This window comes from Phoenix dactylifera, chromosome 5 (genome assembly GCF_009389715.1).
Source record: "Phoenix dactylifera cultivar Barhee BC4 chromosome 5, palm_55x_up_171113_PBpolish2nd_filt_p, whole genome shotgun sequence".
NCBI lineage: Eukaryota > Viridiplantae > Streptophyta > Magnoliopsida > Arecales > Arecaceae > Phoenix > Phoenix dactylifera.
In genome coordinates this window covers 17,116,215-17,186,127 of record NC_052396.1, presented here as the reverse complement: position 1 = coordinate 17,186,127, position 69,913 = coordinate 17,116,215, and the positions used below count along the sequence as shown (strand labels likewise).

Below are 69,913 nucleotides of genomic sequence, written 5' to 3'. Positions count from 1 at the left end.
CTAATGTCCTTACTTGTTTCCTGAAAAAAAAAACAAAGAAAAAGAATAAAATCATACAGCACAGAGGACAAAACAGTAAACATGAAATGTTCAGGCGTCGATCGTAGGTCTTTTAAGCTCTTTTTCGGCAGTTACTTTGCTAGCTTGGCACCCTGAGGAGTGTGAAAGCCATTGATGAGGAATGCTGTTGCAGTACCGCTTGGATAGATCAGTTTGTAGTCGATGATCATGATCTGATGAAAGAAGTTACTGATGATGAATATTTGACAATACTAAATGCACTAATTTGAAAAAGCTTTCGAAACAAAGACATGCCGTTGCAACTTAAGACCTCACTCTAAAAAGTCTGGTCGGAAAGTATTATTTGAATTTTTTTAGCATTGTATAAGTACCAAAAGTCTACCATGTATAGATTCTGATCACATACTCGCCCCCTTAAGCTCTGACATCCTCTTCAAGCTAACAATCCAAATCAAATCACAAGCACCATAATTAATAACTATAGTCAACCCCCATAAATATGTGTTGCGGGCCATAGGCCGGATCCGCTCTGGTACCTTTTGTTACCATTTGTTATAACCTAAAATTTTAATCCAAAAAGTCTAGTCAGAAACTATTATTTGAATTTTTTAAAGTACCAAAGGTCTACTTATAGAGATTCTTACATACCCCCCCCCAAATTAAGCTCCGACATCTTCTCCAGGCTAAATATCCAAATTTATTAAAATCTACCTAAAATCTCAATCCAGAAAAGCTATCCGAAAGGCGTTATTTAGGTTCTTTCATCCTATATAAATATACAGGACCTATCTCGTACATAGTCTATATAGGACTAAACATATGGCCGCACGGATGGAGGAGTGTCCTATTATCCATGAGCCGACCCAAACATGATTGGGTAATACGGTATAATTTATTGCATAAAAACATTTAACTACATAAGTCAAGGAGAAGTACCTTTCTGAGGGGCACAAGGGAGAAGAGACCAAGAAAACTAACGACGAAGAGAAAACCAATTATCCACCCTAATCTTGGGTCTTTGATGTTTTGTGCATCATTGTCTTCCGTTGCTTGTCCGGCAATTCTTCCACTCATGCCGAAAAGGTAACTGCCAAAGCCACCTGCATAGAAGGATACAACACAATACAAGGAAAAGGCTTTCAGCCAGTGAGAGAGCGAGAGGAGCGATAATTATTATAAGAACTAAAACAATTAAGTAGGATACCGGCTTACCGCTGAAGGCGATGCCGGAGGCGGCAACCACGCACGTCTGAATGACGGTGTTCTCCTGGCGGGTGAAGGGCTTCTGGAGGCAGCCCGTCATCTGGAGGGCTTTGGTCCACAGCCTGACGAAGAAGAAGCCGAGGAGGCCGGCAGCTATGTTGAGCGAGGGAACGATACCGGTGGTGAGGCCAAGTTTCATCACGATAAAGCTGAACATGATTGCGAGGAAGGCGGCCACCGCCAGGGCTCGAAACGTGAGCTGCTCCCGCCAGGGCGGCACCTCTTTCCCCTCGAACACCTTCTCGATCGGCACCGTTTCCTCTTCTTCTCTCCCTTCTTCCGTCGTCTCCTTCTTGCCCTTCTTCCTCCGGTGGCTCAGCTGGCTCATCTCCTCCATCTCCTCCTCCTCCTCCTCCTCCTCAATGGCTGCCTCGTGGTTCGTGACGCCACCCTCTAGCCTGCCGTTGCCATTCTCTTCCGTGCCCATTTCAGACCGGACTGGATCAGAGAGGGATGAGATGAATGGCAATTAAAGATGGGTATATAAGTGTTGTATATAGCTCTCTCTCTCTCTCTCTCTCTCTCTCTGGAGCAGGAATCTGAATCTCTCGCTATTTATAAACTCATCATAGAGTGGGAACTTGATTCCTAGCTGCGTGGAAAGAATGGTGCATACTGCCGATGTGTATGGCCCGTGATGGTGAATTAATGAATTAAGGATGGTAGCCTCCTGGAAGTGGCCGCTAAGGAGCTGCTTAAATGGACGTTTACGAAGGGGACATTTGGATCGACGATTCAGCCGAGGACAAACTGATCATTTTAGTATCATCTTTTTTAACTGCGAGAACAATGGCCGGGGAGAGGCGTTCACATTGAACGACGTAAGGGACACGGGGCCCGGCATGCTTCCAAAATGGAAGAGGCTCGATATTTTGCGATTAATTAAGTAGGGGTGCAGGTGAGACAGGGTAGAGCCGGATCTATTTACTAGGGACCGGTGTCCTTATATGGAAACCCATATGAGGCAGGAATCCTAGGTTACGCACAATCCAAATTAAAAACATATGGATGGAGAATCCACCATATATATCGATCCGATGGAATCTCTATGCCTTGTGGGGTTTTTGCTGGTTGTTGGGAAGTTCGAGCGATTAGTTTTTGCGAACAACCAGGAAATGGAAATGGAGCACAGCCGATTGTAAAAATGTCAGACAGGAACATACAGGAAATAATGGCAGGAAACAGCTCACGCAAGTTCTGTACATGTATTTCAGACCAATTTTTCCAAGAAATGGGAAAGTTGAAAACTTCTAGTCCTCAAGTGGAACATGCATCGCGGCGGGTGGACTTGTGGCTTAATTGGAAAAGAGTCCAGGAATTAATGGGTGAAAACGACCTCTGAGGCTTAGGTTTGAGGTGTGGTGCTCTTTGGATTGCAAGTCTCGTTTTTGGCCTAAAAGAACCCTAATGGACTTCAGGTGCTGAGAATAAAAGGCCTGATCAAAGAAATGAGGTTGCAGAAAGAGAGTGGATATGGTAGAATTTGGGTACCTTGGAAGAATATTGTGTGAAAGAAATGTTCAAAATTCATGCTTAAGGTAAGAGTGTCAAACATCAAGGACTGCAGATAAATCTGAAAGGAAGAGATTCTTGCAAGCCGGATTTTGAACCCACTGACTGCAGCCGCACTGTTTTCAATATAGTTCGCCATTACGATGTCAAACAATCCCATTAAGTTTGGTCATTAATAATTGGCATCGGTACCGGATGCACGACATTTTATCATATCTGCAAACAGCCCTCTCTCATAAACCTTCAGCTTTATTTACATATCTATGGTAATGTCTGCACTTTGCCAACCCATTTACAATTGATATACCAAGACACGAGAACTTCTAGCTTGGTGTATTCCCCCTAGAATATTGTGTGAAAGAAATTTACAATCTCTGCTTACCTAGTTGATCCCTGAATATATTCCTTATTTTTGGTTTCTGGTCTGCCCCAAGATGAAGAAACTACGATAACTTGGCAATGAGATGATCCACTTCGTCAATCTATTCCCTTGACAGGAACTTCATGCATATCGGCGGCTTCACGTTAGCCAGAGATAGCAGAGATTCAGGTAAAGTCCACATCCCATGACCACATATCAAACCAGAGGCCACTGCAGGACCAAATGCATCTGCCTGGGTCTTGTTGATCTTTTCCCACACAAACAATATCAAGCTCCCTACACACATATCAATGGCAAAGTATGACCCAATATAGAAAGGTATCGCCATTGCCATAGGGAGAGGTATGAACCTCGCCACCTTCTTCGGGGACAAATCTCTAATCAAGTTAATGAGAATAGCAGCAGCAAAGAATATGCAGCAGAGAGTGAGGCAGTGCTTTGGTAGTGATGAGAAGCCATCGACACCGAGTATTGCTATGTTCCGGAAAATAAGGGCATTGGGAGCTGGATATTCACTATTAGGCAAGCCAAGTTCATTGAAAGCCTTGTAGAAAAGCCAGAAAACACATGGAGCAATCACACAACCCATTGCGGTGCCAATTATTTGGCTAACGAACATGGACCTCGGCGAGGCTAATGTCAGGTATCCCGTCTTGAAGTCCTGCATGAGATCTGAAGCTGTGGCCACAATGCTCATCATTACACCACAAGCTGCAAGGCCCGCTAGCACACCACCATGAGAGGCCCCTGCCCAAGCTCCAATAAGAAATATGGCAAGCTTCCCGTAGGCGGTGGCAAGAGACCAATCAGTGAGGCCAAAACCATAGGCATTGCCGAAGGCTAATACAGGTGCAAAGATGTAAGAAACCAACACATAGTACCATTTCAGTTGAGGGAAGATGTGAGGAAGGGTGGCAATGGAGATGGAGGCAACAACAACATAGCCCCCATATGCGACTGATTTTGGAATTTGATCTTTAAGAAATATTTCAATTCGGCGTTGGTCATCAAAGGATATGATGGTAGTTGTGGTGATAGGATGACCATTATCTGAGACAGGAAGCGTGCTTGTGGAACCTTGGCTACGCATTATGGAAATGATGGAGGACATTGTTCGAGATAGGACCTTCAGGAAGTTGTACAGACCATCCCCAAGAATCATGGCAATGGCTATGAAGACCTGTAGAAGACAACATGAATGTAATAACAAGGTTGAGTGTAATAACCACAACTTGGTTAGATTTACTTAAACAATTTCTGGGATTGGTAGTTTTAGTTGAAACACGAGCAAGAACAACAGAAGAAAGAAAAAAGAGGGGATAATCACCCTATAGCCCTGCAAGCTGTGAAGACTGCTTGATGGGATATCTGCAGGGTACCAACTGCCCTTCATATTACCTATAAGAGGCCACATGATTCCCCATGAAAGGATGCCTCCGAGTAGAAGAGATATGTTCACAATGTATGGGCAGATCATTCCAACTCCAACATACGTTGCGGAGAAATCAAAGAAAAACCTGTGGCAATATTAATGTCTTATCAGCAACATGTAGATTATCAAGATACAAGAATGATGATTTTAACAACTAAATCACTTAAAGTTAAGTTCTTTCTTTTATTTATTGAGAAGATATATACAAATATCTTACATATTAAATTAAGGCCCCTTTACTGGAGGAAATGAATGAAATGAAATTAAAGTTGAAGCATGTTACTTGTTTTCATAAGCTTTAAGACCAAGTGTAGGGAAGGCTGCAAATCCACAATCATCACCAGCAGTGTAGAACCACTGGAAGAATCCCCAAAGGAAACTGAAAGCAAAGAACTTGCCCAATGCCCTTACCTGTTTCCTGAAATATACAACAGATTCATGTAACACAAGGGGAAAACATTAAAAATGCAAAAGGTGCAGACGTAGTTGATTCATAGGATCTTTTAGGAGTTACTTTGCTTTCTTTGCACCCTCAGGAGTGTGGAAGCCATTAATAAGAAAAGCAGTTGCAGTACCACTTGGGTAGATCAGCTTGTAGTCAATGATCATGATCTGAAACATATTTTTGATTAGAAAAATTAACCAAATCACCAACCAAGAGAAGCTTATGTGAATTAAAGACAGGAAATCTCAGAGTTTTAATTGCAATCAGTTGATGGATTGAATGCATTGACAGTTTTCCATCGAGACACTTGAAACACTAGATATATATGTTGGGGAAGAATTACCTTTCTTAGAGGCACAACGGAGAAGAGTCCAAGAAAACTAACGGCAAAGAGAAATCCAATCATCCATCCTAATTTTGGATCTTTGATGTTCTGCTCATTGTTCGCTTCTGATGCTTGATTGGCAATTCTTCCGCTCATACCAAAAAGGTAATTTCCAAAGCCACCTGTTCATAAGGATAGAATTGTATAATTGACACCCAAATCACTAGAACAAACAGTACTACGTACAGACTTATCTACTGGTGGAAATCAAGCATCCCATAATTTTGTTTCTAGAAGAACAATGTAATACCCTTGTTATGTCACATTGTTTTGAACAATGGCTTCTAGATCTAAGTGAATGAGTACATGTGAGATATGGGAGCCGACTTCAGCCCCGTTCCTATTTTGGGAGGACCGGAACAGAGGATCGCGATTGCGATCCTCTCCGGCTCCTCCAGGGATGATCAGGGTGAAGGCGCCGCGGGTATCCCGCGGCACCCCCCTCCAGTCAAACCGCGGTCGCGGATTTCGCTCAACCGCCGCGATTTTCACGGCGGAGAGCCGTTACAAGGGATGATAAAAACCCCCTTCCTCTTCCTCCTAAGACCACCTCTGAGCCCTCCTCCCTCTCCTCCGTCTCCTCCTCTTTCCTCCTTCCTTCTCCTCCTTTGTCTGGTGACCGGCGTGCTCTCCCGGCCGAGCGCCGTCCGAATCCCCTTCGCGGCCTTCCTCTGTTCCGTAATCCATCCCTCGGTCCCGAGCGCCGCCGCCGCCGCTTGACCGCCGGATCGAGCCTCCCTCGGCCGAGATCTGGCACCTCCGTCGACTGCCGGTAAGCCCTCTTCCCTTGTTGCTCTTCGATCTAGCCGGAACATGCTTGATTTCCTCCCTTTGTTTTGGCCCCAAACCGAGACCATGCTCGATTGTTCTCGACCCCAGCCACCGCAACGGCTGCCGGCCGCCACTGCGGCCGGCTGGCCGTCGACTGGGCAACGACCCCCCCCCCCCACACCGGTCCCTTCTTCCTCCTCCCCCTTCCCCTGTCCGTGGGGGTTTGGGGAAGATGAGGGCCCTTACGGGCCAAACGGGGCCAAGCATGGGCCCTGTTCACTGCGCGCCCAACTTGGGCCCGGTTCGAACCCGAAACTCGAAAAAAAAAGAGAGAGAGAAAATTCGAAACCCGAAATCCAGTTCAGACCGAAAATCCGGAACCCGAAACCCGAAACCCAAACCCATTTGGCCAATAAATGAAATTTTGCAGTTAAGCCCTTGACAGTGTATTATTTCACAAAAGAACCTTCTGTAATTTATGTTTGATCCCTATAGGAAAGATTTATTACCTAAAGATCCTCAAATATATTTATTTAGTTCCTTCACTCAAGTTTTATTATAGAACAGTACCCTGTAATTAAGTATTAGTCCCTAAAATAAATTTTATTGCATAAATGATCCTTTTAGAGGCCAACTTTGGGGGCCCTATTAGGCCGGGTCTATGCGGGCCCATTGGGTCGTGTCCGATGTGGACCCTATCAGGCCATGCCCTTATGGGCCAACCGCATCCTCCAGAGATAATTTTCTCATACAGAGTTTGTTTTCATTATACTAGGTACCAAAACGGAGTTCTCACAACTACTATGAGATTATATCTACCGCTAAGGGGTTTGTTGCATGTAGTGAACGTGAGCCTACAACAACATTTGGGGTCTAAAAATGGGCAGATCAAAGTAAAAATTTTCTTTTTAAGGGAAGACTTTGACCATGCAAGGAGGAATTAGATGATGCAACATAAGAAAAGGTTTATGTAGAAGTTGAGATCTAGCTCTATAAACATTTTATCTTTTTTGATTATTTTTGCTAGTCATAGCTATTTAGGAAAAGTTGAAGCCAATTTATAATTAGAAGAGGAATCCATCTCGAACTTTAGGATTTGGGCCTTTCTAGTATAAATAAAGGGATTGTAATTTATTTTATTTATTTAATCAATAAAAGAAAAGAAGACTTAGAACCCTATTTTAATAATTCTCTTATTTTCCGTTATTCTCTTTGAGAGATCTTAGATGTGCAGATAGAAAGAATTGCTTCCACTTCTCTCCAATTGGATTAATTTGGCATCGAGTCTAGCATCCAATCTTTGTGAAGCCGTAGTTTATGGACCATACCCATAAACAGTACAATTAGGCAAGAGAAAAGCTTTTAGTGTTTGGAGTACATCAAAAGACAAAAAAGGGGATAGCTTTTTCCTCAGTGGATGATGACATGAAAAGCCGTCTCTCTCAATTAGAGGAGAAGAATGTACAACTTAGAGTTTACAATTCAACCGATATGTTTAGCTCCAACACCTAGTACTCCTGTTGCAAATCCATCTTTGATGTCTAGTAATGACGAACGGTTAGCAAAGAGAAGGATTGATTCATAGGTACTGAAAATCTAAACAGAGTAAGAGTTTCCCCATTTTCAGTTTGAATTTTACATTTCCCAACCCTAGCCCAACCCAAACCAACCGAGTCTCAAGGTTAGAATTTCTCTAACACATCCTAACTTGGCCCAACCCCTTCTTCAGCTAAATTCAGATTTAGTTGGATTATTCAGGTTTGAACATCAATTGGGTTATCAAAATGAATAAAAATTTAAGAGAAAATGTTTCGTTGTTTCTGTTAGATTACTAGTTGATTGAGGCTTCAATAGTTCATCAATTCTAATGACACACTTATACCTAATTTAATAAGACTAGGGATATAATAAGATAAAAAATATATACAATTAACCCATATGAAATATGAATATGAATTTGAAACATATACATGAATTATTTATTAATTTATATATTGGGTTGGGTCTAGTTGGGTTCACCTTGGGTTAGAGTCAGGTTTGGGTTGGCCAGGCGTTTTGAGCCCAAGCCTAACCCAAAATATAAAACCTTAATCTAATCCTACCTAATGAACGGGTTGGGTAGGCAGTTTCGATTGAGCCAAACTCAAGTTGCACCCCTAACAAGAATAGGAAGTCGACCTAAATTTGGACTCAACCCTCAATAATATAAACAAAGAACATGTGTAACAATTATGGGAAATTAATGAAAGCAAAATGGGTTTAAAACCCTACTTTTGATTTTAATTATTTTAATATTATTGGTATGTCCAAGTTGACTGAATTGAAGGAATTGCTTCCTTCTCCATCCAATCAAATCAAGCTGAAGGTGTGCATGTTGTCTAGTTTATATCCGACTTTGACCTGTTGCTAGGAGATGGCTAATACCCTACTTGACTTTGTCAACCCTTCATGACTAAGGTGAGGTGGGACCCAACCAAACTTGACCTAATTGAACCCTAAAGGATGGGTCCATAGCTGACATGACAAAAATTGGCCAGCTTGAATTAAAATATCCATCCACTCATGGTGTCATGTTCAAATATCACTTAACATGATTTTATAACAAAGTAGAGAGAAAAAATTCTGCGCATCTGTCTAAATGCTAACAATGCCCATAAAAAGATAGTGGAAAAGTTGAATGAAGCTTGCATACCATTTATGGACCACCATCATCATTTGTCGACAAGTTTTTTTTTCCAAGTTTGAATTTATAAAAATTTTCTGCCATTCATTATTATCCATGAAAAAAATTACACAAACCTTATATTATGAATTAAAAACAAAACATAAATCCAACTCCCTATCTAACATCCACCATGACTCCTTCAAGACTCCAGTAAAAGAATAAATCATAACTAAGTCATATTGTTAAAACTAGAATTTCGATAGTGTGTAGCTGAAATGATAGTTCGATGACATTTTAGATTGGCATGAATAGTTGTTTTTTTTTTTTGTTAAAATAGTGATGTGCACATGCCATGCATATGGAGTACTTGATGGGTTGTCATGGCACTATCAATTGCTAGTAATGAACTCTATAGACAATACTTATTTGATAAGATCTAAACATTCTTATAGGTTATTGTTGAATTTTGACATTCATCAATAAGGATAGAAAGACTTACCCATAGATGTTTTCTCAAGTAATTTGAAATATTTCACCCAACAATGATATTCACCTATTCTTTTCTTTAAGCACACATTGCCTTTTAAATATTCAAAAAATTCTCAATTACCAAGTAGAATAATAAATAGACGAAGTACTAGATGGTTCGCTGTAGTAACATCAATCATTATTGTGATATGTAACGAACCTTATTCACAACATCTATTTGATAAGTTAGGACTGGGGAGGAGAGAGAGGTCGTAAAATAAAATAGAAGGAAGGAATATGGAGGAGAAACGGTTTAGGATATTCAATAATTGGAAGTTTTTTCTTAGATAGCTAAGGTGGATAGAGGGGTGCTAAGGTAGAAAATCTCTCTTCGTTTATAAAGAAGAAAGGAATAGGAGCAATTGGATATGAGAGAGAGAGAGAGAGAGAGAGAGAGAGAGAGAGAGAGAGGAGGCAAAGTTGTAAGAAGAGAGGGAATATGTGAGAGAGAACATGAAAAATGGATAGAACTTAATTACCACATGATTAGAGTTAGATCTTTTTGCAAAAATGTTAAGAAGGGAATCAATGGGATTTTAAGAAATTAAATGAAGAATTTGTTATTTTTTTATGCAATAGAAAAAAAGAGGTTATTTGATTTAGAGTATTTTGGTCAATTATACGAGTACGACCAATTATTCCTAGTTTTTGCTTTTAGAAATATTGTAGATTTAGACGGTAGAAGAGTTTACCTCTATTGAAAAAAAAACTATTGAAATGATGGATTAGATCCTAACTCGATCTACGAATATATATCATGCATGGAACTTGACATATTGTGTTTGGCAATCAGAAATATTATTGTGTTAACTTGGAAAAAGTTGGGAGTTAGATAGAAACAATTATTCACATCAAAGAATGGACATGCCTCAACTATCTATCTAGCATTTAGATCATCAGGGAGGAATAACTCAAATGACCATCAAGAATAACAATCTTTGATTTATGGAATGAGAGCTAAAACAGAACGGTCTTTGGCCCCATTCTGAAGTTTGTTTTGTATAGCAAGTACCATAATCACATTTTGTTTGGAATAACCATTCCTTTAAATAAAGGAACTATAATTCCACTCCTAATGAAAAGTCTCCCAGGAATGGAAATGAACGACATTTTGATATGAACCAATTGGCAACATTTATGATGTAAAAAGGAAATAAATGAATTTTAGTATAAAGAAGTTAGAGGCATTTGCAGAATAAAATAAAAAATGGATGATCCATGAATATTTGAATCTAAAAATATTATTTTGTTGGTATAAATTAAAAAATGTAAAAATTACATCCATTATAACATTAAATTATTTGTTACATAAAAGTCTATTATGTATATCATAGCAAATTTGCGCTGTGCAATGCACTGCAGAACAAAAAAAACTTAATGAACAAAACAGTATAAATCAGCAAATCATATTAGATATAAATTAAAAGCTGACTAAATATAAAAATAACTAAGAATAACCAGATAAATATATACAAATCATAAAATACAAGATAAATAGCAAATCAAATAAAAATACTAAAAACATTACATATAAATATTAGAAATATGCTAATTCAAAATATGAAATATGAAATAAATAAAAATATAGAATATAAAATTTTAAATAAAAATAAAAATCGGTACAAATATGACTAATACAGAAGACAAAAATGCATAAAAATATCATTAATAATAATAATAAATAGAAATAGAAGATAAAAATTGATATACAAATTATGAGAATAATAACAAGAAAAAAGTACCCAAAAAATAATTATAGATATAAGAAAATATACTAATTAAAATGTCGGATATGAATAAAAATTAAAATAAAACAATATCATAATTAAAGGATGTTATTTAAAAGTTTGATATGTAAGCGTAATATCACAAGAGGCCCCAAAAAGAAATATAATACTCGTTATTTTAAAATTTGGTTATATTTCTTAGTAACTAAAAGATATATTTTAAAAGTTAACATAAAATTGATTCTACTCTAGCATATCACTAGCTAAATTATATCTAAGAATTACCATTCTATTTCCATGCATTTCTTCATATCTCAATAAATGGAACAGGAATGGTGCATGATTCCAATTTGTTACTTTCCACTTTGCATTTCATTCTAATAAATCCATTCCAGTCTTTATTTCATTCTTCCAACACAGATTTAGTGTAAGACCTTTTGCCCATAGTTTGCACTGCCTGCACAGGAATAATCTGGACACGTTCAATCGACCCTTGATCACTTAGTTTAAGGCTGCTGGCATGAGCAGCATGCTGACTAGGAAAGCTAAAGCCACACGGAAAGAGTTTTTATATCCAATCCGGACATAACTTACGCATGTTAGATAGGTTCCATGAGGCTTTCTAGCAAAAACTAGCACTTAGCAACTTGAAGAAAAATACTCCAAAGGATAGCTTAAATTAGTCTAACAACTACTGAATTATGATCAGCTACCCAATTAGATACCTAATTATTCTTGGGTTTATTAGTAGGTGTCGCTTTGAGGTTATCAATTCAGTTTGGATTTGGATCCGATAGATATACTTTCTATCTTCTTGGGCATGAATAGAAACATGACATACCTAACCGAACAATATGGGATGCACCGTACTCAATTCGGTACCAATATATGGTATGGGAGGTACTGACACTCAGTACGTTGAATCGGCTTCATAATGTACCATATCGATACAGTGACAGCAAGACATAGACACACACAGAGTCAGCGGTAAACCCAATCCAATCCTGACCTATTGACATTTGACACCCCCGGCTGCAAAATATTATATATATATATATATATATATATATATGTATGTATGTATGTATGTATGTATGTATGTATGTGTGTGTGTGTGTGTGTGTGTAAACTAACTGATCATTAATTAAAAAAATGAAGTCGTGTGCTTAAAATATCGTGCTGCGTTCCAAAAAAGCAGTTTAGAAACGAGGGAAATAAGCATAGTCATTATCTCATTGATAGAGGTGAGAGGGAAAAAGCAGCAATTAATGGTGAACGGTGAGGAAACACAAAGGGGAAGAGAGAGAACTGAGAGCAGCAAAGTTAAGTACCGCTGAAGGCGATGCCGTAGGCGGCGACGCAGCAGGTCTGGATGACGGTGTTCTCCTGGCGGGTGAAGGGCAGTCGGAGAAGGCCCGTCTTCTCGAGGGCTTTGGTCCAGGTCTTGATGAAGAAGAAGCCGAGGAGGCCGGCGGCGACGTTGAGGGAAGGGATGATGCCGGTGGTGAGGTTGAGCTTCGTCACGATGATGCTCAACATCACCGAGAGGAAGAAGGACACCACCAGAGCCCGCAACGTCAGCTGCTCCCTCCACGTCGGCACCCGCTTCCCCTCGAAGGCCCTCTCGATCGACATCGCTTTCTCCTCCGATCTTTCTCCTCCTTCCCCTTCCTCGGTTTCCTTCGTGTTGGTCTTCCTGCGGCGGTGGTGGCGGCTCATCTGGCTCATCTCCACCACCATCCCATCCTTCTCCTTCTCCTCCTCCTCCTCCCCTACCATGTCTGCCTCCTGATCCGTGGCCCAGCTCCCTCGCCTGGCATCGCCGTTTTCTTCGGTGCCCATTTGGGACTGAGCTGGAGAGGATAAGCTTGCTTGGTTTCTCTTGGTGCTGTTTATAAAGTCATTGGTCAGCTGGATCTACATTTCCATTGGCTGCGCGGAAGAAACGGCGCCAACTGCCAACACGATGAGGGCGACAGCGGACTGATTAATATCCGTCCAATACCGATAGAAAGTTATATATTCAAATATATATATATATATATATATATATATATATATATATATATATATATATATGAATAGATAAACTATCTCATAAGACTATTTAGTACCACTGAGGTGGTGCCAGGTGTGACGTACTCACCTTCGGATGGGAAGGATATAAGTAAAACGGAATTTACCCACATCGAATATTCTTCTGGTGGGGCGGGGGTCAAGTAGGGGCTGCTACGCGGGGGTGGGCTGGTCCCTTCCTCCCCCTACCTCTTTTTTCTAGCAAAAAAAAATAAATATATATATATATATAAGTTACCAGTAATCATTTATTATACAAGGTATATTGCTATATGTTAATTTAGGTGCTATAAGGCCTTGATGCCCTTTTCATAGTTTTAGCATTTTTTTTTTAATTGAATTCATAGTTTTCGTATTGGCGTTCACATTTGGAAGGATAGGGTTGCTCCTATACGCAAACTAATAACAAAAATTATCTCCTATTGGTTGTGAGATGGCTCAACACTAGCTTTAATGGATGGATTTGATCGAATCACGAGTGATGAACCAGTTCTTATAAATGGCTGGACCGGTCACATGACTCGGACTATATATTGAGTCCAGCCCATTTAAGATGGATGGAAATCAATTTTGGATACCCATCAAGAATATTATATTTTGAAAAGTTAATCAAGCTAAAACAATCCATAATTTGAGAACTTTATCCATGAAACATCTAATACATACGATCAAAATTAAATCATGAACAACAGGCGGCATGACAAAACTTGACTAAAAATTGAAAAGATACGCAGAAAATCAACTTAGGTGGTGGATGAGCGGCATGCCTTGTTGATCCCTGAATCTATTTTCTGTTCTTGATTTATTGTCCATCAACTTTGAGGAAACTATGTTAACTTGGCAATGAAATCATCAACTTGGACGTTCACCTTCCGAGATAGGAACTTCATGCATATAGGTGGCTTCACTTTAGCCATAGCCAGCACAGTTTGTGGTAGCGTCCATATCCCATCACCACATATCAAACCAGAGGCTACTGCCGGCCCAAATGCATCCGCCTGTGCCCTGTTCCTCATTTCCCACACAAACAATATCAAGCTCCCTACGCACATATCAATACCAAGGTACGACCCAACATAGAAAGGCATCGCCATTGCATGCCATTGGGAGAGGTATGAACCTCGCTACCTTCTTCTCTCCAGCCAAATCTCTTATCAGGTTAATGACAATAGCAGCAGCAAAGAATACGAAGGAGAGAGTGAGGCAGTGCTCTGGCAGCGACGAGAGGCCTTCCACACCAACTATCGCCATGCTTCGGAAAACAATGGCGTTGGGAGCTGGGTATACGCTATCAGGCAAGCCAAGGTCATTGAAGGCCTTGTAGAAGACCCAGAAGACGCATGGAGCAATCACACAACCCATCGCAGTGCCAATTACTTGGCTGACAAACATGGACCTTGGAGAGGCTAATGTCAGGTATCCTGTTTTGAAGTCCTCCATGAGATCTGAAGCTGTGGACACAATGCTCGTCATGACGCCACAAGCTGCGAGGCCTGCTATCACACCACCATTCGAATGACCTGCCCAAGCTCCAATAAGGAAGGTGGCAAGCACACCATACGTAGAGGCAAGAGATCCATCAGTGAGGCCGGTACCGTAGGCATTGCAGAAGGCTAATACCGGTGCAAAGATGTAGGAATCCAAGACATGGTACCATCTGAGTTGAGGAAAGATGTGGGGAACGGTGGCAGTGGAGATGGCAGCAATGGCAGCATTGCCCCCATATGCCACTGACTTTGGAATCTGATCTTTAAGAAAGAATTCAGTTCGACGTCGGTCGTCGAAGGATATGGTGGCGGTCGTGCTGGTACGACAACCATCATCTGAGACAGGAAGCATTATTATGGAATCTCTGCTTCGCTTTGTGAAAATGAATGGAGAAATTGTTCGAAATAGGAGCTTGACGAAGTTATAGAGACCATCTCCAAGAATCATCGCAATGCCTTTGAAGATCTGCAGGATATGAAGAAGAAGAAAAAAAAAAGACTTAGTAACAGGGCTAACTTGGTTGGTGTACGTAAACTTGTTCCTGTGATTAGAAGGTTCAATTGAAACTTGAGCTGCCAGAACAACAGAAGAAGAGGAGTGGAGGATAGTTACCCTATAGCCCTGCAAGCTCTGAAGACTGCTTGATGGGATATCTACAGGATACCAACTGCCTTTCTTATTACCTAGGAGAGGCGACATGATTTCCCATGAAAGGATGTGTTAGAATAAGTGGCTCATATTAAGTGGTATTCTTATTTGAGTGGTACACTGATATTCTAACGGAGCGGAGCGAAGCGACGGAATATATTTATCTTTGGGATAATTATGTAATATTTTATTTTACCAGGGATGCTGATAGGGATTGGGACTCTAGGGTTAGGGTTTAGCTATAAATATCTTGTAACCCTTGTTATTTGGTGACAGAAAAAAAGTTACGGCCGTTTCGCTCCCGTGGACGTAGGCACATTGCCGAACCACGTAAATTCCTGTGTTCAATTTCTTCTTTCTCTTCTTCCCTGAATTTCTGTGCATTATTCTGTTCGCCGTTTGGATCCTGTATTTTCCGCAACAATTGGTATCAGAGCCTCAGGTTATATTTCCTGCGGCCGTGGGCGGTGCTCTTCACGCGGGGAGATCAGAGGCGTCTTCTCCCAAGCCGAGGAAAGGCAAGAGGTTTTTTTTTCTCCCGGTGGGTTCTCTCTCGAACGCCGTGAAGAACCAAGAGAAGAGAAAGGGGTTGATCCAAGCCGTGGGAGGTGGTTCACGTGAAGGGAAGGGAGATTTGTTTTCTCTGTTTCACGGGGGGGCTGAGGGGTTTGTGTCCTCTCTCCCAAGGCTCTCTTCCCAAGTCGTGGGTGTTAATTCTTGTGGGATCTCAGGGTTGTTCCCAAGCCGAGAACAACACACAGAACAAAAAAAAAAAAAAACAAGGAGGAACTTCTTCTTCTTCCCGTCGCGTGGGTTCTTTTGGGCGTCTTCTTTCCAAGACAAAATCCCCACGGTGCTGTGGGTGATTTCTGCTTCACGTGAAGGGGGAAACTTTGCTTCACGTGGAAGGCTCATATTTTTTGGGTGTCTTCTCTTCCCAAAACGAGAAGAAGAACAGAGGAAGGAGCGTGAGAGAAGGAACGGAAGTCCAGTGGTTTCTTTTTTTTTGGGCGTTCTGTTTCACAGGAGGGGTTGTTCCAAGCCGTGGGAGGTTTTGCTTCAGGTGGTGGGTTGTTTCTCCCAAGGCGTCTTCTTCCCAAAAACTGAAACCCAAGTTTCTTCTCCCTGTGGTGGTTCCTTGTTTGCGGCGGCTTCCGCGTGGAAGGAAGAAAAACTCCCTGTTGCAGTCCACGAGCGAGGAAGAAGAAGCCCCCGTGCGCCTGTGTCTGCCCGCGTCCTCCGGTTGCTGCGCCGTCGTGCACCCGTGCCCGTGACCGCACCGCCTCTGCCGCGCGTCCAACGCCGCGCGTGATAGATCCGGAAGAGGAGTCTCTCCCGTGCGCGTTCTGACCTAAGAAGAGGGGCGTTTCTGGTATTTTTTTTATTTTCATCAGATCCTATTTTTCTCTAATTTATTTTGCAAAAAAAAAAAGATAAGATTGTAGAGATGTCTTCTGCGAAGTTCGATGTGATAAAGTTCGATGGAACTGGGAATTTCGGGCTATGGCAGAGGAGGGTGAAGGATCTGTTAGTATCACAGGGTATGGTAAAGGCCCTGTACGGAAAGAAACCAGATGACATGGGTAATGCAGAGTGGAAGGAATTGGAGGCTAAGGCTGTTTCAAATATACGACTTTGTCTGGCTGATGACGTGATGTATCATGTCATGGACGAGGAATCGCCGGCGGCAATTTGGTCAAAATTGGAGAGTCGGTACATGTCCAAGTCGTTGACGAACAAGCTCTATCTTAAGCAGAAACTGTACGGTCTTAAGATGACAGAGGGTGCTGATTTAAGCCAACATATCAACGTGTTCAATCAGATTATCAGTGATCTGCAGCGAGTTGATGTGAAGTTCGAAGACGAAGACAAAGCGTTGATGTTATTGCATTCTTTACCCGCTTCTCCTACGTACGAAAATTTGGTTACAACTCTGACGTGGGGAAAGGAAACCCTAGAGTTAGAGGACGTCATTGGAGCCTTGTTAGGTTTTCATCAGAGGAAGAAAGCCAGTGCTGAGAGTTCTCAAGGAGAAGGCTTAGTGGTGAAGGGTAACCAGGAGCGTGGAAGAAGCAACATAAGGAATGGATCAAATCGCAGTAAATCCCGGTCTAAATCCAGGAAAAAGAAGAGCATAACATGCTACAAGTGTGGAAAACAGGGTCATATAAAGCGAAATTGTCCTGAGAAAAAGAAGGGTAAAGATGATGACAGATCTGAAGGGTCCAAGTCTGCAAATATAGTGAAAGAAGACACAGAGAGCAGTGATGGTGATATACTTTCAGTTTCGTCCAGTTCAGATCATCTCGCGGATTCTTGGATTCTAGATTCAGCATGTTCTTATCACATAACGCCCAATAAAGATTGGTTTGATACCTACAGGTTAGTTAATTCTGGTTCTGTTTTGATGGGTAATAATGCATCTTGCAAAGTCATTGGAATAGGGAATATCAGAATTACTATGTTTGATGGTGTGGTTAGAACATTGTGTGATGTTAGACATGTTCCAGATTTGAGAAAGAATCTAATTTCATTGGGTACCTTAGACTCTAACGGGTTTTGTTACAAGTCTCAAGGTGGAGTAATGAAGGTTAGTAGAGGTGCTATGACAGTGATGAAGAGGCAGAAAGTAGCAGGGAACATCTACAGGTTGATAGGGACTACTGTTGTAGGTGGAGTTGCTGCTGCAGAATCTGAGTCTGATAATGCAGTCTTATGGCATATGCGTTTGGGTCATATGAGTGAACGTGGTATGCTGGAACTGCATAAAAGAAATTTCCTGAAGGGTATTAAAACTTGCAAACTGGATTTCTGTAAGTATTGTGTTCTTGGAAAACAGAACAAGGTTCAATTCAGGACTGCCACGCACAAGACAAAGGGTATTCTTGACTATATTCATACAGATGTTTGGGGACCAGTCAGAGTAGCATCACGGGGTGGACATATATATTTCGTAACTTTTATTGATGATTTCTCGAGAAAGGTCTGGGTATACTTCATGCAGCACAAGTCAGAAACGTTTGCCAAGTTTAAGTTGTGGAAAGCTGAAGTAGAGAATCAGACAGGGAGAAAGATCAAATGCCTCAGGTCAGACAATGGGACTGAGTACACAGATTCAATGTTCATTGAGTTTTGTGAGCAGCATGGAATTAAGAGACACTTCACAGTACGCAAGACACCTCAGCAGAACGGTGTGGCGGAAAGGACGAATAGGACTATAGCTGAAAGAGCACGGTGTCTTAGGTTAAATGCAGGGCTTGCAAAGAACTTCTGGGCAGAGGCAGTGAATATGGCATGCTTCTTGATTAACAGGTCACCTAGGGCAGCACTAGATGGTAAGGTTGCAGAGGAGGTATGGACAGGTAATGAGGTAGACTACTCCGGTTTGAGAGTATTTGGATGTCCTGCCTATGTGCATATTCCTAGTGAGGAGAGGTCAAAGCTAGACCCGAAGTCTAGACAATGTATCTTTCTGGGGTATCAGAAAGGGGTGAAAGGGTACAAGCTTTGGGATTCGAAGGCAAACAAGGTGGTGATCAGCAGAGATGTGGTTTTTGATGAGAAAGCCATATTGAAAAGTACTCAAGAAGAAGAGAAGCAGATGCCAGAAAGTTGCAGCAGCAATAAGCAGGTGGTGCAGGTGGAGTTAGAGAGTTCTGTCAAGGAGAATAATGTTCAGGATACAGAGACGTCTACCTCAGCCGATCAAGAGCAACATAATATAACCACAGACAGACCCAAGCGTACTATCAAGCCACCAACTAGGTATGGTTTTGAAGATTTGGTTTCCTATGCATTAATCACTAGCAGTGGAGATCCTACTACTTTTCAGGAGGCAGTACACAGCCAGGAGAAGAGTAAATGGATGGGTGCTATGATGGAGGAGATGGAATCTTTGAATAAAAATCAGACATGGAAGTTGGTGGAGCTTCCAAAGGGGAAGAGAGCGATAGGATGCAAGTGGGTGTTCAAGAAAAAGGAAGCAGTATCAGAAAAAGAAGGGAAAAAGTTCAAGGCACGTCTGGTAGCAAAGGGATACTCACAGAGAGCTGGGATTGATTATGATGAGATTTTCTCCCCAGTGGTCAGACACACTTCCATCAGGGTAGTGTTGGCATTGGTAGCACATTACAATATGGAGTTAGAGCAGATGGATGTAAAGACAGCTTTTCTTCATGGTGAGTTGGAGGAGCAGATTTACATGCAGCAGCCAGAAGGGTTTTCAGAACCTGGACAGGAGCACTTAGTCTGTAAATTGAGGAAGTCACTTTATGGGCTAAAGCAGTCTCCGAGGCAGTGGTACAAGCGTTTTGACTCCTACATGATTCGGATTGGCTACAGAAGATGTGAGTATGACTGTTGTGTTTATGTGAGGAGCCTTGATGATGGTTCTTTTATTTTTCTGTTACTGTATGTGGATGATATGCTGATTGCTGCGAAGAGTATAAATGAAGTCAACAAGTTGAAGATTTTGTTGAGTAGAGAGTTTGATATGAAGGATTTGGGCGCGGCCAAGAAGATTCTTGGGATGGAGATTCGCAGGGACAGAGATTCCAGAAAATTGTGGTTATCTCAGGGTAGTTATATACAAAAGGTGTTGGAGAGGTTCAGCATGGGTAATCCGAAGCCAGTGAGCACACCTTTAGCGAATCATTTCAGATTGTCTACCTCACAGTGCCCAAAGACAGAAAAAGAAATTGAAGACATGTCAACGGTTCCATATGCTAGTGCAGTGGGGTGTCTGATGTATGCTATGGTTTGTACCAGGCCGGATTTGGCGCATGCAGTTAGTGCAGTGAGCAAGTTTATGGCGAATCCAGGGAGACAGCATTGGGATGCAGTCAAGTGGATTTTCAGATACTTGAGGAGTACTATAGACCATGGTATCATGTTTGTCAGACAGCAAGATGATCCTTCAGTCGTAGGATATGTTGATGCAGATTATGCAGGGGACTTGGATGACAGGAGGTCGACTACAGGCTATGTATTCACTCTTGCAGGAGGGCCTATCAGTTGGAGGTCCATGGTACAGTCTCTAGTTGCACTATCTACGACTGAGTCAGAGTATATGGCAGTGGCTGAGGCTGCCAAGGAAGCATTGTGGTTAACAGGATTAGTCAAGGAGCTGGGTGTTCAGCAAGGTGGAGTTCAGTTGCATTGTGACAGTCAGAGTGCGATCTATTTGGCGAAGAACCAGGTGTATCATGCGAGAACCAAGCACATAGATGTGAGGTATCACAAGATCAGGGAGTTGGTTTCTTCCGGTGATATATTGCTTGAGAAAGTTCACACTTCTGAAAATGCAGCAGACATGTTGACAAAACCCGTTACTGCAGACAAGTTCAAGCATTGCTTGAACTTGGTTAACATCTCTAGGTGCTAGAGAGGATGTGTTCCAACCTATCAGCGTCAGGTGGTGTCCCAGGTTATTTTTCTCCTAAGGGGTGAATATTCGCCAAGGTGGAGATTGTTAGAATAAGTGGCTCATATTAAGTGGTATTCTTATTTGAGTGGTACACTGGTATTCTAACGGAGCGGAGCGAAGCGACGGAATATATTTATCTTTGGGATAATTATGTAATATTTTATTTTACCAGGGATGCTGATAGGGATTGGGACTCTAGGGTTAGGGTTTAGCTATAAATATCTTGTAACCCTTGTTATTTGGTGACAGAAGAAAAGTTACGGCCGTTTCGCTCCCGTGGACGTAGGCACATTGCCGAACCACGTAAATTTCTGTGTTCAATTTCTTCTTTCTCTTCTTCCCTGAATTTCTGTGCATTGTTCTGTTCGCCGTTTGGATCCTGTATTTTCCGCAACAGGATGCCTCCGAGGAGAATAGATATGCTCACAATGTATGGGCAGATCATTCCGATTCCAACGTAAGTTGCAGAAAAATTGAAGAAAAATCTACAGCAATGCATGATCGTAACTAATTGAGCAAGGAGAATGATGATCTTAGCAAATCGATAAATTAAAGCTAGATGCTTTTTTCTTTTGTTGAAAAAAGTTGGGCGCTTCTTTCGTCAGCAAATTTATATGAAATATCTTACATTGTTAAACACCCTTTACTAGCAGAAATGAATAGATAAGAAAAGAGATATTTGTGAGGGATGTAGAGATTATGCATTGTACGTGTTTTCATAAGCTTTAAGACCCAATGTAGGAAAGTTTGAAAATCCACAGTCATCACCCAGGGGCGGCCCAATACATTTGGGGGCCTTAGGCGAACTCATTAGAAGGGGCCTTTTTTATTATTATTTAAATAATAATTTTTTTAATAAGTATAAAAATATTTTAAAATTTTTATTTAAAAATAATTCGCCTAGCTTTTTGAGAAGCAAAATTACTAATTAAACTTTTATACTCAAGATCCATTAAAATACTATTTTCAATCGATAATATAGCTAATCCATTTAATCTTTCTTGTGACATAGTTGATCGCAAATAAGATTTTATCAACTTTAATTTTGAAAAACTTCTTTCAGCAGAAGCAACTGTTACAGGTATTGTTAATAATATCCTATATGCAATGCATGCATTTGGAAAAGAATCTGTTTTTTTTATAAAACTTAAAATATCAATAGGGGTACTAGTTTCTGTTTGTAAAAATTCTTTTAAAATTTTTAACTCTGAAAACAGATCAATACCATCAATATCAGAATATTCACCATGCTTTAAAAAGTTTTCAAGATTAAGACAACACTTTTTCAAATCATCTTCATTCAAAGATTTTAACTTTCTAAAATTAAACAAAAAACCAAAAACATTTTCATATACGGTAAATTGTTCAAACCTATTTTGAATTGAAAAAATAGCTTGATCTACTATATATAAAAAGTAATCAATTCTAAAAGATTCTTCAGCTGATCTTGTTATCTCATCATCATTATTTTCATCAAAATATTTTTTTCTACGGATCACACGTTTTTCACGAAATATAGGTTCTATTTCCATTTCATTTGCAATTTCTTTAGATGAATTCAAAGCATTCATGAATCCATTTTCCCTATAACTTTTCAAATAAGAAAGAAGACCTTTTAATTGATCTATAGCAACATCAATATGCATGTCTTCAGATTGTAAAATCTTACTAACTGTGTCACCCCCCGGACCCGGATCCGTGACACGACCGTGCTATTGCCGACTATCGCCCACAGTAGCACGCAGCCTCATACAGGGGTAACAGGTAACCAAAAGGATTCAAACTTATATATATATATATATTAAAAGTTTTGCAGTACAACCTTCAAGTTTGAAACCAAAAATACAGAACTTCTATGCTATTCAAATGTACAAAAGTATATAAGCTTCTCCAAAAATACGAAGCTCTGTAACAAAATAAAAATATATCTGGTGGCGATCACTGATGAGGATCTAAAAGAAAACGAAGCATAAACAGATGTGAGCTACACGGCTCAGTAAGTAATCCTGCATAATCCTACCGGATCAACCAGTAGGCTAAACATGTAAATCAGGGTTTGAGAAAGCTGACATGCATGTTTATCTAATAATCATCATGGCATAATATGTATGCAATTTAAACAAAGCAGTAGTGCAAATCACAAAATTTTCATAATATATGCATATGAAACCGTGCCCCCGGCATGCCGTGGTCCTTTTTCTCTCGGATGCTACTGCGAAGTCAGACTCGACCACTGGCAGGGCCAGCTCAGTTACTATTCAGCCACTGGCGGGGCAGGCTCAGTTACTATTCAGCCACTGGCGGGGCAAGCGCAGTTACTATTCAGCCACTGGCGGGGCAGGCCCAATTCCAATTCAGCCACTGGCGGGGCAGGCTCAGTTACTATTCAGCCACTGGCGGCTCAGTCATTCTCAGTAGCATCTTTGAGCCCATTATAGTGCCTCTGGGCTAGCTAAGACTTTATAAACTTACATGCATGATTAAAATATCAGTATCATCATATCGCATACATAGCCATAGCTTCTGGGTTCATGCAAGTTACTTAAACATTGTAACATATCAAGCATGAAACATATATACTTAAAAGAAATGCTGAGGAAACATTAATAACATGACATGATCCAAAACAGGATTAGAACAGGTTACTTACAGCAATTCGTTATCCAAAGTCTTGGTGGCAAATCGTTGATTCCTAAAACCACATTATAGGAATCATATTATTCTCTATTTATTATAGAATTTGGTTCATCTTATCATGGACTTGCTTGGGTCCCAACCAAGGATCTTGGCCCATTTTAATTTAGCCAATTTGAAGCCTTTGGTGTTCATTTAAAGACATTTGGGTCCATATGGTTAATTGGGCTTTTTAATGACAGGGTTGGGCCTGATTTAAACTAAGTCCAGCCTCTTTCAGCCAATTAGGCCCTCTGCCAATTTAATTAGCTTGGACTGGGCCTGATTTACAATTAATTGGGCCTGCTGGGATTACTATTGCATAAATGGGGGTTCAGCCTCAGCCCAATTGGGTTTAATTTAACCCATTTAACTCGATTGGGCTTGAATCAATCCTTCATCGGACTCACCCAAATCGAATTAAAGGATTTAGGCCTAACGGGTTTCGGATCCGGACTCGGATCCGACCCGCTGGGCAGACCCGTTAAGGGCCCTTTCCAGGTGGTTCCAGAGGCTTCCGCCTTTTTTCGTGCGGCCCTCTCTCTTCTTCGGCTTCTCCATCTCCCATCCGCCCGGCCCCCTCCTCCTTCCGCCTTCACCGAACCCTCCCCGGCCTCCTCCTCTCCCGGTGCCTTTCTCCTTTTTCCCTCGCCGCCTTCCGGTTCTTCCCCTCCTCTCGCAGGCGGCGGGGAGGCGAGGCTCCCGATCCACCAGCCCGGAGAGGTGCAACTCTTTCGGGGCGGCGGCAGTGGGAGGCCGGCTCTTCCCTCTTCTCCGAAGTGGTGCCGGAGGAGAGGAGAAGAGCTGGGAGGTGGGTTCGAGGCCGATCTCCTCCGGGAGGACTTCACCGGCTCCGACCACGGCGAGGTAAGGCCGTGGTCCGAGGTAAGTACCCCCCCCCTTTTTTTTGTCTTTCTTCTTCTTCTGTTTCCTTCTTCCCCCTTTTTCCTTTTTCTTGTGGGAGTCTCGCCACCACCTCTCGCCGGCGGAGAGGCGGGGGCGGAGGCTGGCGGCCTTGGGGGCCGCATTGGTCGCCGGCGTGGCCAGAACCGGCGGCCCCCCTGGCTGCCCCTCTGCCCTAGGGCGGCAGCGGCCAGGGACTGTCACCCCGTAGGCCGAGTCCGGTTGGGCTCGGCCCGGGTGGCAGCCAGGCCTGGGCTTGGGTTTCCTTGGTCCGGCCCGCGGCCCGTGGGTCCAGCCCGCGGCCCGTGGGTCTGGCCTAGGGTTTTGTTGTTTTCTTCTTCTTGCCCGATCTTCCTCCTTGTGCCGGTGTGCTCCCCTCTGTTTCATGAATGGAACAGAGAGGAGAACACCCCCACCGAGGGGTTTCCTCCCCTCTTCTCTCGCTTTAGTCTACTGGCAGTGTGCTTACCTTGACTTGGCTGGGTGGAGTCGGGCAGTGACCCTTTCTCGGCAAGTTCCCTCCTTCTTCCCTTGGGGCTGCGGGGCACCTTCCACCTCCAGCTCCAGGATCTAGCTCTCTGGTACCGAATATCAGAGGGTTAGAAGCTTAAGAGGGTATATCCAAGATTAGGGTTAGCAGGGCTTAGGTCTATAAAAACTAAGCTTGTGATTTGACCCCAAGGAGAGGTGGCATCCTCTCCTTGCTCAGGGCTTCGGGAGCCACCAGCTACCCCCCCTCTTCAGGCCAGCTCGAGGCCCAGCTGCCGAGGAGGAGGGAGGTGGCGGGCTCCGGTTGTGCATGCCTGTAGGGGTCTCTCCGTTAGCCATCTGTGATCCTGTCTTTTCAGCCCTCAGGCGGGAGATTATGGCCATCTTGGGCCAGCTAACCCATCCCTGGCCCAATACTATTCAACTGGGCCCTACAGTATTGGGCCCGGTCTGTATTGGGCCCGGACATTACATCCTTCCCCCTTAAATAAATTTCGTCCCCGAAATTAAGCATACCTTGGTTCTCGAAGAGCTGAGGGTAACACTGTCGCATCTCTTCTTCCAACTCCCAGGTGGCTTCCCTTTCAGTGTGATTGGTCCACTGGACCTTAACGTAGGGAATGGTGCGCCTTCGGAGGATCTGCTCTTTTCTGTCGACGATGCGCAGGGGAGCCTCCTCATAGGTTAAATCTCTATTTAATTGCAGGGGCTCATGTGGCACCACATGGCTGGGATCCGGGATGTACCTCTGCAGTAGTGAGACATGGAAGACGTCGTGTACGCCCGATAGCTCCGGGGGTAGGGCCAATTTGTAGGCAACCTTGCCTATCCTGGCAAGAATCTCGAATGGGCCGATGTAGCGGGGACTTAGCTTGCCGTGTCTTCCGAATCGGGTGATACCCTTCGATGGAGAAATTTTTAGAAAGACAAAGTTTCCCTCCAAAAATTCCAAGGCCCTTCTTCCTCTATCAGCCCATCTTTTCTGTCTGTCTTGGGCAGCCTGAAGCCTTTGCTTAATTAGTAGTACCTTGTCTCTGGTGTGCTGGACCAGTTCGGGGCCTAGCATTTTCCGCTCCCCGACATCATCCCAGTGTAAGGGGGACCGGCATTTTCTCCCATAGAGGGCTTCGTAGGGGGCCATCTGGATACTGGAATGGTAACTATTGTTATAAGCAAATTCCACCAGTGGTATATGACTATCCCAATTTCCACCTAGGTCCACAGTGCAAGCCCTCAACATGTCTTCCAGAGTTTGGATTGTCCGCTCTGACTGGCCGTCAGTCTGGGGGTGGTATGCTGTACTGAGCCTCAGTCCGGTACCCATGGCCTTTTGAAAGCTTCCCCAGAATCTGGACACGAATCGGGGGTCACGATCAGAAATGATACTCACTAGTACTCCGTGCAGGCGTACAATCTCGTCGATGTATAATTGGGCCAGCTTGTCTAAAGGAGTACCAATTCTGAATGGTAGAAAGTGGGCCGATTTTGTGAGACGATCAACTATCACCCATACCGCATCATTCTTCCTTACTGTTCTAGGAAGTCCTGTAACAAAATCCATCGTGATGTGCTCCCACTTCCATTCAGGAATTTCTATTGGTTCCAGCAACCCTGCCGGCCTCTGGTGCTCTGCTTTTACCAGCTGACAGGTCAAACATCGGGCCACAAACTCAGCTATCTCTCTCTTCATCCCCTTCCACCAGTAATGTTCCCGAAGGTCCCGGTACATCTTAGTACTGCCTGGGTGAATAGAGAAACGGGATTGGTGGGCCTCTTCCATGATTTCCCTTCTTAGGTCAACATTTGCCGGTACACACAGTCGATGGCCAAACATTAGAGTGCCATCTGGGTGCATTTGGAGCTCGGGTCGCAACCCTTTCTCCACTTCATCCTTGAGCTGGCAGATGTGCTCATCAGACTGCTGGGCGACCTTTATCCTGTCGATCAAGGTTGGTTGTATGCTCAAAGCGGCCAGCAAACTTTTTGTAGTTCGGGTAACCACCTCAACCTGCAGTTTATTGAGATCCCCCTGAATCTGTGGTTGAGTGGTGAGTAACGCGGCGGAGCCCACTACTGATTTCCTGCTTAGGGCATCAGCCACCACGTTGGCCTTCCCTGGGTGGTACTTAATGCTCAGGTTATAATCCTTCAGGAGTTCTAACCACCTTCTTTGCCTCATATTCAATTCCTTCTGGGTGAATATATACTTTAGGCTCTTGTGGTCGGTGTACACTTCACAGTGTTCGCCATACAAATAATGTCTCCAAAGTTTCAAGGCGAACACTACTGCGGCCAACTCCAGGTCATGTGTCGGGTAGTTCTGTTCATAGGGTTTCAGCTGTCTCGAGGCATATGCTACCACCTTGCCATCTTGCATCAGCACACAGCCTAGCCCGTTCTTGGAAGCATCACTGTAAATGGTAAATTCTCCAGTTAAGGACGGCAATGTTAAAATTGGGGCAGAAACTAACTTTTGTTTAAGCTCCTGGAAGCTCCTCTCACACTTGCCGTCCCAGATAAACTTGGCCCGTTTCTTAGTCAACTGGGTCAAGGGGGTAGCTATTTTGGAGAACCCTTCCACAAATCGCCGGTAATACCCGGCTAATCCCAAAAAGCTTCTTATTTCCTTGGCGTTGGTAGGACGAGGCCAATCCACCACCGCTTCTATCTTCTTGGGGTCCACTGACACTCCTTCCTTGGAGATTATATGGCCGAGAAACGCCACACTGTCCAGCCAGAACTCACATTTGTTCAGCTTGGCGTACAGCCTCTTCTCTCGAAGGATTTGTAGCACCATCCTCAAATGGTCTTCATGTTCCTTCCGGCTCTTTGAGTATATCAAAATGTCATCGATGAAAACTATCACGAACTGATCCAAATATTGTTTAAAGACTCTGTTCATCAAGTCCATAAATGCAGCCGGGGCATTGGTCAGTCCAAAAGGCATAACCAGAAATTCATAATGCCCATACCTGGTTCGAAATGCAGTTTTTGGCACATCCTCAGATTTGATCTTCAGCTGATGGTAACCCGACCTCAAATCTATCTTGGAGAAGACTTGGGCGCCTTGCAGCTGATCAAACAGGTCATCGATCCGGGGTAGGGGATATTTGTTCTTTATGGTTATCTTGTTCAACTCCCGGTAATCGATGCATAGCCGCATACTCCCGTCTTTCTTTTTCACAAACAGGACAGGAGCTCCCCATGGCGACGCACTAGGCTGGATGAACTTTTTATCCAGGAGTTCTTGTAGTTGTACCTTCAATTCCCTTAACTCAGCAGGGGCCATCCGATAAGGAGCCTTGGAGACTGGCCCCTCTCCTGGTGCGAGGTCGATAGTGAATTCGATCTCTCGGTCTGGGGGTAATCCTGGTAATTCCTCCGGGAAGACATCCGGATATTCTCTGACTACTGGAATATCTTCCAGTTTGGTCTCTTTCTGGGTATCCACTACACAGGCCAGATAGGCCATACACCCTTTTCTCAAAGCCTTTCCAGCTTTCAAGGCAGAAATAAAGTGTAGTGTAGGAGCATCTTGAAGGGGTATATCGCCCTGAAAGAAAAATTCTTGCTCCCCAGGTATCCGAAATACCACCCTCTTGTGGTAACAATCAATGTGGGCGTGATACTGTGACATCCAGTCCATGCCCAAGATAATATCAAAGTCTTGCATGTCAAGCTGTAAAAGATTTGTCTCAAATTCTTTTTCCCCTATCTGAATTATGCAATCTTTATATTTAGTGTCAACAATTGCGGTTTTCTGAAGGGGTGTAGCAACATGCCATGGTTCCACTAATTTCTCAGATGTGCTATGTAATTGTCTGGAAAAGCTAACTGACACGAAAGAATGCGTAGAACCAGTATCAAATAGAATGAGGGCAGGAACCAAGTTGACCAGAAGTGTACCTGTCACCACTTGATCGCTAGCACTGGCATCCTGTCGAGTCAGTGCGAAAACTCGAGGGTTACCCCTCGATCTCTGGTCCTCTGGTGCAGTATGTCTGGGCTCGTCCTTCTTTCGGCTAGGGCAGTTGCGAGCGATGTGTCCTGTCTGCCCGCAAGAATAACAAGCTCCGGTCTTCTTCATGCAGGTACCCTTGTGGTTTCCGCCACAAGTGGGACAGCCTCTGCTCTGTCTCTTCTTGGGCACAGACCCCTTGCTGCCTCCAGACCCACTACTCGGTGCTCCCGATGACCGGGTCCTCTTCAGGTCCTCCCTCTCTCTCCCGGACCGTGTCAGGTCAGCCTCAACCTTCAAGGCTCGGTCCAGTACATCTTTGTAGCTTGAGAATAGATGGGAGGATATTCGGGACCGAATCACGTACCTCAATCCCTGCTCAAACCGGTTCACCTTACTTCTCTCATCCTCCATGAACTGGGGGCAAAATCGTCCCAGTTCGTTAAATTTATTGGCGTACTCCAGAACGGACATCTGGTCAGTCTGGGTCAGCGTCAAAAACTCATTCTGCTTCGCCAGGTGAACTGAGTCCGGAAAGTATTGATTGTAAAACATCCTCTTAAAGTCCCTCCAGGTGAGTCCGTCAACGGCATAAGCCGTCTCCATGGCCGTCCACCAGTATTCGGCGTTTCCTGTCAGCATAGAGGTCGCCAGTCGGACTGTCACCTCATCAGGAAAGTGGAGGGCTCGGAACATCTTTTCCGTCTCCCAGATCCATGTTTCTGCCGCCATAGGGTCAGACCCACCCTCAAAGGTCGGGGGGTTCAGTCGGCGGAACCTCTCATAGCAGGAGTCTGCTGATGGCATAGCGGCCAGCTGCATCATCTGCTGCTGTTGCAGCACTTGTGCCATGAGCTGATACACTCCGGCTAGGCCTGCCTGACCCGCTGCAGACCATGGAGTATCCGGGGAAGCTGACCGCTCGCTGGGCTCCGGGGAGGGTGGTCTCCGATCGTCGTCCATATCTTCCTAATGATCGCCTAGCAGTCAAAAATTTTTTACAGTGAGATTATGTTAAACTAGCATATTATAACATTTTCTATGACAGTGACATTCTTAACTACCCCTTTCCTTAGGCATGGTTATTCTATTGTTTAACCTAAGGCTCTGATACCACTAGATGTCACGCCCCGGACCCGGATCCGTGACACGGCCGTGCTATTGCCGACTATCGCCCACAGTAGCACGCAGCCTCATACAGGGGTAACAGGTAGCCAAAAGGATTCAAACTTATATATATATATTAAAAGTTTTGCAGTACAACCTTCAAGTTTGAAACCAAAAATACAGAACTTCTATGCTATTCAAATGTACAAAAGTATATAAGCTTCTCCAAAAATACGAAGCTCTGTAACAAAATAAAAACATATCTGGTGGCGATCAGTGATGAGGATCTGAAAGAAAACGAAGCATAAACAGATGTGAGCTACACGGCTCAGTAAGTAATCCTGCATAATCCTACCGGATCAACCAGTAGGCTAAACATGTAAATCAGGGTTTGAGAAGCTGACATGCATGTTTATCTAATAATCATCATGGCATAATATGTATGCAATTTAAACAAAGCAGTAGTGCAAATCACAAAATTTTCATAATATATGCATATGAAACCGTGCCCCCGGCATGCCGTGGTCCTTTTTCTCTCGGATGCTACTGCGAAGTCAGACTCGACCACTGGCAGGGCCAGCTCAGTTACTATTCAGCCACTGGCGGGGCAGGCTCAGTTACTATTCAGCCACTGGCGGGGCAAGCGCAGTTACTATTCAGCCACTGGCGGGGCAGGCCCAATTCCAATTCAGCCACTGGCGGGGCAGGCTCAGTTACTATTCAGCCACTGGCGGCTCAGTCATTCTCAGTAGCATCTTTGAGCCCATTATAGTGCCTCTGGGCTAGCTAAGACTTTATAAACTTACATGCATGATTAAAATATCAGTATCATCATATCGCATACATAGCCATAGCTTTTGGGTTCATGCAAGTTACTTAAACATTGTAACATATCAAGCATGAAACATATATACTTAAAAGAAATGCTGAGGAAACATTAATAACATGACATGATCCAAAACAGGATTAGAACAGGTTACTTACAGCAATTCGTTATCCAAAGTCTTGGTGGCAAATCGTTGATTCCTAAAACCACATTATAGGAATCATATTATTCTCTATTTATTATAGAATTTGGTTCATCTTATCATGGACTTGCTTGGGTCCCAACCAAGGATCTTGGCCCATTTTAATTTAGCCAATTTGAAGCCTTTGGTGTTCATTTAAAGACATTTGGGTCCATATGGTTAATTGGGCTTTTTAATGACAGGGTTGGGCCTGATTTAAACTAAGTCCAGCCTCTTTCAGCCAATTAGGCCCTCTGCCAATTTAATTAGCTTGGACTGGGCCTGATTTACAATTAATTGGGCCTGCTGGGATTACTATTGCATAAATGGGGGTTCAGCCTCAGCCCAATTGGGTTTAATTTAACCCATTTAACTCGATTGGGCTTGAATCAATCCTTCATCGGACTCACCCAAATCGAATTAAAGGATTTAGGCCTAACGGGTTTCGGATCCGGACTCGGATCCGACCCGCTGGGCAGACCCGTTAAGGGCCCTTTCCAGGTGGTTCCAGAGGCTTCCGCCTTTTTTCGTGCGGCCCTCTCTCTTCTTCGGCTTCTCCATCTCCCATCCGCCCGGCCCCCTCCTCCTTCCGCCTTCACCGAACCCTCCCCGGCCTCCTCCTCTCCCGGTGCCTTTCTCCTTTTTCCCTCGCCGCCTTCCGGTTCTTCCCCTCCTCTCGCAGGCGGCCGGGGAGGCGAGGCTCCCGATCCACCAGCCCGGAGAGGTGCAACTCTTTCGGGGCGGCGGCGGTGGGAGGCCGGCTCTTCCCTCTTCTTCGAAGTGGTGCCGGAGGAGAGGAGAAGAGCTGGGAGGTGGGTTCGAGGCCGATCTCCTCCGGGAGGACTTCACCGGCTCCGACCACGGCGAGGTAAGGCCGTGGTCCGAGGTAAGTACCCCCCCCTTTTTTTTGTCTTTCTTCTTCTTCTGTTTCCTTCTTCCCCCTTTTTCCTTTTTCTTGTGGGAGTCTCGCCACCACCTCTCGCCGGCGGAGAGGCGGAGGCGGAGGCTGGCGGCCTTGGGGGCCGCATTGGTCGCCGGCGTGGCCAGAACCGGCGGCCCCCCTGGCTGCCCCTCTGCCCTAGGGCGGCAGCGGCCAGGGACTGTCACCCCGTAGGCCGAGTCCGGTTGGGCTCGGCCCGGGTGGCAGCCGGGCCTGGGCTTGGGTTTCCTTGGTCCGGCCCGCGGCCCGTGGGTCCAGCCCGTGGCCCGTGGGTCTGGCCTAGGGTTTTGTTGTTTTCTTCTTCTTGCCCGATCTTCCTCCTTGTGCCGGTGTGCTCCCCTCTGTTCCATGAATGGAACAGAGAGGAGAACACCCCCACCGAGGGGTTTCCTCCCCTCTTCTCTCGCTTTAGTCTACTGGCAGTGTGCTTACCTTGACTTGGCTGGGTGGAGTCGGGCAGTGACCCTTTCTCGGCAAGTTCCCTCCTTCTTCCCTTGGGGCTGCGGGGCACCTTCCACCTCCAGCTCCAGGATCTAGCTCTCTGGTACCGAATATCAGAGGGTTAGAAGCTTAAGAGGGTATATCCAAGATTAGGGTTAGCAGGGCTTAGGTCTATAAAAACTAAGCTTGTGATTTGACCCCAAGGAGAGGTGGCATCCTCTCCTTGCTCAGGGCTTCGGGAGCCACCAGCTACCCCCCCCCCTTCAGGCCAGCTCGAGGCCCAGCTGCCGAGGAGGAGGGAGGTGGCGGGCTCCGGTTGTGCATGCCTGTAGGGGTCTCCCCGTTGGCCATCTGTGATCCTGTCTTTTCAGCCCTCAGGCGGGAGATTATGGCCATCTTGGGCCAGCTAACCCATCCCTGGCCCAATACTATTCAACTGGGCCCTACAGTATTGGGCCCAGTCTGTATTGGCCCCGGACATTACAAACTGAGTTAACCATTTCTTGCATGTTGAATGCGTCGAATATGTTCTTGCATTATTGGATCAAATTCTGCAATCGTTTCAATAAAACTTAGAAAATTTCCGTTATTGCTTTGATAGATCTTTTCATTCTTTCCTCGAAATGCTAAATTATTTTTTGCAAGATTTTTTACGACAGCAATAATTCTAAATAGAACTTTTTTCCAATGATCCTTCTCTTGGTTTATTTGTTCTTGGAGACTTTTATCAATTGTATTATTTTTTAGCAATCTCACTTCTAAATCAATCTACCTATTCATGCTAATGATATGTTCATTAGTTGTTTCATGACTTTTAAGCTTGATACCTAGATTTTTCCAATCCCTACTTCCTTCATTGACTAATTGACTCGTGCTAGGCTTGGAATCAAATAATTTACAGCAAAAACAATATATTCTATCCAAATCTTTCGAATACACTAACCATTTTCTATCATGTTTTTCACCATTAGGTAACTTACGAATATAATATATCGTAGAAAAGTGTCTATTGTTTTCATCCTTAGGAAAATAAAAATCATAATCCCTAATTGGACCTCTTTCTACTATTAGATCTCTAAATTTTGTATCAATCATTTTCCATTGACCAGGATCATATAAATTTGTAGGAATAGAATTAGTTTCACAATCTTTTTCCTTATTTATCTTATCTCCATCTGATTCTCCATTGTGTTCTTCACTAGATATTGTTTCACTAGCAATCTCATTTTTTAACTCTATTTCGGGTGCCTGTTCTATTGCTAATTCTTGAGTTGAATTTGATGTTGTGTTATGTTTGTTTGTAACAACAAATCTATCTAGAGCTCCTTTTTGAGATTGTATGAGTTTATCGATTTTTCTTTTTCTTTTGAGTTTTTCATACCCACAGTCATATTTTCTATTAGACATTTTAATCTATAAATAATATTATCAAACTAAGCAATTAAAAAAATACCACAAACAAATCAAAATATAAAAAAGTTAAAAATGATAAAACTTAATTGTGTCAAGAAAAACAAACTCGGGTTCCGACAAGTAGTGCCGAACTTAATTGTGCCGAGAAGAAGTGGAATAGTTCCGAACTCGACGGCGAGAAGAGGCCGAATAGTGCCAAACCGCTGAAGTAGTGAAGTCACAACCAATCTACAATTGGACCAAAAAATAACCAATTCTAAATTAATTACTTGACTAAATAAAAATTAATTAGACAAAAAATTAATTAATAAACTAAGTAATACAGTTACTTACTAACTCACCTGCCTCACAGGCTCACACTCACAGTGAACCGCGATTCGCCGAACCGGGGGTCCGGGATCAGTGGGAACCGGGATCAGTGGGAACAGGGGAGGAGGTCGGGAGGTGGGACCGACCGTGGCAGGAGGTCGGGACTCGGGCGTCGGGAACCGGGAAGTCGGGAACCCCGAGGAAGCCGGAGCGGCGGAGGAGCTGAGGAGAGGACGGGGTCACGGGAGGAGGTCTGAGGCTCGGAGCGGCGGAGGATCGTGGGTGGGGGCCCTCCCTGGGCCGGGACTCGGGAGTCGAGACTCGGGAGGAGGTCGGAGACTCGGAAGTCGGAAGAGCCGAGGTGGAAGTCGGAGACTCGGAGTCGGAACTCGGAGGTCGGGAGCCGGGAGGCCTCGCCGCCTCGGTCGCCGCGGAGCCCGGAGGTCGGAGGAGCCGAGGACGGCGACTCGGAGTGGACGAGGAGAGGACGGGAGGCCGGAGACTCGAAGCTGAGGAGGCCGAAGCTCAGAGCCGAGGAGGAGGCTGCACGGACGCACGGTGGACCAGAGCTCGGAGCTCGAAGGCCGGAGCTCGGAGGCTCAGAGCCGAGGACGGCGACGTCGGCGAGGAGAGCTGAAGAGGACAGAAGGTTTTTTGCCGTTTTGCCCTCGCCGCTCTGCAAGCCGATTCTGCCGAGAACCGGAGAAGGTTCCGGCATTAAAAAGGCAGGCCGCAGGCGGCAGATGGGCAGAGAAGGGGGGAGAGAAGGGGGGAGCCGGGGAGGAAATGCCCGTTGGACTTGGCCGTTGCGTTGCCCGTTGCTTGTCGACGACTCGACCGCTCGACGCCTCGACGTTGCCGGTTGCCCGCCCGTTGCTTGTCGACGACTCGACGTTGGCCGAAGGGACGCACTGCAGGCTGTAGGCTTGTAGCGGCGTACGGGCGGAGCCCGGTAGCCGTCGCCCGTCGCCAGTCCGTCTGCCAGACCGCAGACGCTTCACATCCGTGATCCGTCGCCGCCTAACTACTGCAGTACTGCCCAAACCCACTCCCCGTCTGCCATAGCGCCATTATAGAGCAATTAAAAAAAAAAAAAACCGTGGCTGGGTGGGGGCCTTCCCTGGGCCGGGGGCCTTAGGCGACCGCCTCGGTCGCTTAAGGCTCGAGCCGGCACTGCTAAGGATTCATATCTATTCAAATCTAATCACAAACACCACGATTGGCCCATGGTCAGCCCCAATGGATCCATGCTGCAGTGTCCCCTAGTCCACATAGGTTATAGGCCGGGTCCGCTCTGATACTATTTGTAACAACCCAGGACCTCACCCAAAATAGCTAGCTAGAAGGTATTATTTGGGTTCCTTGATCCTGTATAAGTATCCAAGATCTACCCAGCGAATAACCGATGTGGGACTAAACACACGCCCGCACGGGTCCGCACAATGACCATTGGAAAATAATGACTGTGTGGATCTGTCTTTATTTCCTCGCACAAATTCCATCTCTTCGTCCAGCTACCATAATCAAGAATCCACCTAAAGGGAATTATATATCTAGAATATTGTTGAAATGGTTGAAGAGGAGAGGGAAAAGTATGGCCAATAGAAAAATGGAGAAAGATGTCATGTTTGGTTGGAGTTTTCAAAGAAGAAAAATGAAAAAGTAGCATTCCCATAGGATTACAATTCCCACATCCTATGAGAAAGAAAAATTTATATGTGACACGAGAAAGTCCATTTCCTACTGGCTGAAAATTGAGATAATTTTTTTTTTTCAAATGTGCTCTTAAACTTTTAGATAGAATGGGATAAGATTTTTCTCTTTATTAAGAGTATAACATGTGTTTTATGCAACTTTCGAGGGAAGTAAATGCTTAACCAAACATAAACTACTCTAGAATGTGTCACTTTTCCATGATCAATCAACTATGCAAAAATCATGTTTCCAAACATCATATATCCAGATATCAGCTTCTCAAAAAAAACATTCTAGCGAGAAAAAATTCTTCATGCGAATCAAACGAGTCTACTTTTAAGTCGTCAATGAATCCAAGATGTCACTATCATTGGAAACGGCTAGTTTCCGTGATTTCAGGTGACGACATCAAGACATCAATTAGCCGAGTTGTTGCTGAGAGTAGTTAATTCGTTAATTTCGTTTTGATGACAAATATGCTTTTTTTTATATATAGTAATAAATCTGCAGGAAGCTTCTCGCTTCCTCCATTTTTAGATTTTTCTTCTTGATACTTTAGATTTTTTTCTTTTTTTGGCTGAGCAATCCTTTGGCTAGGTTTGCTAGATTTCTTTGTAATCTGATGCTTCATGAGAATTATTTATCTAGAAAACTATTTGGGCTCGTTTGGTTCGCGGGAAGTATTTTCCCTCCTAGGAATATGATTCCTGGGAATCAGATTCTTAGGAAGAGGATACCTAGGAAAGTACTTTTGACATGTTTGGTTAACCATGGGAAAGTGACTAATTTCCAAAAAGTGCTTATGTTTGGTTGACCATCCACTTTCCTAGGAAAGTTATGTATAATTCCTATTATGCCCTTAATAAAAATTAGGTCTTTAATGCCTCTTTAATGCCTCTTTAATGCCTCTTTAATGCTGAAGGGTTTTTTTGGGAAAAAATAAAAAAGGAGTGATTCCCACCTCATGGGAAAGTAACTTTCCCATGTTTCTCATGGGAAAGACTTTCCCATGAAATGTGGGAATCATATTCCCATGGGAATACAACTTTTCCATCTCTCTCCTTTGAAAACTCCAACCAAACAAGAGGCATTTCATTACTTTCCCGTTGACCACACTTTCCCTCTTCGTTTTCCTGCGAACCAAACGAGCCCTTTATGGAGGAAAATAAATTTTATCATGTTTGGTTGGTGGAAACATTACTTCAAAAAATAACATCAAAAAAAAATTACTACGTTTGGTTAGAGATAATCTTATATGAGAATACCATTAAATTTCCACCAACATCTTTGAATAAACAATCAACTAATAATAATTGTTTTTAGTCTATTTGCTCGCCATATATGGCCTTACTTATATAAATACCAGCTATTTTGAATATTTGAATATATTTACATAAGTTAATAAATATTTTAAATTAAATAAGATATATATTAAAAATTATATTTCTTATTATAAATAAATTTTAATGCATCTTAGTATATAAATAAATATATTAACTATTAATAAATTCTGTGTTTCATTTATTGGTAATTAATAAGTATTTGTCAATTGTTATTATTTATTAATAAATATATTAATAAATATATTATTAAATATATATTAATTATAATATAATTAATATAATATAGATGATGGTATTTTTAGATTACCTTTGTTGGGGAATAAACAAATACCATCTTTTGGATGATATTTATATTATCTTCTCTTCCAATATATATATATATATATATATATATATATATATATATATATATATATATAAGTCATCTTTTATTTTATTTTTTACCCATTTTTTAACCAAATATAATAATCTAACGTGGAATTATTTTTGGATGCCATGTTAGCCCCAACCAAACCGGGCTCTATCTGCTCCCCCGTTCCCTTGCTCTTATTCTCTTCTTCCGATTTAAAGAAGAAGATCTCCAGGTACGGAAAAAAAAATCCTCTCTATCGCTCCCCCCAGTTCTCCTCTTCTCTCTTTCGTCATTCTCAAAAGAAAATTCTTAGATTTGTCATCTCAACAAGTAACTCTCCAAGCGTTCGGTTGCGACTCCGTTAGGGTTTTGTTATCTGGAAGCATGAGGACTCGAAATGCCGACGCTCCCAAATCTGGGCCTGCCAAGAAGACTTCTCCACCCAAGAAAGACTCTTCCGCACCCGCTGCCGCCGATAAAACACCGGAGGCCGCGCCCAAATCCACGCCCAAATCGGGAGGCAAGTCCGCCAAGGGCGCTGCCAAGAAGTCCGCCGCCAAGGCCGCCGCCGCTTCCGCCGCCGCCGCCTCTTCCCCGGCCCCTGTGCCCGCCACGCCCGATGCTAAGCCAGAACCCAAAGGTAGAAGCCCCAGTTCTCTAAACCCTAGGTTTAGGCTGTTGCTGTAGTCCAGGTGTTTGATAATATGTGTCATTGATCCAGTCGAGGAAGTGGCAACTCCGGCCGATGAGAAGAAGCTGGTTTCGGCCGTGAAGTCTCCTCCAGAGAAGAAGGCGAGCGGCAAGGCCAAGTCGCCGTTGGGTGGAAGGGCTGCGGCAGCTGCCCGTAAGGTGGAGGAGGCTGTGGACGAGCCAGCACCACCAAAGGTGGAGGATGCCACGGAAGAGCCACTACCGAAAGCTGAAGAAGATGCGAGGAAGGAGGAGGTGAAGGAGGACGAGGATGCGAAGGCCGAAGCAGTCCCAGATGCGAAGGCCGAAGCAGTCCCATATGCGAAGGCCAAAGCGGTCCTGGATGCCAAGGACGAGCCAGAGAGCAATCCTGTCAGGAATGAGGGAGAAGAGGCTGCGGGAGACCGGCAGATGGAGGAGGAGGGGGAGCCAGAGGGTTTCCAAGAGCCTGTTGAGGAGTTTGTGGGTGGGGAGGAGCAGGCAGCAGGTAGAGAAGGGCAGGAGGCAGTGATGAGGGAAGAAGAGGAAGAAGGTGCACGGATGGAGGAGGACGAACATATTGAGATCTCGGATATGGCTAAGAAGAGGAAGATGAAAAAGGAGCAGGAGATCTTTGTTGGGGGTTTGGACCGTGATGCTGTGGAACAGGATATTAAGAAGGCATTTGAGAAAATTGGGGAGGTTGTTGAGGTCCGGCTCCACAAAGATTTTGCTACCAACAAGAACAAAGGCTTTGCGTTTGTGAAGTTTTCCAGCAAGGAGCTGGCTGCCAAGGCGCTCTCGGAATTGAAAAATCCTATTGTGAGATTTTATTTTTATTCTTGTTTGTTTTGTTCTACGTAGCATTGGTTTTCTTGCTACCTTTTTGCATATGGGAATATAATACTGTAATTAAGTGGAATAGGCAATACAATTAGTTTTTGAGTCTGTAGATATGGTTTGCAGGCCATATAAGTTGAACTACTGCCACATATGGAGCAATATCTGAACCATTTAACCTTTCTGAGTGGCATTTTTGGGAACATAACCGGTGTATAATTATTTTTGTTGATTGTTTAGGAGATTTTGATATCAGAACATGAATATTTTTTTTAGCATTGCTTTTACTCAATATGTTGTTTCATTGATGTAATTGTGTTTGATCTCAGATACGTGGCAAGCGCTGTGGCATTGCACCAAGTGAGGACAATGACACACTATTTTTAGGCAACATCTGCAATACGTGGACAAAGGAAGCTGTATGGTTCGCCACTTTCTATGCAATTTTATATTTAGCAACCACAAGTTATTGTAGAGATGGTGATGATTTTTTATTTTGTTCTTGTGGGATTTTAGATTAGGAGAAAACTCAAGGATTATGGAGTTGATAGGGTTGAGAATATTACTCTTGTTGAGGACACCCAAAACGAAGGTCTGAGTCGGGGATTTGCCTTCCTGGAGTTTTCTTGCCATGAAGATGCAATGCTTGCCTACAAGCGGCTCCAAAAGCCAGATGTTATTTTTGGCCACCCCGAGAGGACTGGCAAAGTGGCTTTTGCCGAGCCATTACGTGAGCCAGATCCAGAAGTTATGGCCCAGGTTTTTTTTTTCTTTTTAACAAATCCATTTTTTGCCCCATTCTTTCCCTTTCACCATGTTTTGCTCTCCATTTTCCAGATGTTGATATATCATGATGTAGCTGTATTTTTTTGGTAATGCAGGTTAAATCAGTGTTTGTTGATGGGCTGCCACCATATTGGGATGAGGATCGAGTCAAAGAGCAGTTTAAAGCGTATGGAGAGATCGAGCGTGTTGTGCTAGCTCGGAATATGTCAACTGCCAGGAGGAAGGATTTCGGATTTGTAAACTTTACAACTCATGAAGCTGCTGTTGCTTGTGTTGAAGGTGTAAATCACACTGAATTGGGTGATTGGAAGTCCAAGGTATCTTTAAACCTGACATGGTTGGATTGGATTATTAACATGGCCATATCAGCACTTAAATTATTATTATTATTATTTTTGTAATTGAATGCAACACAACATTTATAGTCCATGTTGATCTTTTTTCGATCATTCTAGTTGACTTGCATGTTTTGCTATAGAAATCATCAGATGCCGGCAGTTAAAGGAATCATTTCCTTGGACTTATGCCAACTATGAAGTTCTGCTTTTGGTACTTCGAATAATCAATTGTTCTGGTGCACTATTGAATTGATAAATTTTTAAAAATAAGAAGTCATCATCAGAATTCTTTAGAAATCTCAAGTAAACAAGAGGGTGGTGATGTCAAGCTGTTTATGAGCCTTGTTCATGGATATAGTCTTGAATTATCATTATGAAATGGTTTCTAAAGGTTAAAACACAATTTTTTTGTGGATCCCATCCTAATGTGTTCATTGTGAGATGTGAGCATTTAAGGTAATGATCCAAGTTCTAATTGACTCTTATAATCATGTCTAAAAGATTTTATTTGTGAGAATTTTTATTTCTTGGAAGCACTGTTTAGACATTTCCTAAATCTTATAGGTAATAACTCGAAGAACATTATCAAGGTGCTTCCTTTACCAGCCATGTCAACCTTGAAAGATATTGCATGCTTGGCTTGGTTTTATTTAGAGATCCTATCGTTCATGATAGTGTGTGATAATTTGCAAAATTGAGATCTTCAGACAAGACACTGGACAACAGGAGTAAGATTCAATTCATGTACAATGAGAAATTTCCAACCACAAGCATGCTTTCAATTTGATTGCATTTTGTTTGGTATGTAAGTACTTGCCTTGGAGTCGATTTCATGCCCACAGTCTTTTGTTTGGAGTCTTTAGCTTGTCATTCTTTATGGTGGCATAAATAAGAATTTGGATCATCTATGGATACACGAATTGCTTGGCTAGCTTATTATAATATTGTCACTATCTTATCTTTTCTCATCTACTTTGAGTTTATGTTTTGAAGTGATTTAGGGAAATCTTCCTTTGTTAGGTTTTGGGTTTGATCTCCTGAGTTTGATGATTATCACTCTTGTTGAGCTGAATTTATTACATGTCTACTTGGTGGGCTGCGTGTAGAGGTTGGAGAGTGGGAGCTTCCCTTCTGCTGAAACCCTGTTGTTAGAAAGCCCAACTGCCCAAGCCCAAAGGCATTTGGTTCTGGCTTTAGATTTGCCATGTTCTATGTTATCATATCATTAGTGATAGATTGTCTATAGAGAGTCTGGTAATTTGAGTTTTGTTTTGATTTGTTTGGTAGGGAATATGGAGGTTTGCGACCGGAAGCCTTCCACTGAGGAGAGGAAATATCCTAGATTCAGAGGGTGCTCGACGGTTATTTATTTTGATCATTGAATGCTGCCTCGTTGGCTTCTCCATTCTTTTTTTGTCATTTTGTGCATTGTTGCTGCCATTGAATTTCCTCAGAAGATACCATTCTTTTTGACCATTGTTAGTGGTAGCAGTTATAGATCCTCACAAATGATGTTCAGTTCTTGAAGACTGGCCAGTTAGTGTATGCATGCACAAATATGCAACATCTTTACTCTGTCAGATGCAGACGCATAAATGTCTAAGAACATGATCCAATCTAATACATTTACAGGTAGCCCCTCATAGGCTAGGTCTGAATATAGGTAGCAGGTGACATTTTCGTCAAAATTTGGGTAGTGATGTGAAGTTGACTTTGACCAAAGCATTAGACAGTGGTAATAGACGTGATTATATATCCGTGTTCAAATGTTTGCTTCCTCCCACATTTCATGAAACAAGTTATGAAATATATTACTATTTTTTTAAATTACGATTTTTATTATTAGTGATTCAAGCAGACGCCATTTTGCAATATCTTAAGTGACTTTAGTCTTATATTGGCCTACTAATATTTCCTTCTCTTGCCTTTTCTTTTTTAATTGCTTCTATGAGGCATATGTATTAGACATGATTAAAACCAGTGGGTAAGTGTGGCTTCAAACTTCTATGGCTGGTATACCAAAAATTAGAAATGTGGTTTTTTCCTTCCATATTAATATAAAACTTGATATTACTAGAATTAGATATCAGAAAATTATGAATTATGATATCTAATTTTATTACTTCAATTTTGTTTCACATATAGCCAAGGAACTTAACCTCTTTTTATGGTTTTCCAGATGAAAGCAAGAGCTAGACTTGCCAATCCATTACCCAAAACTCAGGCTGTAAAGGGTGGAATGAGTGGTGGTTTTCGCATTGGACACACTGGCATGGGGACTTATTCTAGGTTCGGTAAGTACTAGTTGCCAACTGTTTGAGCTTATGTTTCTTCTTGTACCTTCTATGTTGCTGAAGTTTTTCTTGTGTCAACAGGTAGGGGATTTGGTAGGGGCAGATATGTTTCACATAGGGCAGGCTTTCATGGTAGAAGGGGTTTTAATTTTCGTTGGCGTGGAAGAGGTGGAAGATTTTCTTTTCCACCTGAGGACAATTCTGAAATCCCACCTTCTGAGTTCCATGATAGGAGGCCATTTGGATTTCGAGGTAAGGCACTTGTTTGCTTTGTTTCTTTCAGAGTTAATAGAGTTAAGGGATTATCATGATTTGCTACCAACAGGGGGTAGAGGAGTTTCTACATCAGCAAGGCATGGTGCCTTTGATCGAGGTCGTGGAAGAGCCTTCCCATCCAGAAGGCCACCATATCTACCAGAGGAGGAGTTTGGCGGACCTTTTGGTGCTCGACACCTTGGCGAAGATCCTTACTTTTATGGAGATGTTGGGCATGGTATCAAGCGTTCATTTTCAATGATGGTTGGTATTACATTCTTTTGATGTCTATTTTTGTTGATGTCTGATTCCTGACTGATTGACATGTTACATATTTGGTTCAGGAGCATGATCCTGGTTACTTGGAACCTGTGTCTAGAATACGCCCTCATTTTGATCATCCTGAGCCATTGGCTGGTAGGAGTCACTATCAAGGTACGGATTCTCTGTTCTTTCGAGCAAAGTTGGATTGCACAGTTTTGATGTTACTCCAGGAGGAATTTGTTAATTTTTGCCTGAGTGCCTTATTATCTTTGTTCTCTAGATTCATTGGGAATGGGTGGTCTGTATTCACATGATTATTATGGTTCAGATGTAAGTATATAATTATATTTTTTATACATTTTATTTGGATAAATCTTTTCTGCATGTTACCTTCTTCCCTTTTTTGTATTATACAGTATGGTGGTAGCACATATTCATCTCTTTATGGAGGTGAACGTTCTGGGGGTGGCTACTATTATTAGATGGTAATGCCAGACATTTCATCACAAACTTCCAGTTCCTGTACTGATATCATCTTTGTCCTCTTAATATCTCATTATAATTTTTTTTTTCTTATTGCCAGTAATTTGCAAATGCGGGTATGATGCTGCAGGAGGAAGGGCTTTCTTGATAAGATGATGATCTCAGTTATTCTGTTAGCTATACCTTGAATTGGTTGAACTTTTAGAACTTTTTTGACATCTAGGCTTCCAAGTATACTTTGTTCTAGTTTATTTTCCTTGGAGAAACTATATAGGTTTATGCTGTTTGTATGTGAGTGGTGCTGGATAGCCTATTAATGATGAACTCAATTGGATAGAGTTTCTATTTTTCAATTAACTTTACTCATCAAGTATAAACTCGAAGTCAACTGGGAGATAAAATATATGTTTGGATTAAAGTAATTTGCTCTTTGTTGGTGACATATGTATTTGTCTGTTACTTGGAATGCTGAAGAAAACAAATGGGAAAACCAGTAATTTTGGATTTGTTGCTTTTCTGTTAGAGATGGCAAGGTATATAATGCCCATGGAATTGACTGGATGATGCCATCAGAGATGTGTTCTTGAGTATGAAATGGCATTCATAAAGAGTGCATTTGATTTTATAGTACAAGATAATTTGATGAAACAGCACATGAAGATTATGACTGCAATTTTTTGTGGTTTCCAAGTGGAGAGAGGGGAGTGGTTGTCAATATTATAATTATCGTTGATTCCAGTTTCGTACAAATATTCTAGTAGATATATAAGAGATTGCACTTGCAATTCTTTTCAATGCATTTTTGCTTGTGATGCTTTTATATAAGAGGGATAGAATTAAAGTTGTTAAAGTTGCTCTTCTGGTTCTGGAGCAATTAAAATTCTGTCATCAAGAATGTTACTTGTTCCTTCTGGTGAAAAGTGTATGATCTTGATTAAATTGGAGGATCTCTAAAATATTATCCAATGCCTTTTGCAAGAAAATTGCCTATGCTGTCTCTGTGAGATATCTTTTTTTTTTTGGCCAAACTATATGTTCAAGATTCTCTTCTGACGAAAAAGATTTTAATCTGGGTTGATGGAGATCCAATGGATGTGCCTTTTGGTGTTCTTATTAAGTAATTGCAACATATGTTTGCATAGATTGCGATTGTAATTTGTTTGGTGGATTTGATGATAACCTCTCTTGCAGTTCCATTGACATTTTACTTTTGAGACTTAGTTCTGTGTTCCAAGGAAGCATGAAGTACAGAAATAGTATGGATAAACTCTTGCAACATGTAATACGGCCCTACTTGTTCCCGAGGAGTTGTATCATCATTGATTTGTTCATGCTTTGCAAGCATTGCTGTTGCTGTTGATCCTTAAGACGGGGCCATGAATTTGGTGGTTTTCAGGGTTGATTCTAAATTCATGTATACCATTTTGTGTTGTTTTTAAATTTTTCTTTTAATTTTTAACTGGCCACTAAATGTGACTGGGTGAGTTTATTCTTTGTGCTGCGAGTTGATTGCCTCACATTGTACTGTTGTGGAGTCTAATATTATGGTTCTTCTTGTTTGAATTCCCTTTTTGACGTGGAGCATATGATATCACTGGGATTTAAAAGGTTTTGCTAATGTAATATTGGGCTTTGTAATTCATATAGGAGTGTCAGAATGATACTAATCTGATCATTTTAAAATTGTTATGCTGAAAGAGAGATGATGGGGGTCATCACTACTTCAGAACTCTTAAATGATATGATACATGAACTCTGTTTGGAGACGTTGATCTGCTTCAACATGTTGAGGTCTCTGACTTAGAATGCTCTTTCCAAGACATGATTGGCGATATGATGGGTTTGATAGATGTGATTTTTCATGTTAGATTCGATGTTTCTCTAGTTTTGTTTCCTCTGGAGGTAATTTCAAGTGTAATTTAATATCGATGCCCAACATTGATGTGAAGCTGGGATGCTGGTGAATCTCTTTAAGTTGTGCATGCTGACCAATGTTTTGAATGAAAGTGTGATACTTTTGAAACATGCATCACATATTTCCTTTTTTTGGTTGAATCTTTAGATAAAGAGTTGCATAAGATTTTCTGCTACCAATAATGATACATGGAGCTTCGTGAACCTTATCTTTGCATGCTTCTGCCATTCATGATCTGATGTAATAAGCAACGACAACTCATCCATAACCAAGAAGCTTTGAAACACCAGCTGTTATTTGTGTGATGCTTTGTGCTCCATGTAGCACGCATGCTTTATTTAGATTTCAACTATGAGGATAAAGGAATGGAGGATTATCAAGACCTAGGCTAAGATGGTGCTAATATTTATAATGAATTGATATGAAGTCTTATTAGTAAAGATGATGGACTTCCATGTGGTTACTTTCATATGGTCTAGTGACTCAGTAACTTGTCAAATGATTCATCTCGTCAATCAGTTGTTTTAAATGTTGAAGATCTTAGCATATGAGGAGGTCACCTTGTAGGACAACCATGTAGGTTTAACCATAGAGATGGAGCTGTATCTTAACAGACCTGATTGGGCTACATAAGAATCAGTTAACTCAGAAGTACTTAAAAGTTGTCAAGATCGAAGTGGACTTTGCGTTACTGGATCGGATATAGATATCCTAAATTAAGACAGCAATTTGAAGTTATATTGCATATTTCTATGGGGAAAGACATAACTTTTTTGGGCAGACTGACTCTGTCAACTCAATTTAAATAGTGAAATTTAGAAGTTGTAATTTAGAATACGAGATCACAGCTGATAATGAAATCAACAAATGTAAAGAGTAATCTTGTATGGAATTGTCACACTTAGACGGTACTGGTAGTTGTGGGTTGCAGCATGCCTTTACTGAATTGTTGTCTGAGTACTTTATGGATAGAACAATTCAGTTTAGTCAATATGATGTGGTTAACTTTTTCTCTGGATTGTTAATGCACTGTTTGGTTGCTGATAAAATGAACAAAGGGAAAGAGTAAATCAGCAGAAGAAAAAAATAAAGGAAAATTAGGAGTTTTTTCACTTTTGGCTGAATTAAGAAAATATAAGATGGGGATAAGTTAGCTCAAATTACTTATTTTCTTGTTGTTTTCTCTCAAAATTGTTACATTTTGGAGAAGAAATTATGCCCCTTTGGAATTCTTTTTTCACCTTATTCCTGAAGTTCCCTTTTGGTATAGAATTGTGCAAAAGAAGTTTTCTGTTTAACAAAATTTATTTTCTTTTTTAATTTCTTATCAACCAAATAAATCCTAAAATTATTCTATACATACTGACAATGTATGCAATATCTTGATAGCTTTTTTGGAAATTGAATGCATATTTATATGCCAACATGGTTATGCAACTAAATTTTGCAGTTAGAATCTGAAAAAAAGGTGAAAATTTTCTTTAGGTTCTAAGAATGCCTGGTTCATAATTAGTTGCATGTGATGATATAGCATCCTTGAAGTAGAATAATATAACATATTAATTCTTTTTCACTGTTGTTTACTACAATGATAAATTTTAGTTATATAGTGTCTATTGTATATTTGTGCAAATTGATCTCCATGTATGTACAATATAGTCCATAGTTATTCAAAAACATACATTCTTTAACTGTTTGATATCTGATGTTGCTGTGTGCATGTTGAGGCTGTTATAGTTAGTGATTTCTTGTTGACTTGGAGACCTTTCCTCTAATTATTGCTTTTGGATCATTGGCCTTCTCTGATAGTATCGTTTCTTGACTTTAAATTATTTATGTTTAAATTCTATATGATATAGATAGAGTACATGCTGATACCTAGTGTTTCTGAGTACACCCTATGCACACAGTGACAGGACTATGGTTTTATTAAATATGGTAGGGAAGAATACATCAGTTATTTCTCACATTGTCTGAGGTAAACTTGTTCGTTCTCTGTGGTGATACAAATAAGGTGGGAATGCCAATCTACGAGATTGTGTTTGTTGTTTGAAACAATGCATATGCTTAACTAGTTAATGGGCTAGGGTGAAAGAAAAGGGTTATCATCTGGGTTGGTTTATTGTTAGATTGGATATTTTGATTTATAGTTTGAAGTTTTTCTCGTGGTGGGGAAGTGGAATTAAGGGCACCTAAATGCTTTGGTTGCTTTTGTTTAATTGTAAGCATTAACTTGGTAGATGCACCTAGGAAGGCTTTAGTTCTCTCTCTCACACAGACATAAATGGGTTTTTTTGCATATCACATCCAAGATTTATTGAAATTATATGCAATACCTCCCTTTATACCTATTTGCAAATTGACCTAGGAAATATCAACTTTTTTTGCATAAAGAAGCTTAGGTTATATTGATTAATGGAATGGTGGATGATCATTTTTTTTCGATGTCTGATGGGACCGTTGCAACTTAAGAGGACAAAATTGCTGTTGTTCTCATGGAAAAACTCAAGCCAACACAATATTGAGATAAAAATCTGAAAAGAAACTATTTTTCTTCACCAAATCAAGCTACTCTACTGTACTTTGGCTTAAATAGACCTAGAAGCTAAAAGAGGGTATCCTGAGCAATTGCAAGAATTGGGTTCATTCTTTACCTGCAGTTTTGGAACCAAATTTTGATTTTCTTGGGCTCGATGTTGGCAAGAATTGGGCACTTTACCTATTTTCTTTTCCTTTCATTTTTTTATCCTTTTTATTTCCAAGGGTTTTAGCTTGCCTTGCTATGTTCTACTGGAGCCATTTGCTGGGTTGTTTGGTGGACATTTATGGGGATGTGTTTCTATGATCAAGATGGGACATTTTTTATTTTTTTTTTGCTGAAAACGGATATTTCATACAATACGTGTACGAATACATCCAAGAAAGTCAAAATACAACAACTCACGAAGAGCCTGTGGAAGCTCCCCCTCTCCTCCCCACAGAGTGTACCCTGAGTGGTGGGCCGCATAGGTCGCCACTCAGTCGGCTGCCCCATTAGCTTCCCTAAATACATGCTTAACCAAAAAAGCCCTCCCATCTCCCATCATCATCCGTATATCACGAATCAAGGGGTGGTCTGTACCATCAGCCGTCTCCCCCCTCTGGATCCATCTGATGACCGTGGCCGAGTCACCCTCCAAAATGATCGAGCTAGCCTGCAGGACCATCCTCGCATGGCGCACACCCGCCCAGGCAGCTCGAAGCTCTGCCTCCGGAACTGATATGTCAAACAACTGGCAGCCACCTGCTGCCACTACCCTGGAATGCGGGTCTCGTATGATAAAGCCTGCACCGCCCCGCGTGCCACCATCCAGCACCGACCCATCAAAATTAACCTTGAGGAAGCTTGGGGGTGGGGGCTCCCAGGTGAAAAACACCATCTGATGAGCTGCCGAAGCAGAAGGGGGGCCCCAGGTGCCCTGAGCTGTCAAAGGCCTATCTGAAGAGTGGGTGGGCATGATCTCTGAAGCCTGTACACGAGCATGCTCCGCAGCAAATCGTGGTGACACCCTGCGGTCACCGAGGGTCCGAGCGTTTCTTGCCAGCCAAATCTGATACACTGTGCAAGTCGCTCTAATGGCCTCCTGACTCGTCCTCGTGCTGGCTAGCCACTGCCGCATCGTGTGAAGAAACTGTAGTCGCTCACTCCGAGCCTCCTGCGGGACCTCGGCCCACTGCCATGTGAGCCTCGCCCATATACAGTGGAAGAGCACATGATCCACTGACTCCACGGCCCCGCATGTCCCACACTCCGCGGGGATCCCCCATCCACACCTACTCAGTGCTGCTCTCGTCGGCAGGCGGTCCCAGAAAACTTTCCATAAAAAGAGGGCTACCCGCGGGTGGAGGCCGTACCTCCAGATCCAATCACCATCCGGCCCCCTATCCTGCTCTGGCTGAATGACCCGGGTGAGGTCTCCCAACCTGACCCTGGCCCGGCTCGAGGTGCCCCATACCCTGACATCCGATCCTGCACATCCTGGTAACGGGATGGACCGGATCCTCGCTGCTAGATGTACCCCAAATAGCTGTCGAAGTCTAGCATCATCCCACTCTGCTCCACCTGCCGCCAGAAGGTCGCAAACCCGTAGTCCCTCTGCTGCCTCTATGCTAACCATGGTCGGCCACCTCCCCAATGGGAGGGTGTCCACCCACGGCTCACTGGTCACATCAATGCTCCTGCCGTCACCCATCAGCCATCTGGTGTTCGCTGATGCAGTCAGCAGATACCTCCCAATCTCGCGCCACATGAAAGAGACTCGGCGACCCCGCCCTACTCCCTCTAGGCCCCCACAGCCATATCTAGCTGCCATCACCTGACTCCATAGGCTGTGTGGCTCAAGCAAGAATCGAACCGCATGCCGGGCAATGAGAACCTCGCGCCTCCCCATCAACGACTGCACCCCTAGGCCACCCTCACTGGTAGGACGGCAAACCTGCTCCCAAGCCACCAGATGCACGCCATGGCCCCCACCGTGTGATCCCCACAAGAAACTCCGCAGAAGACGCTCGATCCTCAACAGAGTCATCTTTGGTATCACAGTGTGAGCCATGAGGTACAATGGTATGGAACCCAATACTGATCTAATCAAAGTCAGTCTCCCCATCATGGATAGAGAGGATGCTGTCCATCCCCCCGCGGGTGATGAAAGGGACGGGGTGAGCGAGGTGCACAGGGAAGGAAGGACAGGGAAAGAGAGAGGTCCTGCTGTAGGGTCCGTGATAAGATATCAGCACAAATAATAAACAAATATGGGGATAAAGGACATCCCTGCCGCAATCCCAAGGTGGACTCGAAGAATAGTGTGGGTGTGCCATTGATCAAGATAGAAAACTTTGGTCCCCGGATGCACCCCATGATCCATCCAATCCATCGCCTGTGGAAACCGTACGCCACCAGTGCTCGCTCGAGAAAGCTCCACTTGATCCTGTCGTAAGCCCTCTCCATATCCAGCTTGATGGCCATCAAGCTGCGCCTTTTCGGTGCTCTTTGGAGATCCCACATCATTTCCTGAGCCAACAAAATATTATGTGAAATGTTCCTACCAGCTACAAATGCCCCCTGCTCATAGCTGATAATACCAGGTAAAAGGGGCTTCATTCTGCCCACCATAATTTTTGCCACAACCTTATACAAGGTTGTGCACAAGCTAATAGGCCTGAAGTGACTGGGCTCAACCGCATCCTGACGCTTTGGTATAAGCGTGATGAATGTGGCCTTCCAGTCCTCGGGCATCGCGGCCTGAACGAAAAAACACTGGATAGCCTCCACCACACCTCGGTGGATAATGCCCCAGTACTTCCGAAAGAAAAAGGGAGGAAAACCATCGGGCCCTGGAGCCTTGTCAGTAGCCAGCGCCCAAACTGCCTCCTGTACCTCTTGTGCTAATACCGGTCGAATCAAGGAAGCCCTCTCATCATCGCCAATACCCCTGTCCACCCTCAGAGGGCGGTCACTGTGACTAGCCTCGTCGTCCTCCGTCCATCTGGCTCGGAAAAAGTCAAAGAGGGTCTGCCGAACCGTCTGCTCGCCCTCTACCCGATGGCCCGTCTCATCTCGCAGGGAATGAATCAAACTCCGCTGCCGCCGAATAATCGTCGACCGATGGAAGAACCTAGTGTTGCGATCACCCTCTCTCACCCATTGCACACGGGATTTCTGTCGCCAGAAGATCTCGTGCTGCCGCAGCAACGAGTGATGAGTCGCTAGCAACCCCCGAAGGTCAGACATATCGTCCTCCATGAGCGCCCCTCCTAGGTCTTCCTTCCTCTGTAACTCAGCAATCGAAGACTCAACCCCTTCCAAACGCCGGAAGATGTTACCCACGACCTCACGATTCCATCGGCGTAAACGCCTTTTAGTCAATTCCAATCGGCGCGAGACCGCCTGCATGGCATCGCCACGTACTGGGGTGCGCCACGCATCGCGGACGACATCCCACGACTGAGGGTATGATAGCCAAACCTTCTCAAAACGGAAGGGGCTATGATGGGCGCGAACCGACGATGTGGATAGAAGCAGGGGGCAATGGTCAGAGGCAATCCGAGGAAGGTGACTGACCTGACAGGTAGGAAAACGGAGAATCCAATCTGGGGATGCAAAGGCCCTATCTAGGCGCTCCCAGACTCTGGCACTGCCTGACTGATTATTGCACCAAGTAAACTTAGATCCTGAGAAACCAAGGTCTACCAGGCCATTCCGCAAGACAAAGTCCCGAAACTCCCTCCTGTCCAATCTGTCAGTGTAGGCAGCACCACCCCGCTTCTCGTTCTCACCCTGGATGCAATTAAAGTCACCGACCACAACCGTCGGGATGCCCTGGGTGATGAGGTTAGTAATCTCCTGCCAGAGGACTCTCCGAGCCCTGTGATCCGTACTCGCATACACACCACAGAGTACCCACGGAGGAGCTCCTGGTTTCGATACTACCATAACTACCTGCTGGGAGCAATTGTGGAAAATATCCATCGTCGCCACCCCTCGCCTCCACAAGACCAACATGCCTCCTGATAACCCTCGGGAGTCAACTGCATAGGTAGCCCACTCCCTATCCAAGCGACGCCTAACACGACTAAGCCCCTCACCAGATAATCGAGTCTCGCATAGGAAACAGATCTCCGGGCAATGGAGCTGTACTAATCTCTTAAAGGAGGACATGAAGGACGGCTTAGCCACCCCCCTACAATTCCAAGCCAAGATCATCATGGATCACAGTCCACATAGTCAGCCTCAGATGGGACATTTTTAGGGATGTATTTCTGGATTATGATTGAATGAAGAACTCAAAGAAATCAATTTGGTTGAAATCTCAATAGGAAAAAAATGATCGCAATGTTCAACAAACCCTAGAGAGGGGAAACGGGTTTATGTGACAAGGGGATGGGTCTCTTTTATTGTTCATGGACCCTCGTTGCGAGTAACCAGGGATAGGATCATCATTCACCAGTTCTGGTTAACTAGGGTCCATGTTAATTGGAGATGGAGGCTTTACAAATTAAATTAACAGTATCTAGATCAATTTGTGAATAAGGACAAGGAGAGTTGTTACATGTATTTTTGATAAAATCTTGGGCTTGATATGCAAAAAAACCTTGTATAAATACATATTTATATTTGGAACTAGCAAATGGGAGATATGATATTATACCTTTTCTTGGAACTAGCAAATGTGAGATACAAGAGTCTGAAATTGTTAAATTATTTGCTATTCTATTAGTATTTGATCAAATTTTAGACTCAAAAAAAGTTTGAAAATTAAGATGTTTGTTTATGACAAAATTGCATATAGATTGGTAATGTGGGGGCTGAATCTCAAGTCAAAGGAAGTACATAAATAACTAGATAAATACATAAATAACTAGCTATCTCATAGTTTATTTTACCCCTCATCATGAGGGGGATATTGACAGATTTTAATCCAATTTGTGGGACAATGAATTATTGTGGCTGTTGGTGAACAAGAATCAGAGCAGCCTTTGAAGTTTTGAATTTTTTCAATGATTTTGGAACGGATTTTTTATGTCCTTTTTTGAGCTAATGGTAGGTAGTGGAATGAATTCTTGTGTTTGGATAACCATTTTGGATCAAAGCTGTTGCCGATGAGGTAGGATAGTGTCATGATATTATTGGATAAATACTGGAGTAGAATAACTGACTTTTTTATTTTATCATCTGAATGGTGGTGCTTTGGGTGGCAAGTTAAAACTATGATGGAGAGAGTTGGACAGGTGCTTTGTGGTTGCCTTTTAGCATAAAATATAATTGAAAATTTATAAGATTGTTGAGTCTATATTTTCTATTGATTAGAATGTTTGCATTATAAAGTAAGGATTCATGTAAAATTTTCTTTTCCCCTTAGATTTTTTTAAGGATTGAAGCAATGGAAAACCCCAGCTCTTCTTTTCTATAAACAGTTAAAGAAATCCTTATTAATTGTTGTAAGACAAGACCGGGCCAATTTTGGGGTTCCAGAATCTGATATGAGGTGCCACTGGTTGCTTATCTGAGATGTGGTGGCAATATTATCATTTGTTATAGGTGTGTTGACAATCTGAAGCTGGTTAAAAATTATTCTTTACATGCTATAGACGGATAAACAGCAGGGCAGCATATGCATTCTCTTCTGATCTAGTTACCAAAGTTTATGGAACTTAGGTAAAAAGATGACTGACTGAAGTTATTATTTAGATTCTATAAAGCAGAAATAGGACCAACTTGTCCATGCTGACAATAGTTTAATTTTGTGCAGAGATAACCTGAAAACTTTAAGATCCTTGCATTTTGTGTTTTGACTGATAAATCAGTTGAATGTTATATGTTTCAAAAGTCTTTTAGTTTGTAGTTGGAAGATGACCAACTCAATAAGATGCTGATTTCATGTATTGTAAGTTGAAGACTCTCCCCAAAGGATATTATATACTGATAGACAGCATTTCCTTAAAAAAAAAAAAAGATAACATTACTATCTTTTGCTTTTCTATTTTGTTATGTAAGGTACCATTATTATATTGGTCTTGTTGTAGCAAAACTGAACCAAAATTTTCATTTCAAACATTTCTTGCTTCTATATTGCTTGTGATGAATAGCTTTTAGAGATAGGAGGAAGAGAGGAGCATGATTTGAGAAAGGGAAAACCTGACTTGGGGTACATTAAAAAAGGAATCATGTGGCTAGATGCTGTTATGGAATTGGCTGCAAGTAGTCTTTGACAATGAAGGCATATGGTTTTCTTTTGACCTGAATAGTGTTTTTTATATGTAGGAAAATCTAAACTTTGCATATGCCTTTTCTGGTCTCAACGACATAAAAAAATTTGATGTTTGATGCTTTTTCAGATAAAATTATCACTGATTGGAACATCAACACTATTGCAGTTTGTTGACCTCAAGTTGGGATGCGAGTGGAATTGGAATTCAGTTATCCCAGACTTGATATTGACAATGAGTTTCATGATACGCTGAGCTGTAGGAGTGAGGGTCCGTTTTGTGTGAATGCTTTAATTTTTCCGTAACTTAAAGATTCTTATGCTGATTCTAGAATATACTCAAGAAATACAAAACTAGGATTCAGGTTATCTAATTTCTCTTTCTTGTGAAATCTTGTGTTGACATGATTTATGATTTGCAGTAATTCAACTTTAGGTCTTGGCATTTTATGCTTTCTGTTGTAACATATACTTATATGTCGTTTTGCTTCACATAGAAGTTCTCTAGAAGATTTCTCTAGTTAATATTATGTGCTACATTTTGCAATTGATGAGGTTTATTATCTCTGACTACTTTTTTCTGGAAAAAGGATGTCATGCTTGCATTTTTTTTTGGTTTTTAACGCATGTAGCAGGTACATGAAATTATGAAATTGCTCTGTAGTTTAGATTTCATTTTTTTGAGCTCTGTGACTACTTATATATCCCAAGGTTCAGGTTGTCAGACTTGGTGGCAACATACTTAGCATCTGGATTGCAGTAGCGGGAAGTGGCAGAAATCTTTTGTCTATAATTGAACTTTCTAGTTATATGGTTGGTGATGTAAATTGTATGGGTGTGTTTTGCTTTATGACCAGTCTTTGTTTCTTGTATCACTGCCTATTGTTGGCTAATGGAAGCTTAAGACACTGATATTGTCAACCATTTGAGTTAATCTTGGTGTAGCCAATTTAAAACTTTGTAATCATGTACTTGGTGCATTCATGAACATGGATGTTTGACTTGCTACGCTTAGCTTTCTTTTACAATTAGATATCCAAAAAATTGGCTTGTTTATGAATTACAGAAGTGCAGTCCTTACAATTTATTATGCCACTCTTGGCACTTCATATGTGATGCCTTAATTTCCTTGGACAATATGTACTAATTATATTGTTTGTGAGGAATCGTACGGACATATGTTTAGTCCCATATTCGTTGTATACTGAATAAATTTCGGATACTTATACAGAGCTCAAGAATCAAAATAATACTTTTTAACTAATTTTTTGGGTAAGGTCCTGCATCGTTACATGTAGTATTAGAGCTAATCTAGTTCATGGTCCATGTGGATCGAGGGATACTGCATCATGGGTCTATTTGAGTTGACTATAAACTAATCGTAGTGTTTGTGATTAGATTAATAGTACTTGTAATTAGATTTGAATTAATTTGGATATTTAGCCAAGTGAGAATGCTATGATTTAGATAGAAGTATGTGAGGATTTGTACGGGCATGTATATTGGGTGGATCTTGAATACTTATATAGAGCAAAGAAATCTAAATAATATTTTCTAGCTAGTTTTTCTAGGTGAGGTTTAGGGTTGTTACACTGCTATTGGGTATTTAATTGATTTATTGATTAGATCTTGTCTGTGAAGTGTTTTTTACTTGCAGTTTGGTACTTTTCATGCCGTTTTCAATACATGTTTTAGCCTATCGGTTCTGATGGAGTTTTTGGGGCATCGAACATGTCCTGAATAAAATGTTTCAAGTTTTATGCCTTGCTTATAAAGCAAGATCCAATAAGTGCACTGTTTCATCCATCCTTATTCGCCGAAGCTGTATTTGCAACATGGGAGGTTGATGATATGGCCTACCAAAAGATGGTTTGAACTTTCATCCCCAAGGCATATTGCAACAACCGATTATTTACCATCTGCACCAATTCGATCAGTAAATTAACATTTTAATTATTCAATTTTTTGAGCTAGATTAAGAATGTTTTTTATTTCATTAATAGTTAAAAGCATTTTTCCTTGCTCAAAGATTTAAGGAAATAGAGGTGTTTTTTTTTATATATTATAATGATAAATAGCAGCCTGCTATTATTTTATAACATAAGAATTTTTGTCCTTGGAGCTGCAGGCAATAATGGTTCTTATAACCATCAGTTAAGAATGATTTTGGTGGGCATTCTGTATGATGTTATAGTGGTATTTTTCTAAATATTGCTTTAGACTGGTGTAACATGTGCAGATTTTAAAGTGCAGTACACCATCACACTATATGGAACAGCTCGCTGAAACTTCTATCTTTCCCTTGCGTTGGTTCTCCGATTTAGTTGTGCTATGATTTAATGGAGATGGTCGAAACATTGTACATGGGCATTCATGGTAAGAGGTACTCTGCTCAAAATTTTGATTGGAAGCAAGGTTTCAATAATGACATTATTTTGTTATAACGCACCTGCACTGAAACTATTTTTGCTCATTAAAGTAGTTAGTGAACGAGCTTTATTTGTCTTGGAACAACTATTTAAAAATTAGTATTAGGATAATCATTATTATGATGGCTGTCATAGCAATATTAAAATGAAAAGTCTTCAATATTAATTAAAAAATAGATGTGTTTTTTTCCATCACCATTCATTGGATTAATAAGAATTTATATTTCATCTCTTTTAAAGGGGAAAAATCAAAGAAAAAAGCTGTGAAAAGTAAATTTTATTTGAAAAATGGTAGCTATTTGCAAATTGTGCCATATGTTATTTGCAAAAAAAAAAATGTAACAGAAATAATAAAATCTCAGCTTTTCAATTTAAGTCATGCAATAAGAAATTGAAAGCAGATAGGCCATATTCTGATTGCTTCAAATGTTATATGCTCTTCCACCCTAGCTGCAGTTGAATGCAGGAGGACCATCATATCTCAGAAGGAATATCTAAGTCAAGGTTTTCTCAGCCAAACAAATTGGCCTTGGATGTGTAGGACTGAGGCCATGGTATCAAAGCAAGTGCATGCTCGGCATGAATCTTAAGAATCATGAACGGTATCAACTTTGGATGGACAACTCCAGGTTTCTTTCATAATTTTTTTAATCACTTTGAGAGTAATTTATTAAAGCATTGTAGAAGAAATAATAAATATGCAATTCAACAAAAGCAGGATATCACAATACAAAGTCATCAACATGTAAAGGTAATACAGGGTCCAATGCAACCGACCTCCAAACGATATCATGCTACTTGAAATAGTTATTGTAGGAGTGTATTTCCACTTTGTTACCAGATCTAGCCTATATTTGATGCCCGTTGAGAAAAGACAAAATCTCAGATGCGAGGAAGGGGAGATAAAGATTGTGGATTTAAAATAAGGTGTATTGAGAAGACAAAGATGAAACTACACCTTATACACCCTCACATATCCATTCATTATTAGGAGCAAGGACAGGTGTACCATAATTATATATGCCAAGTTTAACAAAATGTGTGACTCTTGAAAAGCACTTGCCCTACTAGAAAAATTTGGCAAGCCAATTAGCCTTCTTAGTTATACATGAGTAAGGAGTTTATAGGGTGAAACTTGACCGGATAATATTTGTTCAAATTCATTTTTGTATCTAAATTTATCCGGATATGGATAAAAAATTAAGTATCCAATTTATATTTATATTGTATCCATATCCGCCAAAGAAATATGAATATTGACTAATCGATCCATATTTGAATAGCCGATTCTATTTGTAATTCTATTTAATTTTATATAACAGTCATGACGTTTTAAAAAAATAAATGACCATAGTAGTATGCTATTAACTTGATTTACCTTCTACTTAGTAACATCTTTAATTCCGTGGTTATAAAATTTAATTATCCAACTTATATCTATATTTGTATTGGCGCTTTCATCATTAGATTTGTATCCATATCCCTTTAAACAAATACTTATATATGAAATTTTGCATCAAACTAACATTCATATCTTTGTTTGTATTTGTCAAATAAAACAAATATAGATATGAATATATTGGTATCCAATTTAGTTTCAGCCCTAAGGGTTTAAAGTTGTAAGTTAGATTTTGCTTTTATTGCATGTAAATCCATAAGATGTGGATAAGAGAACCATCCTGTTCAATTCCTAAATTGCCTTTTTCCCTATATGCCTCACGGTAGAATGTTGGTGACACACTTAACCTAAAATCTATAATAAGCAAAATGTTACTGCAAAACATAATCATAGATCTTAAATCTATTCTATCCATATACTGTATATTGTATTGCCCTTGTAAAATTTATTTTCTAAATAAAGTTGTTTCACATTAGTTCATTATATAAACTATGCCATTAGCGCAATGTGTTTTTTATGACATTCATTTATAGCAAAAATGCACTGTAGAAGGATTCACAGTTTTGATGTTTATAATAATCAAATAAGCATCCTAATTGTTCAAGACTTCTACATTATAATCTTGATTTAGGATTATCAAGCTAATCAATTAAGCTCATGCTCTGCTTTGATTTGAAATTAAGAGCGAATTGAGCTTGAAATAATGTTAAGCAAATCCAAAATTTCAATCTCAGAATTCATTTCAAACCATGCTTGGGACACTGTTAACTTGGGCAGAAACAAAGCCCTACTTGTTCAAGCCAGCTTCTTCCAGATCCCATCTCAGGTGGTGGACAAGAAGAGAGCAGCTGAACCGTCGGTGAAGAGAATGGCATTCAGAGTACTTGCAAAGAGAGTCTATGAGATGTGCAAGAGCCATGTCCACTAAGTCCAGCTTCACCAATGCTGCAAAGATCAGGTTAATTCATAACTAGACCTGAGCAACCTATTTAGACGCAACCGAACCTGTTCTTGAAGTCTTGTGGGGTTAGGCTAGGTTTAAATATTAGACCTGTTCCATATGTTGGGTTAGGTTTGGATTTCATAAACATTGATCAGACCTGACTCAACCCAATTTCTACACCATGTCGGTCAATCTATTTCGAGGCTTCCTAATAGATGCTCGATCCCGGCCAAAGAAAGTATTTCAAGTTATTTTTTTTCTCTTTCCCTCTATCAAAAGAAAAGCACTCAAACTAAACTACCGTATTAAGAATGACAAGCTGCTAGGGCTATTAACCTCTTAGAGTGGATTGCAGTTCTAGATAAACATTGACTCATGGAGTTTTGACCATATTGGCAAATAATTTCATGGCAGTCAAATTTAGTTTGGTTCGGAAGGAAGAACAAATTTTCTTCATAAAATGTTGTTAGTAAATAAATGTAAATCTAGATTTGGAACGGACTTGACGCAGACTTGATCTAGATTCGGCTCGGACTAGGATATTTTGGTTTGATTTAAGGCATACACCATTCCGACCCGATCCAGATAACTTATTGATTCTAAAATATTTTCTATGAACCCAACCCTACTTGACTCGGTCCTCTAGTTGATTGGTTTAATATGAAGATCCGTACACGAAACTGAGTTGGGTTGGGTCAATCATACTCCGATCCGATCGAATCTGTTTGTAGCCCCAATGTTCCCTACTCAGATGATGCTTTGAGAGCCGTGAAATAGGTGACGTGGCATTCAGCGGATTGTCTATAAGGTGCACTCTGGATAGCAGTTTTTTGTTCCTCCTTCCCTCCCTTTGTCATCCTTTAATCGCCATGTATGGTTCGCATATTTTGGGCTGATCATTTTTATTAACACGTGGAACTGTAAGATTCGTGAAAAGCGACACGGTCTGTCCTCCCCTCCGATCTAAAGCCCCTTCAAAACCCCTTCGCCGCCTCCCCCACCTCGCCCCTCCCCGGCTCTCACTGCGCCAAAAACCCTAACCCCCGGAACTCCACAGCCATGTCGACGGCGGCACTCTCCTCCTCCCTCTCCCCCACCTCCGAGAAAAAGAAAAAGAAGAAGAACAAGAAGTCCTCCTCCGCCGCTGCCGCCGCAAATGGCGGAGATGGAACCCCCATCTCCCCCGCCGGCGATGATCTGTTCCAGAAGGACTACCTCATCAAGCCCCAGTCGTTCACCCCCTCGATTGACACCTCCAAGTGGCCGATCCTCCTCAAGAACTACGACCGCCTCAACGTCCGCACCGGCCACTATACCCCACTCCCCGCCGGGCACTCCCCTCTGAAACGCCCACTTCCCGAGTATCTCCGCTACGGCATCATCAACCTCGACAAGCCCTCCAACCCTTCCTCCCACGAGGTCGTCGCCTGGATCAAGCGCATCCTCCGCGTCGAGAAGACCGGCCACAGCGGCACCCTCGACCCCAAAGTCACCGGCAATCTCATCGTCTGCATCGACCGCGCCACCCGCCTCGTCAAGTCCCAGCAGGGCGCCGGCAAGGAGTACGTCTGCGTCGCCCGCCTTCATTCCGCCGTCCCCGATGTCGCCAAGGTCGCCCGGGCGCTCGAAACCCTCACCGGCGCCGTCTTCCAGCGCCCGCCGCTCATCTCGGCCGTCAAGCGCCAGCTCCGGATCAGGACCATTTACGAAAGCAAGCTTCTCGAGTATGATCCTGTCAAGCATCTCGTGGTTTTCTGGATTTCGTGCGAGGCTGGCACCTATGTCCGGACGCTCTGTGTTCACCTGGGCTTGCTTCTTGGTGTCGGAGGGCATATGCAGGAGCTGCGGCGGGTGCGGTCTGGGATCCTTGGGGAGAAGGAGAACATGGTGACGATGCACGATGTCTTGGATGCCCAGTGGGTGTACGATAATTTTAAGGATGAGAGCTATCTGAGACGGGCGGTAATGCCGTTGGAGGTTCTGCTCACGAGTTACAAGAGGGTGGTGGTGAAGGACTCGGCGGTCAATGCTATCTGTTACGGTGCCAAGCTGATGATCCCTGGGCTGCTGAGGTTTGAGAATGATATTGAAGTCGGGGAGGAGGTTGTGCTGATGACTACCAAGGGGGAGGCGATAGCTTTGGGGGTTGCAGAGATGACAACTGCAGTGATGGCAACCTGTGATCATGGGTCGGTTGCGAGGATTAAGAGGGTGGTGATGGATCGGGACACATACCCAAGGAAGTGGGGGCTGGGGCCGAGAGCATTGATGAAGAAGAAGTTGGTTGCTGAAGGGCTGCTAGACAAGCACGGGAAGCCAAATGAGAAGACACCGCCGGAGTGGCGTAGACATGCAGTGTTGCCAACTGGAGGGGACTCGATGATCGCCAGCCTTGCAGCAGCGCCGGAGTCAGGGGCGCCAAAGGGGGAGGCGGCGGTTGAAGAAGCGAAGGAAGAGAAGAAAAAGAAGAAGAAGCATAAGGATGGGGATGATGGTGATGAAGGAAGGAAGCGTAAATTGGAGGATGGAGGTGAAAGCCCTATTGCTAAGAAACTTAAGGTTGAGGAAGTTGGGGATGCTGTGGTTGAGTCTGAAGGGAGGAAGGTGAAGAAGGAGGAGGAGGAAATCGAGGAAGTGTTGGTTGAAGAGGTTAAGAGTGAGAAGAAGAAAAAGAAGAAGAAGGAAGACAAGGAAAAAGGAAATTCAGGACTGTCTGATGAGGACGGGGCAGTAAAAAAGGGAAGGAAGAAGGAGAAAAGCAGTAAAGATAAGGGTGAACTGGGATCATCTGATGAGGAAAGAGAGGAGAAAAAGAAGAAGAAGAAGAAGAAGAAGAAGAGTAAAGATGGTGATGATGGTGGGGAACTTGAATTACCTAGCAGCATAAGAGATGGCAATGGGGAAGAGGAGAAAACTGAGAAGAAGGAGAAGAAAAAGAAGAAGCATCGGGATGCAGAGGAGACAGCTTGAGTAGAGGAAGTGTCTCTCTGGGATTTCATCTTCAAGGGAGAAATTAGTTTGTCGTTTCACAAATTGATGCAATTGAGCGGTACAATTCATGCAGAACTCTTGCTCATTTTAGCTCTGCATATTGGGGCAGCAATGATGCTAAGCTGATGCTATGAGTCGTAGATTTTGTTTAATGTTTATTTACCTTCCTTTTCAGAAATGATAATTGAGTGGTATTAGAGAAACTGCTTTTGCTTATGATGGGATGATGATTCATGTAGACCTAGCTTCGTAGTTTTGTATAAGTTTTAGTGAATTGGTATTGATCTTACTTTATATCTGCAATTTGGATGCTGTTTGTGTGGTTATTGGTATGTAGTTCATTATTTGTAGCTACTTATTCTGAAATTTTGTTTAATGTTTATTTGATCCCTTTCTATCCTTCCACTTTTTAATTTTGTAGCAAATGAAATTCTGAATCTTTACTATATATAAGCACCATGGATCTTTTTTAGTCAAAACTCTGGATTCTGGACTAACCTGTTATGCCAATCTATACAATTGTTCGAGCATTCCTTAGCAGCATTCTTTTTGTATTTATGAATACCCAATTTATAATTGTAAGGAGAGGTTTATTCTGGGTTCTCTAAGCATAGATAATTTACTGTCATTATCATCTAATAAAAGAAACTTTCTAAATGTAACATAAGAGATTGTTGAAATATAAAATCTTGTAGGATTTCATGATCACTGTTAGCTGTGAAGTTCGTTCAGTCATTTGAAATTTAGAAGCTTGAATAGATTTAGTAAAGTTAGTTTCCCATTTTCCTTTTAAAAGAAGTCAACCAGTGAATACAAAAAGTTCAAGTTTGCTATCTTTCACAGGGCAGTAATACATCATAATGTTTTTAAGAGATGTCTAAAATTAGCTGGAAATTTACTGTTGGTTGTGCAACATGACGTGATATCCTTTTGCTTTTTGTTTCAGATTTTACGCTGAAATCATGCCCCCCCTCTTTTTTTTTTGTTGCTTTCTTCCCTTTTTTTTTTGATCTTCATCTATAATTGAATGAGTAGATAATAATTGCTAAATATGCATGTATTCTTTGAGATGTCCTAATGATCTGCAGGCAGAACATGGGCTTAGGTGCCTGCATTCATGACTTGAAAATTAATGACATGGCATATGTTAGAAGGTGTAGTACTAGTACCTGTTTGAGCTTCTCTGTTTTTGACAACTGTGTGAATCATTAATTTAGAATTGACCTCGTGTCTGTAAGTGGGTGTTAAAGTGAACTAAAATGACATGTTAGTGATGACAGACACACACCCTCATCATTCATAATAGATAAATCAACACCATCCTAAATCTTACTTTCAGTAGTCATAACATAATCTTATTTAGGTGTCCTGCCATGTGTGCAGATAATATGTGAAGTTATGCAGAGTAAATAGCATCAATTGCAGAGCCATGACTTTGGGAGGGCGAGGCTAAGGGAATAATAGTCTGTATTCAAATTTTACAAACTAAAATAACCACTTAAATTAATGTATTATTAAAATGTTTTACCATAAAACTTTTTATATTCATAGAGTAAGTTAGAAAAACTCTGTTAGTTCATTAAATTAGATTTCCATTATCGGTTCCCAAAACCAATTGCACAATATGTTTTAATGGTAACTGGTTTCCTACTAACATTGCTTTTAGTATTATTTTTATATCAAACCCCACAATGTTTCTGTTTTCTTGCGAAATACAATTAGGTCTTAATGACTGACTTGGTGGACAAAAAAGTCTGAATATTTTTTAAACAGATTGCTCCATTATACTTCCTTTTTCCTCAAAATGACAATGATACCCTTAATATTTGGTCCCATCATGAGAACCATCGTTCCTAATCCTGTCATATCTTCATCATCATAAGCTTTTCTTTATTATTTTCCCTCAATGCTTATCTATCTGACCTTACTAGAAGCCTACCTCTCGCTTCACCATTAAACCAAGAGCCTCACCATTCCTTTGCGATTTTCGAAATATTGGTTATGAGAATTTACCTTTGTATCACAAAAACAACTAATAGAACTAACAGACTTCTATCTCTCATTATAATAATCAGCAACATTCATTTTGAGGGAATTAAACTAGTCTATCTTTTATTGCTTTGATTTTTCAACAAGAGGAAACTAGATTAGTCCAGAATTAGTCAGCTTATATAGAGCAGGTCAAATTGAACTGATATGGAATATGATCTGCTCTCTCTCTCTCTCTCTCTCTCTCTCTCTCTCTATCTATCTATCTATCTATACACGCAAACAAGAAAGGAAAAAAAGAAACTTTTTGATATTTCCTAGTTAATAACTCATCAAGTTGGAGATCAAGCTCATATTTTAGACATTGTCTAGAGAACGTATCGCCATCTTAATTTCCTCAGCATCCCTTCAAAATTTTGAAGAAACTACAAATTCTAGTTTGGATAGTCTGGAGAAATTTCGGAGAATGGAAATTCTCTAGTAATTGGGTGATGCACCAAGTGATTACTCTAGGCTGGTCAAAGAAAAAAAAAAGTGATTCGCCAGGAAAAAAAATACTTCTGTTTTTAATAAGCCAGGTGTTTGGATATTTATAGGATCTTTCTGCAGGAAATAATTTTTTTGTTAGAGTTGAGGTATAGATAACATTAGGTGTATTGTTGCATTACTTGGAGAGCATTTGAAAAGAAGAAAGACATTCTTGGTCAAAGCACAATGTTACAATCTATATCTCCTCTATTATCTCCCTCAGCCAAACTGCTCTCTTAAATACATTATAGCCCTCAACATATCTTTAGTCATGATGATTGGCAGCTCATTAAAACACTAATACTAAATCTGGTAGCTATCAACCTATATCAGTTCATATTAAGAGATCAAATCTAAGGTTCACAGTCTCACTACCCAGTTGCTATAGTACAGTATGGTACTCAATACACAGAAGCAAACTGATACAGTACTTGTTCAACTTTTTTTTTTATTTTTTTTTCAATTTTGGTTGTTATGATTATGGGCCACACTTGGCTGCTGATCAATTAACGAAAAGATGGCTCCTGAGTTTTATTAAAGCAATTCATTTATAGATGTTTTTAGACTTTCATGCACAATCTCATGCAGATATAAATGTTCATGTGACATCTACTAATTAAGCTCGTTCTTTATGAATCTGGCATTCAACTTGACATCAACTTTCACTCTTTTTTCTTTTTGTTTCATTTTTAATTTATTTCAAAGCTTGGGGTGGCAGCGATGTAGGCTTCCCTTTAACAATATAATGTCAGAGAAAATCAAAATAAATCCATGTTAAACAATGGATTTTCGTCATGATTAAGGTTATTGTTACACAAGCTGTGGAAAAAGGCTGAGGTGCACATTTAGGATAACATAAAAGTGAAAGTACCTTCTAACATAATTCTTCCTCCATTTTTCTTCCTATCTTTATGTATTTGAATCAGTTTCCTTACATTTGAATTGCTTATGCATAACGAAGATTTTTAATTTCAGTCTCTGATTGTTAAGAAAGAGGTGGTGTTCAATAATTTATATGTACAACTCTACTTGCATTGTGCTGCTTTCTATTATTTCAACTATAGTTTGCACAAGAGCCACCTATGCAATCAAGACTGTTATAAATGATTAATACCTCTATTGTAATAAATAATGTAATTTGGTTATTTGTCCATCTGATTCATATGCATTTTTCGATCCATAAACTGTTTAATAAATTTCATCTGCTGTTGCCATCTTAAAAACGAAAACCCAAGCACTGGTGTAGTCAGTGTGATGCTAGCACTTATTATCTTACCTATATCATTGAGTTATCCAGAGCTGCTGAAATTAGAGTGCGTTCATTTTCTGATAGTTTATTTTTGGTCTTAAAGGGGCAGTTCAACTTGTTTTATTTTTTCCCACTACAGCTTCTCTGTCAAATATTCAAGACATCAGGAGCCCCTTTTGCTTCCAATTTAGTACAGTTGCAGGAATGGAACGGTAGATTACTTTTCTCATTCTTCTTGGATTCATATAATTTGATTCCATGTATCAGTTAGTTGACTGTATCTTGAATGAAAGCGAAATAAAATTGATATGATTTGATTCCATATTTCAATTAGTTGAATATATTTGGAATTGAAGGGAAAGCAGCTGACATGACATTTACTTATTGCAACCCTTGAGCATCATGTCTGATTGTATGGAGAAATAAGTATCTTTCTAATCAAAGCGAAAGAAAGTCAATAGGATTTGATTCCATATTTCAGTTGAGTATATTTGAAACTGAAGGGAAAGGAGCTGACGTCATGGAACTTATTGCAACCCTTCAGCATCATGCTTGATTGTACGGAGAAATAATTCTTTTTTCTTAATAGCCTTGCGATTGTTGTTGTTTTCCTGTTGCTGTGTGTGAGATAAGCATTCTCATTCCCCCTATTTTGTTGTGAACAATAGAAAAAGAGGAGGTCTCTCTGAACAAAATGAGAAGTTAGAAGAAGAAGAAAAAGAAAAACGAGTGCAGATACCATTTTTCAACATGTTTTTGACCATTTGCAAGCATAAGTTTCCACAGTTGAGTAGTCGTTAACTGCTTCTTTTTCAAATCTGCAGTCATTAGCTGGTAGTTTTCCTCTTTGTTTGGTGTTAACCTGAGGACAGGTTTAATGTGAAGTTCTATGCACACTTCAGGAAGCCAATCCTAGCCACCATTATGATATTGAAAGGCTTGTGGTTAAGAACTCAGGAGACCTCAAATTTTGCAGCTCTGCTCACCTGAATGTTTATGTTCCACCTGCCTTCAATTGGAAAAAGTCAGATAATTATTGCAAAGATGCTTTAGATAATGGGGGAAGATGCAAGAGGTTATTTACAACACTGAAATCCATGAATCTAAAACAGAAATTTGGAGTTTGGTTCAAGTGAAACCAAACTCAAACGTATCTTGCGTACCTGCTCCAAGTTGGATTAAGTAGCTAATCAAGGATGGACCTTGTGATTCGATCTCATGGCATGGCTCTTTTTTTTCCAAGTAATTTATCCATTAAAATTTTGTTTTCTTAAACTATTACTGTTCATGATTTCTTATGGATTGGTACGTAGAAGGAAAGAGCTCAGATTTTAATATGGGTCATGGGCTAATGTGAGAACTTAGTTCATTTAAGAGCTGAATTGTCCTAATCAGACAATTTTAAAGTTATCAGCTTCCTCAAATTTGGTTCTGATAGGAATTCATCATAATTTTGATATGATTATTCATTTTATTGATTTGATCCCCTGGCTTTAATGAACTGGTACTTTTAGTTATAGATATATTTCATTACTACAGACTCTATATTTGTTTAATCCCCTATGCTTCATGATATCTCTCTGCTGCTTTTCTTACATTTACAGATAAAGTTTCTTTGACAGAGCATTTTATCATACCTAGGGTTTTGCAGGAGCTGGCTTGAAGGCATAAGGTTCCTCATTGTAGCAGTATCCTTGTTACAGATTCACCAAACTACAATTCGGGTTGATGGGAGGGCTTCAGATATGCCAGGGAGTTGTTTGTGAGTCAAATCTCGCTCGAGGGGGAATCCTTGATAAATCTAGCATATCACGATGGGTGGTAATAAGTTGTAACCTGAGCTTACTTCAACATCTTTGCAGCAAAGATCTTTGAGCAGATTATCTTCTTCATTTCTTATTGTAGTCTGCAGAATTTGGAATTTGAGTTCCCATATGCAACATAATTTCTTGAACCATTCAAATGTTTTATACCCATTTCCAACTTATACATTCAGTTGAAGGTTCAGTACTTTTCCGTAAGTATTGAAGTTAATATATATTTTGCAGTTTGATATCAAAATAATAGATTTTTATGCTTATATTTATGGTACTTCCTCTCCTTTGTGAAGATGATCTGGAATGGTAGACTACAGTTCAATTTCGTAGCTCAAAAGTGGAAGCAGTCATCATTTTGGTCTGAACTATCACGTATAGGTAAGATCGCTACATCTACCTCTTTCCTCACTTTTATATCACATTTAATTTCATGTTGAATTTGGAATATTAGAGTTACGCTGTTGTAATTTGTTTAATTTGGACTGGGTAGTCTGTTGTGCTTGAGTTTTTCAATTGGATCAAGTCGTGCTCCTTGCAGTACTCCTAATAATTAAAAGGTTATATTTTTGTGGATCAAGATTAGTAAGAGGTCTTCGCACCTGCAATTGTACTTGCCCTGATTCCTTTTATACGTCCCTCAAATCATTGCAGAATAAATTTGTCTTACCAGGTCTTCTACATGTGCATGTGGTGCTGCCGAAGAGATCGGAGGGTGGAGCAGGTTGCATCTTCCGTGCGGAAGAAGGATTCACCTACCTTCACCCAAAACAACCATTGGATCACCTGCAGCACGGATCACAAAGCACTCTGAACGTCCCCTTTCATCTGTCTGCAAAGATCTCAAAGTGACCGGTGCGTGATCCAATGGTGGATTCGCAACAAAAAGGGCGAACCCTTCTTTTGCGCTTAATGGGTCTTCAGACCTTTGGTACCTTGTGATGCCAAATATAAATAAAGGTCTACCCATGGTTCCAAGGAGAGGAAAAGCAATGCAACTTTCAATTTTCTAATATTGTTGTAGGGGAGACAACTGCATTGGCTGCTCGACGCCTACTTGCAACAATTGTGGAAGAACAGTGGTTTATGATGAAACTAAATGCTGTTGTGATGTGAAAAGATGGGAATGTGGAAAGAACAGCCCCTCTTCCAATATGGGAGTTTTATGTTGAAACTTAATGCTTCGTGAAGCATGGATGTACATCTATGCATCGAGAGTGAAAGCAAGGCGTCGCTTGACATTCAAGACCATCGAAGAAAGATTACTACATCCAGTTATAATGTTGCAGGCTCTGGAAAAGCTATGATTTTCATGGTTCTGCTTCACCAAATTATACTAGCCCTACCACAACTTGTTGCTATCCAGCATCAAATTACTATTTTTGGGACAATCCAGGATCTCATTCAAATGGCTAATCGGAAAGTATTATTTGGATGAGGTTTTGGATTATTATAAATGGTATCCGAACGAATTCGGCCTATAGTCTATTTAGACTAGGAGGCACTGCAATATGGTTTATAGAGGTTGACTAGGGATCAATTGTGGTGCTTATGAATAGATTTGAACTCTTAAATTAATAATGACGTTAGGGCTTGAATAGGAGAATATATGAAGACTCATGTGGGCGTGTATTCAGTTCTATATTGGCTATTTGCTGAAAATTTTTTAAATACTTATATAAAATTAAGGAATTCAAAAAAATACTTTTTGGCTATTCATCATGGATAAGATTTTGAATTGTCACAATCTTTGTATAATGCTCCGGGGCATCAATCTTCAGCAAATGCAGCTCTCTCGCATGTTCTCCTCTCAATTCTTGGATCATCAATTCAGGCGATTCCAATATATGTTTTTACTTTCAGATGTGACTAAAAGTGCTTTTTGCTAAATTAGTTTCTTTCAAAGCGCTTTTTGTTGGCTTTCAAGCTAAGGTAAAGCCAAAAATCTATGGTCTCAGCGAGACATCGCAGATTTTTGCAAACCAACAAGTACACGGCATAATGAAGGCATATCGATTAGATTCTATTAGGCTTTGCAGCCTAACAAATTAACTAAATACGAAGCTATTGAGCTAGATCTGATAACATGGAAAGTGCATTGCAGTGCCCGTTAGAACTGGATCCATATGATACTGCCAGTATCCTGGCTCTTATGCATCACAAAATCCTTGCAAGTTGCAGTTTTTTTTCTTGTATCATGTATAACAATGAATTTTTTATCTGCATTAAACGTGTATTTTAGGCATCTCTTACTCCCTAATCACCTCCAGTATCTCATGTCGCACTTTTATCTCACTTATTTTATCTCAAATGGACGGTCATGATTTCCAGTTTCCACGGTATTTTATCTCACTTAAATAGTTAAATGTTATAGAGCACTTACTCAAAAAAGTGCGTGGGATCGAGGATACATTAAATGGATGGCCGTGATCTAACCTCAGCAATAATTAATCAGTGTCATCAATGGAATAAGTCGCTGACGCAATTTATTTATTTATTATTTATTTTAAAAATATTATCAAATTTTTTTTTGGTACAAGGATTGTCTACACTATTTATTTTAGTTTGAGTACATCCAATAGAAT

General features: G+C 41.5%; 7 protein-coding genes and 1 pseudogene across 15 annotated transcripts in view; 2 read left to right on the top strand and 6 right to left on the bottom strand.

The window, feature by feature from the left end:
- Positions 1-661, bottom strand: part of LOC103699127 (probable metal-nicotianamine transporter YSL12) — a 2,642-nt gene extending 1,981 nt beyond the window's left edge. The window contains exons 1-2 of the mRNA XM_026801793.2: positions 136-661; positions 1-20 (exon numbers count right to left, since the gene is read on the bottom strand). The exon at positions 1-20 is cut by the window's left edge and continues 115 nt beyond it. Coding sequence (XP_026657594.2) covers positions 1-20; positions 136-230 — 115 coding nt within the window. The 5' untranslated portion in view covers positions 231-661. The remainder of the gene's footprint in view (positions 21-135) is intronic.
- The window catches only part of LOC103697957 (probable metal-nicotianamine transporter YSL12), a 36,694-nt gene extending 34,968 nt beyond the window's left edge, over positions 1-1,726 (bottom strand). Inside the window, exon 1 of the mRNA XM_039126908.1 lies at positions 1,234-1,726. Coding sequence (XP_038982836.1) covers positions 1,234-1,711 — 478 coding nt within the window. The 5' untranslated portion in view covers positions 1,712-1,726. The remainder of the gene's footprint in view (positions 1-1,233) is intronic.
- A 1,235-nt stretch (positions 1,727-2,961) lies between these two features.
- Positions 2,962-13,009, bottom strand: LOC103716602 (probable metal-nicotianamine transporter YSL12). The gene is made up of 6 exons (XM_039126907.1): positions 12,463-13,009; positions 5,399-5,562; positions 5,125-5,222; positions 4,894-5,028; positions 4,506-4,695; positions 2,962-4,358 (listed from the first exon to the last, which is right to left on the bottom strand). The coding sequence occupies exons 1-6, from the start codon at positions 12,971-12,973 to the stop codon at positions 3,279-3,281; spliced, it is 2,178 nt and encodes a 725-aa protein (XP_038982835.1). The 5' UTR covers positions 12,974-13,009; the 3' UTR covers positions 2,962-3,278.
- A 924-nt stretch (positions 13,010-13,933) lies between these two features.
- LOC103699983 lies at positions 13,934-21,552 on the bottom strand (annotated as a pseudogene).
- A 7,190-nt stretch (positions 21,553-28,742) lies between these two features.
- Positions 28,743-29,754, bottom strand: LOC120110768. The gene is made up of 2 exons (XM_039126322.1): positions 29,159-29,754; positions 28,743-28,770 (listed from the first exon to the last, which is right to left on the bottom strand). Exons 1-2 carry the CDS (start codon positions 29,752-29,754, stop codon positions 28,743-28,745), a joined length of 624 nt encoding a protein of 207 aa, XP_038982250.1.
- A 7,789-nt stretch (positions 29,755-37,543) lies between these two features.
- Positions 37,544-46,312, top strand: LOC103716596 (nucleolin-like). The gene is made up of 13 exons (XM_008804646.4): positions 37,544-37,630; positions 37,764-38,038; positions 38,120-38,889; positions 39,237-39,326; positions 39,424-39,666; positions 39,789-40,010; positions 42,211-42,325; positions 42,407-42,577; positions 42,651-42,844; positions 42,925-43,015; positions 43,125-43,174; positions 43,261-43,329; positions 43,428-46,312. Exons 2-12 carry the CDS (start codon positions 37,783-37,785, stop codon positions 43,324-43,326), a joined length of 2,268 nt encoding a protein of 755 aa, XP_008802868.2. The 5' UTR covers positions 37,544-37,630; positions 37,764-37,782; the 3' UTR covers positions 43,327-43,329; positions 43,428-46,312.
- A 1,947-nt stretch (positions 46,313-48,259) lies between these two features.
- LOC120110767 lies at positions 48,260-51,987 on the bottom strand. The gene is made up of 3 exons (XM_039126321.1): positions 50,135-51,987; positions 48,659-49,865; positions 48,260-48,616 (listed from the first exon to the last, which is right to left on the bottom strand). Exons 1-3 carry the CDS (start codon positions 51,985-51,987, stop codon positions 48,260-48,262), a joined length of 3,417 nt encoding a protein of 1,138 aa, XP_038982249.1.
- Positions 51,988-59,677: 7,690 nt separating this feature from the next.
- LOC103716595 (H/ACA ribonucleoprotein complex subunit 4-like) lies at positions 59,678-68,507 on the top strand. 9 transcript variants are annotated; one of them, XM_039126899.1, is made up of 6 exons: positions 59,678-61,806; positions 65,654-65,726; positions 67,166-67,335; positions 67,420-67,531; positions 67,625-67,709; positions 67,983-68,502. In XM_039126899.1, the coding sequence occupies exon 1, from the start codon at positions 59,817-59,819 to the stop codon at positions 61,725-61,727; it is 1,911 nt and encodes a 636-aa protein (XP_038982827.1). In that variant the 5' UTR covers positions 59,678-59,816; the 3' UTR covers positions 61,728-61,806; positions 65,654-65,726; positions 67,166-67,335; positions 67,420-67,531; positions 67,625-67,709; positions 67,983-68,502. The 9 variants fall into 9 exon arrangements, with proteins under 9 accessions (XP_038982827.1, XP_038982834.1, XP_038982831.1 ...); XM_039126906.1 differs by lacking the exon at positions 67,420-67,531 and having other exon boundaries at positions 67,983-68,507; XM_039126903.1 differs by lacking the exon at positions 65,654-65,726.
- Positions 68,508-69,913: the final 1,406 nt, after the last annotated feature.

Bases quoted from the DNA above. Each gene is read 5' to 3' on its own strand.
- LOC103716602 (XM_039126907.1), bottom strand. From the start codon at position 12,973: ATGGGCACCGAAGAAAACGGCGATGCCAGGCGAGGGAGCTGGGCCACG. The intron at 5,563-12,462 runs GTACTTAACTTT...CCTTATGAACAG, and splicing joins CTACGGCATCGCCTTCAGCG to GTGGCTTTGGAAATTACCTT. The intron at 5,029-5,124 runs GTAACTCCTAAA...TGTATATTTCAG, and splicing joins GAGGGTGCAAAGAAAGCAAA to GAAACAGGTAAGGGCATTGG.
- LOC120110768 (XM_039126322.1), bottom strand. From the start codon at position 29,754: ATGGACGACGATCGGAGACCACCCTCCCCGGAGCCCAGCGAGCGGTCA. The intron at 28,771-29,158 runs GTACGTGATTCG...CTGACTCGACAG, and splicing joins CGGTTTGAGCAGGGATTGAG to GATGCCAGTGCTAGCGATCA.
- LOC103716596 (XM_008804646.4), top strand. From the start codon at position 37,783: ATGAGGACTCGAAATGCCGACGCTCCCAAATCTGGGCCTGCCAAGAAG. The intron at 42,326-42,406 runs GTAAGTACTAGT...TTGTGTCAACAG, and splicing joins GGGGACTTATTCTAGGTTCG to GTAGGGGATTTGGTAGGGGC. The intron at 43,175-43,260 runs GTAAGTATATAA...TGTATTATACAG, and splicing joins ATGATTATTATGGTTCAGAT to TATGGTGGTAGCACATATTC.
- LOC120110767 (XM_039126321.1), bottom strand. From the start codon at position 51,987: ATGATGATCTTGGCTTGGAATTGTAGGGGGGTGGCTAAGCCGTCCTTC. The intron at 49,866-50,134 runs GTGCATCCGGGG...GACTTTGATTAG, and splicing joins TGGATTGGATGGATCATGGG to ATCAGTATTGGGTTCCATAC. The intron at 48,617-48,658 runs GTGTTTTTCACC...AGCTTCCTCAAG, and splicing joins CTTCGGCAGCTCATCAGATG to GTTAATTTTGATGGGTCGGT.
- LOC103716595 (XM_039126906.1), top strand. From the start codon at position 59,817: ATGTCGACGGCGGCACTCTCCTCCTCCCTCTCCCCCACCTCCGAGAAA.